Raw genomic sequence first — 72,089 nt, forward strand, 5'->3', positions numbered from 1 at the left:
TCACAATGCAGGCCAGATAAATCCTTCAACTAGAGTCTCCAAGGTGACTCGAAAGATAAGTTGAATGAGTAGCGTGGGCTACTAAGGAAATACTATGGAATACTAAAACATCACTTAATAGGGCATGTGCTAAGGGAGCAAAATGGAGGGTATACACCTAAACTCAGGTTTTTCCAAAACTTAAAGAGTCATTTTTTTTAAGGTTTTCATTCTTATTTTATTTTCCCTTTTAAAATAAATTAAAATAAGTGATGACTCCGACTTTTTCAAAACTAATTTTCTACCATTAAAAAGTGAGTCTTGTTGATGAGTGGGGACACACGTGAAAAATGTGGGTCTACATTTAGGTTTTCATGTTTTGCATGTCCTCAATGGATTAAAGTGATAAATTTGAAATATAAAATAAAAGTACAATTGAAAGACAATGTTAGGAGAATGCCAAAGTGTAATACTCATATTGACATTAATAAAATAATGATCAAAATGAAATTAGGATTCTACATCATTTTTTTTTTCTTTCCCTTTCTCATCTATTCCAAACAAAAATATCAAACATAATGAAACACTAGAAATATAAATCATATAATAATTTATGATATATTTCAATTATTTTTATAACTATATTTGTTTTAAATATTTGATTAAAAATGCATACAAGTAAAAAAAAACTCCTTTACAAGTTAGTAGCCATAGAAGTTACTATTTTGCGGTATAATTTAAGATTTTATTCTTAATAACTAATCAATTTTGATAAATTAGTAATTAATAATTAAAAATAATAAATATATAATTGATCAATAAAAAATAAAATAACCAATTATTAATAAATTTGTGGTTGAAAACTTTAAAAAAAACTTTATATTTATATAGAATTTCACATGTGCTATATATATTAGACATTTTTTTATTTTGTAAATATGAAAATAGAGCTAGGCATATAGTACTTGCAATATATTATATCATATAATATTTAACTTATACTTATTTATTTATTAATAATATATGATATCTTCGTACACATAAATAATATTTGGAATTTTATGTAGGTAGAATGTTTTTATAGACACTAGACAATTTATTTGATAAATTTAATTCTGACCAATTATTTAAAAACCAAGTAATAATTAAAAAAAATCTATTAATTTAAACTAGGTAACTAAATGTTAGTATAAATTTACTTCTTGAGTGGATAAGGTATGATTTTGAATGAGAACATATAACTTATTCATAGCTAACATAAATTTTATACTACATTGGACTTGTATGGATAACTTTTACCTAATCTAATAAAAATCATTTAGTAGTATTTATGTATGTGTAGCACCATATAATAATATTGAAATTTAAATAAATTTATATCATAGGATGTAATCTTACATATCTTGGATTATCTATTGTTATTATTTATATATATAAAAATATAAATAACATATTACACTATAAATATTAATTGCTTAAATAATTTACATTTTTGTTATTTCATAACAATACTATTATTATATAATAGAACATTTAAATTTAAATAAATCTACATTCTAGTATTTAATTTTATGGATCCTTAATTTTTATTATCATTTATATAAATAAAATATTATAGTATAAATATTAAGTGTCAACAAATATATATTATATTATTTCATAGTCTAAATCATCTACTTATTTATTAATATTCTTTATTAATATCACAATTTAATAACATTATTTGGTGACAAAATTACTCAATTTGTCAGGAAATAATATAATTACCGACGAAACCATTTTGTAAGCAAAAATAGATAAAAAGTTGAAACTTTTAGTGAAGAAATTATTTTCATCACCAAAAATTATAATTAGTGATAAATGTTTTCGTAGGGAAATAGTTTATTTTCGTCACAAAAGTGTTTGCGCAAAAAAAAAAAAAAGCACCAAATTTTTCAACCATATCTTTCAGCGACAAAAATTTCAAATTCATTAGGAAAAGTTTGTAGAAAATTGACATTATTGACAACATCTAAAATTTCATCAGTAAAAGTTACTCTTAGTGACAAAAGTAGAATTCGCCCTTAAATTTTTGTCACAAAAAGTACATTTTCTTGTAGTGTGATGATGATCAAAATGGATGGGCAGCAAGTTGATTAATTAGGTGAGAGATTTCTAAATCCCTAACATTTCTGAGTTGGTGAACTGATGGAAATGGAGATGGAGCTAGAGTTTTTATCTTAGGGTTTCTTTGGGTAGGGAGAAGGAGAAGAATAAACTAAATCTTGAGTTTTTTTTGGTGCTCGGTAGAGAAAGGGAAGAGATAAAGTTTACTTTTTGGTTCTCTTTTTCTTTTTTAACAAGTGGACTTTTACCTGGCCGAAAGGGGAGGGTAAATTTGGTATTAAAAACGACATAACCCGATAGTGCATGAAATCCAAAATATTTTTGGTATTAATATGGTTAACTTGAAAATGGGAAAGTTGGGTTTTTATTTTAATAATATTTCCATATCAGCATATGGAAACCTAAGTTTCCCTCATTTCTAACTACCCACCACCGTTTATAATAATAATAATAATAATCTTCATCATAATAAAAAACAATAGTAACAACAACAATAAAAAAACTTATTAAAGAAAAAAAAATCTAAAAGCATGTACCTCTTTAACAAAACATGAAAATCATTCAAAGAAATTTATTAATGACAAACAATAAATAACTTATTTGAAAAATTAATCTAAGAGCCTATATCTTTATAGCAAGAAATGAAAATTGTTCAATGAAATTTTTTTTAGGTATTTATTATTATTTTTTAATTGTAATGATAATAAGATAAAAATTAAAATAAAGAACTAATTAAAATAATAAATCCAAGAGAATGTACTTTCCTTTTTTTTTTTCCTTTTTTTTATTATTTATTTATCGTGTGTAGCCCTGTTTTCTGATTGTGTCTAGCCCTCTTTCCTAATCGTCTACTCCTTTTAAAAAAATTTTGGCAATCTCAAAAAATTTAGCATGTGAAAGTCCCTATTGTAAAAATTTTGGAGCCTTTTCTTATATTAAATCAATCTTGAAGGTAAGAAAGATCCCCTCCCTTATTTTTGTTTGTCTTTTTCATTTTTTTTTTCTTTCATTCTATTATTTTCTAAGGACAGCAGAAGATCTTCCCTTATTTATTTCTGCCTTATTTGTTTTATTCTCCCAAAATTCAATCTTTTTTTCTTTGTTTTGTTAATAGCCTTCTCGTTATGTTACTAGAGTATAACAATTATGGAGGAAGTTCAAAAAAAGCATTGTCTATTCTTATTCTAATCTATTTCATAAAGGTTCTAAGAAAAAAAAAGTTTTTGAATAATTTTAGATTAAAACTAAACTTTTGAATCAATTTTTAGAATAAATTTAAGATATTATTTGTTTTTGTGTAAGGTCTTTTTATAATATTGTGGACCCCGCATTTCGGCTCATACGTTTTCCATTCGATGGCGAGCTCGATTTTGATTTAAAAAAAAATGATTTTTATTGATTAAGAAAATGACTTGGAGTTGCCACTTATTTTTGTTTTATTTTTAAAAGGGTAAACAAAATAAGAAAGAAAACCCTAAGTGCAATTCCTTATTTTGAAAAAGGTGATCTACGAAAAGCCGGATTGGGCTCGAGGGTCAGGTTACTTATCGGGAAGGTACGGTAAAAACCATAGCACCCCTCTAAGTCCCTAAAGTCGGGTCTCTACTAATAAAATGAAGCTGACGTGACAATTGATGAGTAGATCAATGAATATCTTGAATGATCACGCACACATAAGAATCGAGACATGCATAGACAACGATTAAAGGGAAAATGGGTACATACTTGGGCAATGAGGCCACCATGCGCTATAAAATAAAGAGGTTTAGTACACCATATAGAGCACGAAACATATCACATGCATCACTAAACAGGGATTAAAATTGTTCGAAGGAAAACTGGATTTTTGAAATTCATTTGAGAATCGGAATCTTAGAGATTATTTGAAAATTGGATTCTTAGGAATTAAATGTAAGAATGAGAATTTTAGAAATTAAATTTGAAAGAAAATTGGGATTTTGAAGAATTATTTGAAATGGATCAGAATTGTAAGTTATTTGAGAAGTAGAAATCATGAAAGTTGATGTATAAAAATTGGAAATCTTAGAAATCATTCGAAGGCAGAATTTATAGAAATAATGATTAAAATGATAGCGATAATGATAATAATAAGTAGCGGGATAAATACGGGAATTGGAGCATAGGAAACTGAAAATTAAGTTCGGAGATAAGACAATTAGAATTTCAGATGACTAAATTTTGAAATTGGAATTTTGAAGAATTAGACTTTAATGATTGAGATTTTTAAGAGAAATAAATGGGCAAGTATGGAATAATGCTACTAATTAATCAAAACGATATTGAAACGGATGAAAGTGAATAGTGAGATTTGTGAGATTAAAAATTAAGTTTTGAAAATTTGAGATTTTTAAAAGAAACAAATAGATAAATATAGAATAACGTTACTAATTAATCAAAAAAACGATATCTGGACGGATGAAAGTGAATAGTGAGTTTGTGAGATTAAAAATTAAATTAGGAAGTCAAATTTTTAAAGAATTGGACTTTGAATAAATAAATAAATGTAGGATGATAATTCTGCTTAATGAAAATAACGTTTAAACGAATAAAAAAAGAATAGTGGAATTTTTAAGATTGAAAATTAAGTTCAATGATTGAGATTTCTTCTTTTTTTTCTTAGAGATAAACAAGTATAGAGTTTCTAATTGACGAAAACAACATTTAGGCGAATAATGAAATTTTTGGGATTGAAAATTAAATTATGACATTGGATTTTTTTTATGGATTGGATTTTTAATAAATAAACTAATACAGGATAATAATACTAATTAACGAAAATAACACTTGAAACGAATAAAAAAGGAATAGTGGAATTTTTTAGGATTGAAAATTAAATTAGGACGTTAATTTTTTGAGGAATTGGGCTTTAAGGTAAGAGAGTTTTAAAAGAGGATAAATAGATACATGAGAAATAATAATAATAACTAACAAACGTAATATTTAAACGAATGAAATCGAATAGTGGAAATATTGAGATTGAAAATTTGAAGAATATTTAAGAATAAGATTTTTGTTAAGAAAAGAAAAAAAATAAAAAAAATAAAAAAATAAAAAAATAAATAAATAAATAAAAGATAAGATAAAATAAAACGAAATAAAATGAAGGGAAATAGATAAATAAACAAATGAGATGACGATGATAACGTGAAAGTTGGAATTGGAAATTATTTAAAAATTGACACTACTATAGCTAGTTGAATAATCAAGTTTTGGAGACGCATTTAAATAGCGGGAATCAAGACAAAAACAAAACAACAAAAGGAAAAGGAAAACAAGTGTCCACTGGGCTTGTGTATCAAGATGTCTAAGCTAAGTGAGATCCACTCAAAGGCAGGCCCGAGGAGAAAAAAAAAAAAACTCTTCAGATGAGGTCCATGGGCCTTAGGCTCCTCACGTGTACACGCGGGCACGTCTCCAGCAGGCCTTGCCCTTATGCTCCCGCTTCATGGCTTTCCAACTTGAAGGGGAGGCGCATCCATCCTGAGGAAAAGGCCACTAGCGATGACGACGCCGTTGGCAGAAGCGTACACCCGGAGGTAGGAGTCGAAGGCTTCGCAGCGAACCATCCCGATATACTCGCGGGGCTTCATCTTCCAGCTGGTGTCGACGGCGACATTCGAGGGAGGAGTCATCGTTATCCTGGTGGTACGCCGATTGGTGGTGTCCAAAGGAAGGAGGCAAGCATGGGGGGTGGAAAGGTTATGGAGTGGGATGGCTTGGGTAGTTGGCATGGGACAGGGTTGGGAATGATGGGCAGCCGTAAATGCATGTTTCCATGCATGTAGGTAGGAAATGGGGGTGGTGTTTGGAGAGAGAAAAGGTGGTGGATGAACATGGGGTGGTTTAGAGAGGGGAGTGGGCATGAGGATGAGCATGCGGATAAAAAGAGATGGAGCATGGTGAGGGAATTGGTTGCTTGTAGTGGATGAAATTGATGAAGAGAAATGGGTATGATGTGCATGCTTGTGGTGGTTATCAGAAATGCGAAGGGTGAGGAGTGTGATAGCTTCAATGGGTATGAGGATAGCGATAAGCCGACAGGGAGTATGCTAGAGGGTGGATTTTGCCAAAGGTCTTGTGGGCCATGCAAAGGTGGAAGAAATGGGGTTCGTGGTGGGTATTGGAAAGATGGTGTGTGGAGTAGAGAGATAAAATATGATAAAGGAGGTGTGGGCAACTGGCAGTGAGTATGAATATTGGGAAGAATGGGTATGGGTTGTTGAAATGACAAGGGATAGGCATGGAGCATGAAGAATAGGCACGGGGATAAATGTATAAAGGAAGGGTAAGGGAGGTGCGTATGAGTGGACTGGCAGAAGGCTTTGGGTCCAGCGCCATTGGATTGGTGTCTAAACATGGAAAATGGGTGTCGGCTCCTAATATTAGGGACTGGCTGCACTATATCAGAGGACTTTCTTTTATGATGCATGAGTTTTCCTATTGTTGTATCGTTTTTGACATGCTGTTGTGCTAACTGGAGGAAGAAACTTGACAAGCATTGACCCCACTGCAATGATCAAAATTTAATGGCGTCTACAACTCATCATATTTTCGGTGGACTTCTCGAGTTGCCTTCCGGCATCTTTCTACTGAGCATAGGAGCAGATGTAACATGGACTTCATTAAGATTTTCATCTCCACTGTCATCCTCACCTGAGTCTCATCCAACTGGGGATTTATATGCTGACTATTATCCCGGGGTTAGTACGTTTGCCCTATAAAAGGCTTAGGTTCTGTAGAAAGCTCCAAGAGAGTGGACACATCAGCAGATGATAACTGATCAACCAAAAGCCATTCATCGTTAAAGAATCTACTGGCCTAGACACTGCTAAAATGATTGGAATTAATGTTTTCGATATTGCTTTTGGAGAGACAATCCTCCTTCTCACATGTACAGATGCAGGAACCTTAGCCCTGGGATTTGGAAGGCGCTGAGCAGGTGACTTCTTGGCTACAGTTGATGCATGGATCTCTATCAAAGAGATTCAGTCATATGGTTGTCCATTGGTATATGACAGTACAACCGAGAACACCCTCAACAGTTTGAGATACTAAAAACACACCTGCTTCTTCAACTATGGATTTTTCTCATGTATTTCAATCTCTATAAATTCCTTCCGCAAAACAGAGCACAAACTAATGAAACAAATAAACCAAACTAAGCCATGTTTCTCATTCGGATCAACAGGCTTGGCCACAGGTGAGTGAGCTAGAATATGTCTCCAGGAGACAAGAACAAAGCAGAGCTACCATATGATGCATAGCACAGGCAAAAAAAAAAAAAACCAGAGCCGTTATTCTCGGGTCACCCTAAAGAAAATAGAAGAGATAGCCACAAATAAAATCCATGAACCAAACAAGAGCAATAATAAACAAAATATAATCAATCAATCCCCAGTAATGTAGAAAAAAATGAGACTATTACTCAAAGAAAACGAAGGAACTGTGGCCGTCATACCTCTCTTTCCTTCTCCCTCAAGCCCTCTGTCCTCCCGTGATATCTTCCTTCCTTCCGATATCTCTTTTTCTTTTCCTCTGTTTGTGTCTTCCTCACCAAACCACCACCGGCTCCACTATTGCTCCACTCAGCAAGTATGTCACCTCTGACCACTAGCATGGCCGCCCATGTTTCTTGTCTCGTCTGATGCAGTCTCCTCACAGCAGAAAAGACCCCCCACCCCCCCATCCTAGGTGTCGCCAGCTCCTCCAGGTGGCGAGACATTATCTTTCCCATGCCAACAAAAATCCCTTAACAACAAACTAATTGTCTTTGCTCTCTTAAGGGGTCTACAAATATCATTAAGAAAAATAAGTTAAGAATGTTGTTTTATATATTTGAATTTAATTTTGTTCTAAAAAAAATTAACAATTGTTAAAAAAAATATTTTTTTTTAAATTACTAAACAATCCTTTGATTTAAAATTCTTAAAAATGTCATCTCATGATCATATGTTAATGCATATTTTAATCGAGAGTAATAATAAATGATTTAATAATTTTCAAAAGAATAATCAATAGGTTGAGAGGGAATAGGACAGAGTAATAAATTGTGGGCACAAGTTAGATGCATGATTTGTATGTGGTTTAAAATAGAACTTACCAACTCCCAAGACTTGGATTTTGATTTCTCATACTGCACCAATCTTCCACTTTATTTTTACCTTTTATTTTATTTTATTTTTTTATATTCATTTTTTTATTTAGGACCATTCCTGTTGAAATCATTTTCATCAATTTGTATTTTTATATCTAGACTTATGTTTTTAAATTTAATTTAATTTTCTTCTTTTTTATATATTTTTATTTGATAATCCAATTTTTTACTAATTTAAATTTAGAGTTTAGTATCCTACTTATTCAGTGTCTTATCATTTTCATCACTTTATTAACCTTTTTAAAGTGAGAATCAAGAGGGACACAAAGAGGTTTAAATAATAATTTTAAAAAAGAAATTTAAAACATAATTTTAAATCTATGATGCAAGTTGATAGTTAGTAGATACTTCTCATCTATCTTTTATTAGTAATTAAAATTGTATATCTTGGAATTATCTTCCACCAATAATTAAAATCATGTATTTAAAATATGAATTAAAATTAACTTCTACCGATGCACACAATACTCCTATGTTCAAAATTATTTGTCAAACCACCGCTCTTTGCAATATGTTTCTTTTTTGGTTTTAAAAGTTTTTTTACCATTCTTCCCTAACAACCTCAATGAAGAAACCATTATTATTATTAAACATAAAGATGTAAAACATTTTAAGAAGCATTTTTTATGCCACATGTACAAAGCAGCCCTTATGCCCATTAAAATATACAAAGAGGGAAAATTTGAAAACAAATGTTCAAATTGGTCTATTTTGTTGTGTATTTTATCTTTTAACTTTTTGTTTTTTATTTTTTTTAAAAAAAGAATTATTAAAAACTGCACTTCAAAACTATGGACTGCAAATTTAAAAGTACCTGTGATTTCATTACTCATTTTAATTGTGATTTATAATTCTCAAAGAAATTCTATTTTCAAAACCTAGTTTCAAATTAATTTAAAAAGTAAAAAATAAAAAAGAGATACTTTCACCAATAGTTCGACAAGATGTCCATAACCTACATTAATTTGTTAAAAAATTTGCACTAAAAATATGAAAAAAAAAAATTTAGGTATAACATTTCTCATTTTATGCAAAATATTATTTTTATGTTAAGGAATTAAAGAATATAATGATCAAAATATGCTTATATTATGTAAATAGTAATATTAAATAGACTCTTATAGCTTCAACTAAAAGATCAATCAAATAAAAAAATAAATTATAATTTTAAAAAAAAGATCATATGCTTAAATCATACAAAAAGTTAATTGTTGTTGAAAGTGCTAAAATATTGAAGACAATATGAAAGTAATTTTTGGATCTATTTCTCCCTCATTTTGTTCCTAATGGTTACACTTTTATATCAAGGAATTATTGAAATTATTCTGCATGCAATATTTGGAGCTAAATTAATTTGGAAAATATGAATATATATATATATATATATATAGGAATTATTGAATACAATGAGCAAAATATGTTTAGATTATATTAATAATAAAAGTAAATAGACCCTTAATTATAATTTCAACTAAAACATCAAACAACTAAAAAACTAAGTTACAATTTCAAGCAAAAGATTATGTGCTTAAATCATAGAAAAGTTAATAATTATTTGGAATTGTTAAAAAATTGAGGAAAAAATAAAAATAATTTTTGGAAGTATTTTTCCTTTATTCACAATGCTCACACTTTTATGTTCAAGGAATTATTGAAATTATTTTGTAGTAAACTAATTTTGAAAATATGAAAATAATTTGTAAATAATTTTTTTCCATATTTTATTCACTATACCAACATTTTTATGATTGAATTTTTTTTTTTCTGTCTCATATTATATGCAACCACTAAAATGTGTTCAAATTTTAATTATTAAACACAAATAGCACTTATAATAATAAAAATATTTATAAAACAAATTAGGGGATTTGAACTCTTACATAAAGATTTGAATTAAGTTATGATATTTTATTCAAATAAGTGTTTAGTGAAAATTTATATTGTCTCACTACATCTTTATTGTTTTGGCTCAAAGATGTTGGTATTTACTATTAAATTTGGATTACTAAAAAACATGGAAATGTATGTTTATAGAATTATTTTTCTCACACAAAATGTGTTTTGAAAATCAAAAGTACAAGTTCTTAAAAAAAATTATTTTTGTGGGTACCCTACCTTTACACGATCTTCCCTTATATCAATAGAATGATAACAATATGCGACTGTAGAGGCACGCTTAAAGCAACCAAACAACATGCTTAGAAATTAAATAGTTTAGGGTGGTCTGGTCGACTCCTTTTGTCAATGACTATCACGTCATGTTTGGTAAGCAGGGAAGAAAAATGGGAATGAATATCTCACTTATTTTCTCATTCATTTCCATATTTGAATAATTCAAGTAATGATCATGATAAAATCAAGAATTATTTCAATAAAAATAAAATCTCACTTATAAGAGAAATTAGGTATTTTAATTCTTTAATGGAAGTTATTTTTAATAGCACTTTTCAAAAATTAAAAAACCAATAATTTATTTGGATAAGTTGTTTTTAAAAATATTTTTTTATTTTAATTTAGTAAAAAAATTATAAATTCAATTTATATAATATAAATAAAATCCAATTCAAGTTTCATTAAAAATAAAAATAATTTTGTAATTATAAATAAATTAAGAATAAATAGTTTTAAATTAAATATGAATAGTATATTGTAATAAAATCTTAAATTATATTTTTTATAAAAATTATAAAAATATGGTCATTAACATCTTATAAAAACATACATAATTGATTTATTTTATTTAAAATAAATAATAATAATTCAAAATTAATAATTATCAATAATATTTTATTTTAAATGATTTAAAAGCAAATACACTTTAATTTTTTAAGGTATTGTATGCATATATTTAGTATTCAATTATGAATATGATCTTATGAAAATTTTCATTTAATTATAATTAATTAATCAATTTTTATAATTTCAAATTATTCTTAAAAATTAGAAAATTCATTAAAAAAATTTAAGCCATTAATTATGCCTATTATTTTTTATAGTCATTATTATTTTTTTGAGTTTGAAATTATTTTTAAAAACCATTAAATTCATTAATAAATTTAATACAAAGTCTCATTTGATTTGAAATCAATTTCTCCAAAAAAAAAAAATTTTGGAAAACACAGTTTTTTTACTTACTTTATTTAAAAAAAAAAAGAAAAAAGAAAGAAAAACCTAGAGAACAATAACCAAACAATGGAATAAAATTTTAAAAATAATTTTGTTTTTAAACCATATGCCCAAATAGGATTTTATTGTTTAGCAAAACAAAACTATCACAAATGTGTCTTTAAAAGAAAATAAAAAATTATTTTAAACTATGTATATTGTTAGAGTTTTTTAAATGAAAATAAAAAATTTATTTTAAACTATATCTATTGATATTATTTTCAATATATTATTTTTTACATTCTCGTTCCTTTGTTACTTTATATTAAAATAAAAACAAATAATTATTACAACCTTATATTTCTATATACATTCAAAATATAAAAATTGAAATTATTAAATTCATTCTTATTTAAAAATAATAAAAATAGAAACAAAATATTTATTTTCATTTTTTATAGGTATGTTTCAAACATAGCCTTATAAGGAAAGTAGCCTCGTAAACTTTGATAAATATTAATTTATTCTACTAAGGTCAACTATTTGTTTGGGAGATCAATGAATATGGGATTCGCTACATTAGATGCATTGATTTGACAATGTCCCAATAATTTTTTTGTTCCCCTTGTCTTTAGGCCATTTTCTTGCACTCCTTTTGCTTGTAATTAATTGTGGGAGACATACGGACAACCATATGTGTGGAAGAGACATAAATATGGGGTCCGCTGCGTTAGTTGCATTGATTTGTCATTGTCCCAGTAATGTTTTTTCTTTTCTTTAACCAATTTGCTTGTAATTGTTTGTGAGAAACTCAATTGCATTAGAAAGTCTCTGTCTATATATATTTTGTTTGCAATTATTTGTGGGGGACTCAATTGCATTCGAAAGTCTGTGCCTAGATTTATATAAATTAAAAAAGGAAAAAAAAATATGGTCAACAAATTATCTCTTTTATTAAAGAAAATAAAAAGTTAGACTTTATGAATTATATGTTTATAACTAAAAAAGTATTTGGTAAAATTTAATAATGCCTTAGTTAACTTTAAATTCCAAACTTGGCATATGTTTATCGAAGTTAAAGTATGTTAATTGATCAAATAATAGAAGCATCTTTAACTTAAGGATTGAAAAGGTAATTTTGATAAATTGATAGTATTACCTATTTAATTATGGACACCAGTTCTTGAAAGATTTGTATATAGTGGATAGTAGATCACAAACTCGAATTTTGTCTCATTATAATTTCATAGGATATTGTGACATAATTGATTCTTTTTAGTGGAGTGTTGAATCAAATTTAAAATTAGATTTTGATGTAAACCGTATTTTCCTATGGTTTTAATGATCCTCACTCAAACTTCTTCTACTATCTAAAAGTGTCGATACCACAATACAAAATTTGATACAGTCTTGGCAACCGCTCCAAGCCTTCTATTATATATCAAACTAGTTTGATACCTAAATAGAATGTATAAAACATTGTATCAATCCAGTATTAATCCTTACCGGAGCTCCATTAAAAATTTATTCCTTGTGTCAAAACAACCTGAAGGCTTATTTCTCCACCTTTCTGCCAAGAATTGATACATCATTTTGATATCAAAATAACTTTGACACATCTAACATTGTATCAAAATTAGCTTAGTCTCCTAAAGTATGTTATCCATGCCATGTCAAATTGGGTATTAAAATATAGACTGATTTTAATACAAGCTCAAATTTTGACTTTGTTCATTCTCTCCAAATCCAACATGTGGAGTTTTTACTTAATTTTTTTTTTGAACTCTTGAATTTCCTTGTTAGTAAGCAAATAGGTAACATCAAAAGTATAAGCTGAGTAGTTTATGCTTTGCTTCATTATAAAATTGACACTTTGAAGCATAGAAAAATACATGATTTGAGCATAAATCTCTTCTTCAAAGACAGGTAAAAGAGACACCAACTGAGGCTTGATTGTGATGTGTTCAAAAGGAGGGATAAAATAAGGAGAGGCAATACTTGGAGGATTGAGATGGTCTCTCATTGATCTAGAACACTATTATTATGCTGCGTAGGAGCTTGACTTCCATGGTTTCTCCTTGATTTTTATTTAAAGCATAGATTCTCTTTGATTTTCCTTTTGACTATGTTTAGTACTTAGAATGTACTAAGCAAAAAATAAATAAATAAATAAATAAATAAATGGTTTTCTCATACTTGGTTTTATTATAAAAAAATATGAAAGAAAGTTAAATATAATTAAAATAAGTAATTTTTTTTATGTATTTTTAAATTATTTAATCTTTATATAGTTGAATTAAATAAATTAAATGAGTTTAGAATAGTATATAAAAATAATTTATTGATTTTCAATTTTTTTTTTCCACTTTTGTTTTCTTCACTTTTTTTTTTCTTCCACTTTTCCTTTATTTTATTTCCTTACCATTTTTTCTCAAAATTTTGAGAAACCAAACATAACCCTAATAATCCTCTTCCAACCAATTAACATACACCAAAAAACCTAGTTAAAAAAGAAAACAAGCAAAAGTTGAAACCTACCCAAACAAAGAAATAAAAACAACAAATCTATCAAACAAGAGTTCGGACTAAAAAGCAAAATAAATAAATAAAGGTCCATCAAAATTCTACTAATCTCTTATTCAAACCAATTTAGTTCCATAGTAATGAGGCCTAATTTTGTTTTGGTGTGTTAAGATTTGGTGCTTATTTCAGTTATGAGATTTAGATTTTATTCTTTAAAAAGAACTCAAAACTCATATCTAGTTGTGTCAAATTAGATTCTAGGTATTGAAAACCATTCACTCCTTAAGACCACACTAATTTATATCGTAAAAAGAATGGACAACTAAATAAAGCGGTTCAGTCATCTCCGTAGAAAACTAGAGTGTTTTCTTTAGAAATTGACCCACATTCCTATAGATCTAACAATTATTGACTATATTACCAATGAAAATTCAATTTAAAATTATTGAAATCAAGTGATTTCTATACTTGAGTTAGTTGCTTCCACTATATTTTCTGTTACTTTAGGTGCTTGGTATTTGGCTGGTTAATGACTTGGTCCATTTGAGATTACGGATTCATCTAGGGTTTGATCTTTATATAAGTACATGATCTTTTGGCAGACCTTTCAGGGTTCAGGACATCACAAAATGATCTTGCTAATTTTAGGAGCATGAGGAACATCATGTGGATATAACATTCGAACACATCACATTACTAGATTGTAAGTGCCAGTCCCTAGCACCTCATATAGATTCATTCCTATGTAAACTTTTCTACTTCTAGAACCCAATGAGACTCGACAAACCCTACTCTGTTCCTTGCTACGTGGTTGGCTTCTCTTGGGCTTGCACGCCACAGTTGAGGAGAATGAGTAATGTCTAAAGCTCAACTAGTCACCAAGTATTGAGTGCGACAAATGATGTTTGGTAATCATTTCTTCAACTCAATGCACTGATGACGAGTGAACAACGTCTTACAGTTAGTGCCAGTCACCTTGGCTTATCCTTCTTCTCATCTTTCGCCTCTCTTGCGCTTATTCACAGATGTGCCTCCCAATCCTCTGTTATTTTCCTTTCTTTAGAAGTCTTTAGGTTATGTTTTGTTTCCGGAAAATAGAAGAGAAAATACAAGAAAAAGAAATTGCATAAAGAGCAAAAATAGAAAAAAAATTAAAGAAAATAAAAGTAGATTTGAAATCAATAAATTATTTTTATTTGTTACTTCGGACTCATTTTATTTATTTATTTCTTTTAAAGATCAAATAATTTTAAAATATATAAATTTTAATTATATTTTATTTTCTTTCATATTTTTCAGAATAAAATCCAACATAAAAAAGTAATTTTTATTAGCATTTTTTTTCCTATTTTTAATACTTTTCAGGAACAAACATATTCTTACACTTTAATCTAACCATCACTGTAAGGTAGTCTTTGCTATTTAGGCAAAATCACCAGCTTTTGCTACTTCGAAATGCTTGGCTTTAAAATCCAAATGACATGAAATAATTTTCTCAAAAATCTTGATATTTTCATTATTTGTCAGGCCTTTCTTCACAAGTTCTTAAGAACATGGTAAGGAACAAATAATTGCTTGAACATGCATGATGTTCATCCTTTTGGTGGTGTCTTGCGCCACCGAGCTTGAAAAATCATGACTGAATTGAGTCTTACAGGTTGCTTCATCCAGTGTTGAAATTATGTTTTACAGGAGTCACATTTTATGGTCAACCCTCATGAGGTGATGCCATATTTCTATTTGATGGCTTCCCAGATATCTTATCACATGGGGTGAGTGCATTACAGCCTTACGAGGCATCAACCTTTATGACTGCCTACGGACCAACTCATAAGCTATAAGGAATTCATGAGTTATGCATTCAGAGTATGACCCAAAGGTTATATTTTGACTTTTTTGCAACAAAGCTTAGTGTTCTAATATATATTACACATTTAATAATATTTCTTGTGTACAAGTAAATGAAATAAAATTAATAATGATCATTGTATAACCATGAAAAGGTCCATTAATTATCAATGACTTTTTTATTTTAATCCTAATAGGGAAGCCTCTATAATACTTTGGATATATATATATATATATATATATATATATAATGTCATTGAAAAGTTCATGGCTTCTTGTATGACATTAAGGCCTCGTTTGGGATAATATTTTGTTTTTGACTTCAGTACGGAGGAAGCTAAAACCAAAGTTGTAATTTTTAAACGATAATATTTGTATATAAAAGTTTTATTAAACATACGAAAGAACTCTTTGTATAAGTTAAAATAAAGCTTCTATAAAAAATAATATTTTCCTTATTTCCATATTATTATTATTATTATTGTTTTAAGTCTTGAGCTTTTTGACCATTGGGAATCGATGCAAACAAGATCTAATGTGTTCTAGTTTAAGTACTACAACATATGACTTATTCATTTAATAGTAGAAGTAGAAGTAAAAATAATTATGCAATTGAATTTAATGTTTGAAAATTGTATTTAAAAATATTTTTATCAAAAATAAGAATAATTATGATATTTTTAAACATTTTAATTAAATAAAAATCTAGTAATAAATCGGATTAACAAGTGTGAGTTTTATGATGGAGAGTTCTATCAAAATACGTACTCTAAAAAGTTATTTTTCATTTTAAAAACAGAAGCTTCACTTCCACACACGTACACAAAAGAGAGAACATGCAATTGATCATTTTGCTTGCACCTTCTTAAGAAATCGATGGAGCAACCTTAAAAAGAATGACAAGAAGAATGAAATTATGAGGCACTCCAAGAGGACACCTCTTGGTGGTTCCAACGTAGCAATTGAGACACCATAAGTGGCCATCATTGAATATATAGCAGTCAGCACCTCAAAACTAAATGGGCATCCAATTACGAGAGCAGTAATGGCTTGGATTGACGCAGAAAGGGCTAATGTGTTGCAGAAGAGAAACAATGTGAATTGTGTTAGATATTTTTCTTCTAATGTCCCACATGACACGTGTATGGCTTTAGTCTTTTATTTAAATGGAGTTATCTAATCTAATCTCTAAAATTTTGGTTATACAATTAGAGAAGTAGTTTCCTATTTTTTTGTTTACTCCTGACTTTGACGGGAAGTGGAGTAGCGGTTACTAAATTGTTGGCAGTTATCAAAAAGGAAATGGGTCCTCTCTCTACCCATTTAAGTAGCATTACACAGTTTCCATCTTTTCGTGTGTGGTATGTAATTTTCATTTTGAAAGAAAAAGGGCTAAGAGAGAGAAACCGATATCCTGGAGAATTCTACAATTTTTCAGATCAAGAGTTAAATGAAAGAGATTGCTATGGATTCAGGTATGTTATTTATGTTTGTGAAAATCATGATAGTCAAGATCTTGGAATTTATAAAGCATTAAGTTTAAAGTTTCATTTTATTTATAGAATGTGGTATCAGAGCAAGGTTAAGACTTTCATGATTTTCCATTATGATCTATTTGCTGGAATCAATTATTTGGGGAAGTTTTTTTCTTAATATTTTCGGTAACCAAACACAGCAAAATAGAAACCACCTGAATTTTCCTCAAATGGGCCATTTTGGCATCCTTGAATGGATGCACCTGTATTTCACAATGATGAGCAGCAGCAGCAGTAGTGAAAAGCTAGTCACCATTAGGATATTGGACAACATGGAGAAAACGGATTCACACGGGATGCACTCACTTGGGTCCATTTGAGAATTAGTTTCAAATCTCTTCATATCCTAAAATAATAGTAGACATATAGATGAAGTTATGCAACAACCATCTTCCAGTAGACAAAAAATTCAGCCAGAATAAAGCCAGAGATAGAAACTACTCGGATTTAGAAATTCTGTGGCTCTTCTTCATGATGCCGAATAAAGATTTGCAAATCACATTAAAGGAGTGGCAGAAAAATACCCGCAAAATATAAGACAAATTAAATTTTTATTTATTTAATTTATTTACATTATTTATTACATATTATCCAGTGACTAACTAATTCCTAGATAAGTGGGTTTTTATTTTGCTGGGTAATTCATATATGATGCTATTTCCATGAGAATTTCTAGTGATATTGTTGGCTACTTTAATTTATTAAACAAATCACATTTTTCGTGCAATTTTTTTTTTCCACGTGATGCTACATGCTACATGCCTATCTTTTAGTAAATTGATAATATTGCCCATAATTTGTTCTACAGTATAGAACACAGTGCACGGAATGTGTATCATTTACAAATCTGATTCATGTCTAGATTTTATAAGTGACATTTCTTGTATTGATATGTTATAATTATTTTCTATAGTTTATATGAACATGAAATTGTCACTTATATGAAACTGTTTAGATGATAATGTGATGTGATTGATGATAAATTGTTTTGCAAAGTGATTATTTCAACTCGAAATCCTATTTTATGAAATAGTTTGGTGATCACCAAAGTGAACCAACTAGAAAGTCATAGGTTTTAAGTTGTATTTTGGATCTTAATACTAATATCCCACGTATTAAGAAAACAACTTTGCAAATTTTTGAATAGATATTTATATGTATCTTTGATCATGAGAATATTTTGGCTTGGCCCAAAGGTGCACCACTTTTCTTGTGATTAATATACTGAGGTAAAATAATTAATATGTACCCTTAATTGAGAGTTGGAATCAGATACCCAAAGGTAACGGACCTATCGGATTATGGATACATTATTAATTATTTTTGATAGGTGAAAGGGAATCACCATAATAGTCAAAAGTTTAATTTTGTATGTTGTAATTTTCATCCAAAGATGTGTTACAATAGTTCTATTTATTATTTATTATTTAACTCAAAGCATTAATGTGTGAGCATATATTTCATTGCAGTTTCAGTTCCTATTTCGCTTCATTCGCACGCTTCATCTGTTCCGATCCTTAATGGAACAAATTTCTTAGACTGGTCTGAGCAAGTCCAGTTTCACCTAGGTGTATTGGATCTTGATTTGGCACTTCGGACTGAGAAACCACCTGCTATTACCGAGGAAAGTAGCGCGGAAGAAAAAACTTTAAGTCATTCTTGGGAAAGATCGAACAGATTGAGCATTATGTTTATGCGAATGAGTATAGCAAACAACATTAAGTCAACACTTCCTGAACGTGACACTGCTAAGGAATTTTTTAAGACTGTGGAAGAACATTTTCGTTCAGCTAACAAGTCTCTTGCTGGGACATTAATGGCTGAACTTACCACCATGAAGTTTGATGGTACTCGTGGGATGCATGAGCACATCCTTGAGATGTCAAATCTAGCTGCTAAACTGAAGGCTCTTGGGATGAATGTGGATGAGTCTTTTCTTGTTCAATTTATTTTGAACTCCTTGCCTCTTCAGTATGGGCCATTTCAAATTCATTACAACACTATTAAGGACAAGTGGAATGTAAATGAATTGGCCAGTATGCTTGTTCAAGAAGAGACAAGACTTAAGCAACAAGGACATCATTCAATTCACCTTATAAGTAAAGGAGCTAGTAAGAAGTGGAAGAAACCTAAGAAGGGCAAAAGGGCAGAACCACCTAAGATCAATGGGCCAACTCAAAGAATAGAGGTTCATGAAAAGGGACAAAACAATATCAAGTGCCATTTCTGTAAGAAGTTTGGGCATGTTCTGAGAGATTGCCACAAACGTAAGGCATGGTTTGAGAAAAAAGGTAAGCCTTTAGCTTACGTATGTTTCGAATCAAATCTTACTGAAGTTCCTTCTAATACTTGGTGGATTGACTCAGGTTCCACTGTTCATGCTTCTAATTCAATGCAGGGCTTCCTTACAATCTAGACTTTAAACCAAAATGAAAGTTCCATAGTTGTGGGAAATGGAGTCAAAGTTCCAGTGGTTGCTACCGGGACATTTCGTTTATTTCTAGACACTGATTGTTATCTAGATTTGTTTTAGACTCTTTATGTTCCTTCTATTTCTCGTAATTTGGTTTCTATATCTAAACTTGACCTTGAAGGTTATTCATTTTCATTTCGTAATAGAAGATTCAGTTTGTTTAAAAATTCTTCTTTTGTTGGTTCCGAAAGTTTATGTGATGGTTTGTATAAACTGAATCTTAATAATTGTTTTGCTGAAAGCCTTCTAACCCTGCATCATAATGTTGGAACTAAACGTAACTTGATCAATGAAAGTTCTTCTTACTTGTGGCACAAACGTTTGGGTCATATATCCAAAGAAAGAATGAAGAGATTAGTGAAAGATGGGATTTTGCATAACCTAGATTTTATTGATCTTGATGTGTGTGTGGATTGTATTAAGGGAAAACAAACCAAACATACAAAGAAGGGTGCTACAAGAAGTGGAGAACTTCTTGAAATCGTCCATACGGACATTTGTGGGCCGTTTGACTCGCCATCTTTTGGCAAAGAAAAATATTTTATCACTTTCATTGATGATTTTTCACGTTATTGTTATATCAATTTATTGCATGAAAAATCTCAAGCAGTGGATGCCCTAGAGGTGTACATTGTTGAGGTTGAAAGGCAATTAGATAAAAAAGTGAAAATTATCAGATCAGATAGAGGTGGTGAATATTATGGTAGAAATGATGGATTGGGTCAATGCCCTGGCCCATTTGCTAAACTCCTAGAAAAGCATGGTATATGTGCACAATACACTATGCCAGGTACGCCTCAGCAGAATGGAGTGGCTGAAAGGCGTAATCGTACATTGATGGATATGGTTAGGAGTATGTTAAGTAATTCCTCTTTACCCATTTCATTATGGATGGAAGCCCTTAAGACCGCTGTTTATTTATTGAATAGGGTTCCTACTAAAACAGTTCCAAAGACTCCTTTTGAACCGTGGACAGGAAGGAAACCAAGTTTAAGGCACTTGCACGTTTGGGGTTGCCCAGCGGAGGCTAGGATTTATATTCCACATGAAAAGAAATTGGATTTCAAAACCATTAGTGGTTACTTTATTGGCTATCCAATGAAATCAAAAGGGTATAGGTTTTATTGTCCTAATCATAGTACAAAAATTGTTGAAACGGGTAATGCCAGATTCATTGAGAATGATGAAATCCCTGGGATTGATCAATTACAAAAAACAAATATTCAAGAAGTTAGGGTGCAAGTCCCACTACCCATAACTTCTAAAGAAATTGTTGTTCCTACAATTGTAGAATCATTTGGCAATGTTGAACAACAAATTAATGATCAGTCACTCTCCAATGAGATTATCACTAATGAACCAATTATGGAAGGACCACAACAATCAACATTAAGAAGGTCTCAAAGAGAACGTAGACCTACTATTTCTGATGATTATGTGGTTTATTTACAAGAATCTGATTATGATATTGGGACAAGTAAGACCCGGTTTCATTTTCACAAGCCATTAGCTGTAGTGATTCTGATAAATGGATTGATGCCATGAATGATGAGTTGAAATCAATGGATCAAAATAAAGTCTGGGAACTTGTCGAATTGCCTGAAGGATATAAAGCAGTTGGTTGTAAATGGGTCTTTAAGACCAAACGCGACTCAAAAGGCAATATCGAACGACATAAAGCCAGACTTGTGGCCAAAGGTTTCACTCAGAAAGGGGGTATTGATTATAAGAAGACCTTCTCTCCTGTATCTAAGAAAGACTCACTTAGAATCATTATGGCTTTAGTTGATCATTTTGATTTAGAGCTACACCAAATGGATGTGAAAACTGCTTTTCTTAATGGGAGTTTAGAAGAAAAGGTTTATATGGATCAACCTGAAGGTTTCTCCATAAAGGGAAAAGAACAGATGGTTTGCAAATTAAATAAGTCAATATATGGACTTAAACAAGCTTCTAGACAATGGTATCTTAAATTCAATGATACTATTACTTTCTTCGGATTTAAGGAAAACACCGTTGATCGGTGTATATACCTGAAGGTTAGTGGGAGCAAGTTTATATTTCTGATTTTATATGTTGATGATATTTTGCTTGCTAGTAGTGATCTTGGTTTATTGCACACAACTAAGAAATTCCTCTCTGAGAATTTTGAAATGAAAGATATGGGTGAGGCAACTTATGTGATTGGAATAGAAATATTCCGTGATCGCTCACGTGGTTTGTTGGGGTTGTCTCAAAACCAATATATTGAAACAATCTTAGAGAGATTTGGTATGGAGAACTGTTCAGCTAGTGTAGCCCCAATTCAGAAAGGGGATAAATTTAGTCTCATGCAATGTCCACAAAATGAATGGGAAGGTAAACAGATGGAAAGAATTCCTTATGCTTCTGCTGTAGGAAGTTTGATGTATGCACAAACTTGCACCAGGTCAGACATCAGTTTTGCAGTTGGTATGTTGGGCAGATACCAAAGTAATCCTGGAATGGATCATTGGAAAGCTGCAAAGAAAGTGATGAGGTACTTGAGGGGAACAAAAGATTATATGCTTACTTTTAAGAGGTCTGATAATTTGGAGGTGATTGGCTACACAGATTCAGACTTTGCTGGATGTGTTGATAGTAGAAAATCAACTTTTGGTTATGTATATCTATTGGCTGGGGCAGCAATTTCATGGAAAAGTGCTAAACAAACTATTATTGCTGCATCCACAATGGAAACTGAATTTGTGGCATGCTTTGAGGCCACGGTTCATGGTTTATGGCTACAAAATTTTATCTCAGGGCTTGCTATTGTCGACACTATTGAGAAGTCATTGAAGATTTATTGTGATAATTCTGTAGCTGTATTTTTCTCCAAGAACGACAAATACTCTAATGGTGCTAAACACATGGAGTTAAAGTATTTTTCCGTTAAGGAGGAAGTTCAGAAACAATGTGTGTCTATTGAACATATTAATACTGAGCTCATGGTTGCAGATCCACTAACTAAAGGGTTACCACCAAAGACATTTAAAGAACAGTTTAAAAGAATGGGTCTTGATTGTAACCCTTGATGCCTATTATGTTTGGATTGCAAATGTTTGTTTATGTTATTAGACATTTTGAGATCTCATTAATCATGTTTCTGATTTTTCCTGTTTTCCATTTTGTACGTACATCTATGAGATTGGATAAATGATAACAGGAAGTCTTTTACAAAGACATTTTTTTGTTGGACCAATTTTGGATACTTCTCATTTATGAACCATGGTTGATTGGATTGCTAGTGTTGTAGTACATGGAAGGGACTATGTCGCCTTATTGATGTACAACCGACATGACTCATACTAGTGATTCATTTGACCATAGTATTTATGATGACCAATTTGAGTTAGAAATGGATTAGTTTTTTTATGCGCATAATGTTGACTTCATTGGGGCTAAAATAAAGTTAGTCATATGGGACAAGTGGGAGAATGTTAGATATTTTTCTTCTAATGTCCCACATGACACGTGTATGGCTTTAGTCTTTTATTTAAATGGAGTTATCTAATCTAATCTCTAAAATTTTGGTTATACAATTAGAGAAGTAGTTTCCTATTTTTTTGTTTACTCCTGACTTTGATGGGAAGTGGAGTAGCGGTTACAAAATTGTTGGCAGTTATCAAAAAGGAAATGGGTCCTCTCTCTACCCATTTAAGTAGCATTACACGGTTTCCATCTTTTCGTGTGTGGTATGTAATTTTCATTTTGAAAGAAAAAGGGCTAAGAGAGAGAAACCGATATCCTGAAGAATTCTACAATTTTTCAGATCAAGAATTAAATGAAAGAGATTGCTATGGATTCAGGTATGTTCTTTATGTTTGTGAAAATCATGATAGTCAAGATCTTGGAATTTATAAAGCATTAAGTTTAAAGTTTCATTTTATTTATAACAAATTGGACTTTTTGAGCAGAAGCTAAGACGATACTCACTGAACCTTCTTTCACTCCCTGCTCCCCGGAAGTGGTATTGCAGGATGGAAATAATGTGTGCTCAGTGTTTTCCTTGGAAGGTAAGATGACTCTCCCTGAGCATGTTTCCACTCCCTCTTTGGTGGCGGGTCCTTCCGGAAAAAAGCTACTTGGAGGGTTGAGTCCTGCTTGGAAGGTCACGGCAGCAATCAGGGCAGCAACTACTAACAAAGTGTTTCTAGCATCCCCCGGCATGTCCCTACGGGGATTAAACCTATAGTAAGCATACCAGTTTGTGGAAGGATCTTCAGGCAGGTTAGGCTGTGTAGCCATCAATTCTGACAAGAAGGAAGAAACTTTTGCACACTATATAAGATTCAAGAACTTTATATAGAGCCCAAGAAGGTGAGAACTGTTCTCTTGGTTTTCACGAAGTAATCTTATCTTATTCCACTCCTTTTGGGTATATTCTTCATTTTAAATTGCTGCATGGACTAATGAAATTGAAGTGAATACTTGAGGACAAGCCCATGCTTTGGAAACAAAGTGAAGCCCTGACGGAAGAGACAATTTATGTCTGGAATCCTAGCTATATAATTTTGAAAACCGGCCTCACATGATTTGGACTTCTTAGTCACAAAGTTGATAAAAAACATTTTCCATGAATAGTGCCTTCCCAGTAAAGTTCAGTCTTTCATTGAAGTTACGAGCACTTCCATGTTTTGACTTGCTTTATCGCATACTCACTAAGCATGCATTACCTCATCTTTATCACCTTGATTTATAATGCTTTTCCATTGCCTAACACCTTAAATTTATGCTATGAATTCAAAATCTTTGGATTAGGAAGTGCTCATTTATTTAGGTATACTTTTTATTTTTTATTCTTAAAAATAAAAAATTAATAATAACTTCTATATAAAAATAATAACTTTTGATAACTTTTATATAAAAATATGAAGTTATCTTATATCTTTAAAAATTACTTTTAATTTTTTTTTAAATTTAAGATAGTAAAATATTTTTAATACTTTATTTTTTTTAAAATTATTATTTTAAAATAAGTCTGAAAAAGTCTTTGAGTTATATGTAAATTAGAGTGTGTTTGATAGTGATTTTAAGAAGTGTTTCTAGTATTTCTAATATTTGAAAGATTTTTTCTTTTAAGTATTAAAAAGACTAGAAACACTTCCTAAAATCACTATCAAACATACTCTTAGTATGATTTTTTGTTTTTTTTAAAATTGCTTATTTATTCATCACACGCAAGCATAGTCACTTCCTATGAAGGCTATAAACCAAAGTGTCCATGGTTTTGATATATAGTGTTGGTCAATTACTCAACACCTTAAGTTTTTGGATTGAATTTTTAATTTAAGGTATTAGATTCTTAATATTTGGTAATATAGTTGATATGGTATTAGATTATTGGTCCATTGACTACCCTGTTTAAGTTTTGGGTTAAACTGATATAGTGTAACAATTTCTACATTTATTTACTTAAAGAAAACAATAATGTATACTTTAGGGGTTGGAGCTCTAGCATTGAGGCAAAAAGACATTTGGATAATCCAAATTTAGTTATTATTAATTCAAATGTTTTCCATCTTTGTAGTTCTTTGCAAATCTCTAATATTGGTCTCTATTATTTGTTTTTTTTTTTTAAAAAAAAATTAATCTTTTATTCATACTATACTAAAATATGAAAATATATAAAGATCTGTTTTGAAGTGAAAGTTTGTTTTCCAATGATGAATAGGGATAAATATATACATGGATAGAGGTTTGATTTACACCATAATTGATAGGGCTGTAGGTTAGGCGGATTGGTTGGGTTGATGATTAACCTGGGCTTAACCCGAATTAAGAAACAATCAACCCAACTCAAACTTTAACCCGAGGTACTCAACCCAAGATCAATATGACCTCATTTTTCTAAGCTCGGTTTGAATTCAAGTTGTTCATATTAGACTTAGGTTGACCTAGTAGACTCAAATTGATCGAGTTGAATTCAAATTAATTGGTTGGTTTACATCATTCAAAATCCATATAAAATATTTAATTTTTTTTAATGTATTTACGAAAATTTAAATAGTAAATAAGGAAAACTTTCAAGATAGCAACAAAAGAATAAATATAAATTTATATATTTTCTAAAAATAAAAAATATATGATAAAATATAGTTTGATAATTTTTCTTAAAAATAGAAAAAGAAAACAAATATTATTATATAAGATAATATGTATTATAAATGCCATAAAATTATTAAATAGGGTTCAAGTTGGGCTTGAATTGTCCAAGCCTTAGCTTGAGCCCAACCCAAATTGAGCTCTAATTGGAAAAGCCTAACCCAACCCCAACTCGAGTATTAAGAATGATTGCCCAAGACCGCCTAAACGTCAAGTTGGGTTTGGGTTGTCAACTCGTCTAACTTGCACCCTAATAGCTGATCAATAAAAAATATTAATTACACATCTAATGAATGAAAGCTAAATAAGTGCCAATTAGATGAAAACAATTGTTGAGTTCATCCCTTAATTATTGGTTGGATCTTGTGAATGACTAGAGATAATAATTCCAAGGATATTACCTTGAATATATCCATAATCGTAGGCATTATCATTGGAGTTATTATCTCTAATGCTATTTCCATTAACATTTTCCCTTATCTAGAGAGGGAACGATCATGAATTCCCAGCTAGCTTCCTAAAATTGGAAGTGTCTCTTTAGATAATGACTTAGTAAAGGTATAAGGTTGAGAGGGAAATGAAATATTTCAAGTGACTATACCTACACTCACATTTTGACAATAAATAAATAAATAATGATAATTAAGCACAATATGTTTGAATCAAGAATGAAACATAAGGTTAACAAACATGTGTAGAGCATTAATATTATCAAGAAACAACTATGGTGGTGAAAATAAAGAGATGTCAATGTCTCGTAACATAAATGTTAACCAAGTGATCATATCGACAACCACAAATAATGTCATAGCTTAATCAAGAAATTGAAGGTTGTTTCTTAGAACACGAACAAATACACTTGGCTTTGAAAAAGACAAAAACTCTAGTACATCCTCTTGTAGTTGGGCAACCAACCTTATCTGCATCACAAAAATCATAAAGAGAAATAACACTTTTGAGAAGAAAACACAAACAAATTTTTAAGTTCCCTTGAGATAAATCCAAGTTAGATTGTTGAAATGTTGCCACACCTAGTAAACCACATGAATGATGTTTGGCGGAGTAAAAGTTAAATATTAGAGAGTACCAATGATATTGTAGTAAGAAACGAATCAATTGAATCACCATTTGAGGTAGTTGGTGTTTCCTTAATTAATTACCCACTAGTATGGCAGTGGAGAAGCTTTCAAACATTCTTCTTCTTATTAAGAGGTCCTACATATACTTCATTTGAGAATGGAAGAGACTACTAGAGATGGGTTTTATCTTCCCTTCAAGAAAATACTACAAGAGACCTAGATCTTTAATTATAAATTCATGGCCAAGTTTATGTTGAAGTCTTGATGAAATTATCATTGATTCCCATAAATGGACATTATCCACATAAATAAGGAGGAGAGCAATGATGTTGGTATAATACACAAAAAGAAAGGGCCAACCTTGCTATATAAAAAACATGATGAAGGAAATATTATGAGAGACAATCAAACAAAGCACAATGTGCTTGTTTTAAATTGTACAATGATCTTTTCATTAAACATTCATAATTAGGAGAGGTTTGATCAATAAACCCTAATGGTTGCTCTATATGTACAATCTCTTTAAGATGATCATGTAAGAATGCATTCTTTATGTCTAGTTAGTGCATGCTCCAATTGAGGGAGAGAGAGAGCTTAGAAGACAAATAGTGATTGATTTAGCTGATAGAGTTCAAGATCAAGAACTCACTTGCCTCTCTAACTCCTTTATTGTTAGGATACCTATCCAAAGGTTATAACAACCAAATATTGTTAGAGTTAGCTAGGGTAGTTAGCAACATTGTTCAAGTCAATAGGTTAAGTTGTTAGGTTTAGCTAGATAAGTAGTTATTCTCATGTAACTGATACACTATAAATATTGTATGTAAAATCTGGTTTAATATAGATTTTCTTCCATTCTTCATTTTCGTGTTTATGCAAGTTTCTTCATGGTATCGAAGCCTTAACCCTACTCTAGCCATTCTTCTTCTTCTTCTCAATTGTTGAACACGATCCTTCATTAACCACAAAAATTATCCCATCATCAATAATCTTGCAGAAAATGTTTCCCAAATTCAACCATGTCCTTCTTTAATCCATCCCCTGAATCACAAATTACTCCACTCCCAAGATCGAGTTATTCTCTTCAAATGCTAAATCATGTGCTCCCTGTTAATCTAGATAAAAGCAATGACATCTTATGGCAAACTCAAATGGAGAATGTTATCTTCGCCAATGGTTTTGAAGACCATATTGAAGGACTGAATATGTGCCCCTCCAAGATGACAACTGCAGGCACAATAAACCTAAAATTCATTTCATGGAGAAGATATGACCGGATGATCCTTAGCTGGTCATATTCTTTTTTCACTCCTGAAATCATGGGGCAAATAGTTGGATACCAAACCTTTCATGAAGCTTAGATGGCTCTGGAGAAGATATTTTCAGCCTCCTCCAAAGTAAGAGTAATGGAATTTCGGTTGGAGTTTCAAACAACTCGTAAAGGTGCCATGTCCATGATGGAGTATCTTAAAGTGAGAACTATAGTTGATAATCTTGCAGTTATTGGAGAACCGGTCTCAGAAAAAGACCATGTGTTATAGATACTAAGAGAACTTGGTGTTGATTACAATCCTATTGTGGCTTCCATCATTGCTTGAGAAGATGAGATATCAATCCACTCTATTCACAGCATACTTCTAACACATGAACAATGTTTGAAATTTCAAAACACAATATCAGAAGAAGACTCCATATTTGCTCATGTTGCTGTCTCCCAAATGCAACAAGCGAGAGGCAATAAGAGAAGGATCTCTGGCAACCGCAACAATGATCAAAATGCTAGACCAAACTCAGCACAACCTCAAGGTATAGGATCCTCAGGCAATTGAAATCAAGGCTTTAAGCAACATTAAGGCAACAGACGACAATGGCAATTATGTGGCAAATACAAACACATTGCTCCTTCATGTTACCACTAATTTGATATCAATTTTCAAGGGAGTCTATCACATAAAACTCCCAACAATAACACATTTCCTAACCACAATAGTAGCCAAGTTCAAGCCATGGTAACCTCTATAACATCATCAGATTCTTGGCTTCTTGATACAGGGGCAACTCATCATCTGACCAACAATGCTACTCATCTATCAGATGTGCATCCTTATCATGGACCTGATTAAGTCTCCATTGGAAATGGTAAAAAGCTTCCTATATATAACATTGGTTCCACTCTTTTATCTACTAAATACAAGATATTCAAGTTAAACAAGGTTCTTCATGCTCCCAAGATTGCCAAAGGTGTCATTAGTGTTTCTAAACTATGCCATGACAATAATTCATTTGTTGAATTTCATCCTCGGCATTTCTTAATCAAGGATCAACAAACGAAGAACACAATCCTGTAAGGCAAGCTTGAACAAGGTCTTTACAAGTTTCCAAGGCAACCTGTGTCAAGTTAAGCTCCAACTGCTTTTGTTTCCACTACAGCCATAACAAGGACAACACCATCCACTTTTTGGCATGCTCAATTAGGTCATCCCTCTATAGATATTCTCCAACATGCATTAGCCTCTTGTATTGTCTCTCTGCAGAATAATTCATCCATCTGTACAACATATTAATATGGGAAAAGTCATATATTACCATTTTCTCTTTCTCAATCAAAGGCAGCTAAAGTTCTGGATCTTATACACACTAATCTTTGGGGCCCAACTCCAGTTCGAGCAACTCAAGGTGCTCGTTATTTCTTGTTATTTGTTGATGATTGGTCCAAATTCTCGTGAATTTATCTCTTACATACCACTGATAAAGCATTGTCTAGGTTTACTAAGTTTCACACTCTAGTGGAAAAACAATTTGATGCCAAGATTAAATGCCTGCAACAAGATAATGAGGGTGAATTTAAAGTTTTTGCTCCATTTCTCACTAAATAAGGAGTTGTAAACCGATGCTTATGCCCACATACACCAGAACAAAATAGGATATCTGAAAGAAAGATACGACAAATTGTTGAAATAGGTTTGACTCTCTTGGCCAATGTAAACCTACCCTCCAAATTTTAGTTATGTCTTTCAAACAGCCACATTCCTCATTTATCGATTACCCACCAAAATTATGAACTTGTACTCTCCTTTTCAAACCTTATTTGGTTATGCTCCATATTATACCTTCTAAAAAAATTTTGGATGCCTTTGTTTTCCATATATCAGACCTCATAACAACCATAAACTTCAATACAAATCCATACAATGTCTCTTTCTCGAATATAGCTCCTTTTAGTTTCCCGACATGTAGTGTTTGATGAGATTGTTTTTCCATATCACAGTCCTCAACCTTCACTAATTCTTACAATCTTTCCATAGGCTGTCATTCCAGCTATTCTTGGCTTCACATCCAAGTCCCATACTTCAACAACTTCAAACACTTTCCATCCTGGGAACATGCCTTTATCACCAACAGATTCTAGTCCATCTCTTAAACCCATTTCACCAGTTATTCAAGTCTCTTTTGTGGCTAACTCTTCGTCACATTCATCTCAGCCAGCCACCTCCAACCACCCAAGAAACAATTATCACATGCTTACTAGATCCAAGACTAGTCATCTCAAACACAGACCTTTTCTACCACCTAAAACTATCGAATCCCACACCCACCAACAAGCTCTCAAAGACCTTAACTGGAGGAAAGTCATGGCAATTGAATATTAAGCTCTCATTCATAACAACACTTAGACACTTGCTCCTGCACCAACCAATAGGCATATTATTGGGTGTAAGTGGGTGTTTAAACTTAAAAGCAAGCCAGACGGCTCCATTAACCACTATAAGGCTTGACTTGTTTCTAAAGGTTTTCATCAGACACAAGGTTTGGATGACTTTCATACATTCAGTCCAGTAGTCAAGGTTGTTGCTATTCATATTGTTCTTACAATTGCATTATCTTTCGGGTGGACAATTCGCTAAATGGATGTCTAAAATGCATTCCTCAACAGTGATCTTAGTGAATTGGTTTTCATGCAATAGCCTTTCAGTTTTGAAGACCCCGAACACCCTACTCATGTGTGCTACTTAAATAAAGTCATCTATGACTTAAAACAGCCCCTCATGCTTGGTTTCTTAATCTCAAAACAACCTTACTCAAGTGGGGCTTTTCATGTTCCCAAGCAAATAACCTTTTTTTTTTCTCTCATTCTTCAAACATCACCATACTCCTATTAGTCTATGTAGATGATATGCTAGTCATAGGAAATGACCCTTCTCAGGTGTTGGCCTTCTTATAATATCTTCATATCACATTGCTCTTCGTGACCTAGGTTGCATCAATTATTTTTTAGGTATTGAGGTCTCCTATGTTAATGGTGTTGTGTACCTAAATCAACAAAAATACATACAAAATGTACTTACAAGATTAACCATGCAAGACTAAAAATCCATTTCCACATATGGAGTTGCTGGCACCAACTTGTCTCGGTTTGGAGGTGATACATTCTCAAAGACTTCTCTATGTCGCAGTATTATGGGGGCCCTTCAATATGTAACAATCACCAGACAAGACATCTCATATGCCATAAATAAAGCTTGTCTGTTTCTGGCTCACCCTATCATTGTACATTGGATTGCTTTTAAATGAATATTATGGTATCTTAAAGGGACTCCCTCACTTGGCCTTATATTTCATCCCTCAACTTCTCTTGATATTCAAGTTTACACAAACACAGACTAGGCATCATGCCTAGGTGACAGACGTAGCACAATACGCTACTGTATCTTTCTAGGGTCCAATCTAGTCTCTTGGTCATCTACCAAACAACGCACTATATCTCGCAGAAGCTCGGAGTCTGAATATTGTGCCCTAGTTGCAATTGTTTATGAGATCACTTGGATTCAATTTGTCTTCCAAGAATTTTGTATTTCTATCCTATCTCCACCATTGATATGGTGTGACAACCAAAATGCTACTCAGCTAGTTGCAAATCTAGTGTTTCATGTAAGGAGTAAACACATCGAAATTGATCTCCATTTTATTCGAGACAAAGTTCTCCAACGAGCCATCACCATTCAGTATACACCATCAACAGAATAGGCTGTCGATATTTTCACAAAGCACCTTTTAAGCTCACAATTCACCACTTTCAGAACTCATTTGTCAGTAATTCCTCGACCCATGAGCTTGCAAGGGGATGAAAGAATTCAAGATCAAGAACTCACTTGACTCTCTAACTCCTTTACTATTAGGATACCTACTTGAAGGTTGTAACAACCAAATATTGTTAGAGTCAGCTAAGGTAGTTAACTACATTATTCAAGTTACTAAGTTAAGTTGTTTGGGTTAGCTAGATAAGTAGTTATTCTCATGTGACTAAAACACTATATAAATATAGTATGTAAAATTTGGTTTAGTGTAGATTTTCTTCCATTCTTCACCTTCGTGTTTCTGCAAGTTTCTTCATTAACCACTAGATTGAAGGTTTCATTATAGTTAACTCTAGAGACTTTAGTAAAGCTCGCTGTGACAAGTAAAGCCTTGAAATCATCAATAGATGAATATTGTTTGTATTTAGTGCAATAGACAAATTTTGATTTAACAACATTCGTATTGGATAGTCTAGGGACAAGTTCCCATGTCTATAGGGTTGTCATGAAGAGCTTAAAGTTCATATACCCCTCATAGTAACAACTCAAAGTGAATCTTTAAAAGTAGTCTTCAAAGTCTTAGACTCAGAAAGCAAATTATCATGCATTCAACAATAACAAGAATTACTTTGATGGAGTTGTCTTATGGCAACCATAGTTATTCAAGTAGGCTAGCAGATGGCAAGTTCTTAAGGGTTGAGATAAGCTTGTGGTTGAATTTGTTGGAGGGGCATGTCTTTGGTGATTAGAGTTATTGAAGTTGTCGTTGAATATGTTATAGGATTTTTAGGGTTGGCAAAGACCAATTCTTATTCAAAGTAGACTAATTCTTGGAAGAGACAAGCTGCATACTTTCAACAACTTTATTAGCGAGATTGTGATAAAAAAAAAAAAAACTAGAATTGGTTACAACAATATATAGAATTTAAATTTAAGGGAATTGAAGTTTCCTTATTTTAATTGGTCATTGGTTTCACATGAACTCTCTGAACAAGGTGAAAATTAAATTAGAACTTTAATTTTTGAAAACTGAGGGTCTATAAAATAATCAAGAACAATTCTATTTAATTTTTTTTTTAAAAAGAAAGAAAGAAAAGGACAAAAAAAATTAAATAAATAACATTGTTTTACAATTTAAGTGGTCTTTAGTTTTAAAAAAGTTAAGAGTCTGCTTGGCCATGTGATTAAAAAACAATTTTCTGTTTTTAAAAATAAAAATTTATTTTTAAAAATTCATAAAAGTGTTTGGCCATTGTTCTTTGAGAACAATTTTTAAAAACAAAGTGAAATAGATAACAATTTTTAAAGAATAAGTAGAAAATGTTTTTACCGGTTTTTAAAAACAAAAGGAAAACATAGAAAAACAAAAATAAAAACCATAAAAAACATATAAAAGTGAATATGATATCTTTTTTTTCTCTTTTCACCATCTAATACCAATGTTGAAAATCGCTTTTCTAAATTTTTTTTTTCTAAAATTTTCATTAAACAAATAAAATTTAAATCAAACTATATTTGATACATAAAAATTATTCATCCAAACAAGTTATTTGTTTTTTGTTTTTTAAAAACTGTTTTTAAAAACAATTATCAAACACCTTCATTTTTATAAAACACTTAAAAACAGTTTTTTGTTCTTGAATTTAAAAACAGTTTTTTGAAATAAGATTCAGAAAACATGGTCAAACGCCCCCTAACAATTTCTACTTCATTTTTAGACAAGATGATTATCGCCTATTTTAAAATTTGAAAAGGACATCACTTCACTTGAAAATCATAGTAACAAAGAATTGCATTTTTATTTTTAAGCTAGTTATAATATATAATATTTCAAACATTTACAGTATATCATAAATCTCTAAAACTTATATCATTCACAAAGAAATTGAGAGACATATCGTAAGGACAATTAATGGTCATTCCATCAATTTTCTTCCTCGACATGAGTGTTCAAAAACGTAGAAGAAACAAAACAAGCAAAAACACATCAAAACCATAATCCCAGCTACTCACAAAGCACATACAAACATATTTATTTAACCATCAAATCCTAGAAAGCCATCTTGTAACTTCGTTGTGGTACCTTCCTAAAAGTAGCCCACGCAAGATCAAAGTATAAGGAAAACTGGGCTATAGCAAAAAATGATATTGGAAGGCAGGTAACTGCATATACGGGAAGGGCAGCATTTTTGAGTTCATCTTTGAGGACAAAGAAGTGTCCTGCACAAAAAGAGACCAACATAGCCGCAATTGCTATGAATAGAGCAGTTAAACCAAATAAAAGCTTCCGAGGCAATTCCTCATGAAAATTATCCTCTTGGTGCCTAGAGGTGAGAATCGCCAGAAACATGACCAGGGAAGTCACTGAAGAGCAGAGAGCAATTAGTGATGAAACTGCAAAGAGATTAAAAGCTGATTGGTGTGCAAGATTTGGGTTCCCATTCTTTTCATTGAAGTCGCCTGGCACAGTGGCAGATGTGGCGAAAGCAACTGTTGCAATGAGGGTTGCAACAACGGAGCAGGAACTGGAAGTGTTGTTCAGCCATTTGCCTCCTTCCTTCAGAAGGTCAGAATGGTCTTTCGTGAAGATCTCCTTTGGAGTGGCTCTACTGCCGTTGTAATGAGTGAAGAAATGCGGCGGCATGGAATCCTTGACATACTAGATTAAATTTGAGATTGTGGTCAGAATGAAAAAAGTTTCTAATACTAAACACTTACTACACAAATCTCATACCTTATACCACTTCATTTCCCATTGCATTTGCAATGCAGCTCCAGGAATATGCCAAGGTTGATAATTACTTAACTTTGCAGCCAGATGCAATGCGCTGTTCCCGTTGTTGTCAACTGCTCGGAACACACTATCTTTCCGAAACTTCCTCTTAACTAAGAGCTCATACACCTCAGGTTGTCTATTCTCCACTGCTAACAATACTACATTCTTTTTTTCTTCATTCTTGTCGTTAATGGCAACGGGATTAACTTCAAGGATTTTCTCCACCATTTCCTTCACACCATTCTTTACTGCAATTAATATCGGTGTGTTCCTTTTTTCTGCCAAAAGCACATATCCAATTCAGGATAAAAGATCAAATTAAAAGTTTGGGAGGCTCAACCTAGTGTTGCATATGAGATGCATTTGTGTTCCTGAAATTTTGGACTTCATCGATGTTATCCCGGACTCCTTTCACTAAATTCTTATCTCGTTAAACTCCTTTTACTTAAAGAAGTTTGTGGAGAAGAGAACTCGTGATAAGATTTTCTAATAGAGATGGAATTGGTCGCAGAAACAGTATTGTAACACTTGCTTGAGTTTAAAATTACTATATACTTGTTTGATTGTAGGGAAGGTAGAGAAGTGAGAGAGAATTGTATGAATTGAGTTTAAAATCTCTACATATTTATTTGTTTAAATCTGGATGGGTAAGAGTGAGTGGAGAGTAGTTGTGAGCTCGGTAAGATAGTTTTTAGTTAAATTTTACTATACCATATATGTCTCAGATACCTATTTAGTATGCATTTCTTTTGATAAAAGAATATTATATAAGATATTTCATGTATTAGTAACTCCTTAGGGAAATTAGCCTGTTCTAGAAAAAACAAAGTTATTAGGAATATCTCTATAACTATTTTAGGTCATGAGAAGGAAAAAGTAATAAGATAAGGGTGAACAAATATATAAAGTTCATATAGAATATCTATAGATATAAAAAAGAGTAGGTGACATGTGGTGGAGACAGGACTCTTGGTTCAAGTTATAGGTACAAAGGGTGAGAAACATGAAATATTTTAGGACTCAGTAGTTATACTTATTTTTTTATCTTCTATAATATTCTCTATTATAGAGTAGAATGATTACTTTTCATCCATGAATTATGATTAGTTGAACCATGTTAAAACTCCATGTATCTTTTTATCATTTTGATTGTTTCATCTCTGTATCCTCGCACTAATATGTTAATATTTAAGTTTCTACTATGACAAGTCAGAGCTCCAATAAAGATATCTAGAAGAGCCATCCTTGCACTAATATGCTAATATTTAAGTTTCGACCATGACAAGTCAAAGCTCCAATAGAGATATCTAGAAGAGCCAAAGAGAATATAATATAGAAAAAAAAAAACTATGACAAATTTTTTTGTTCAAGATGGAGTCCATTGTTCTTGAAAATTGTCATTTTTGGTAAAAGAGTATTGTATTAAATATTTCATGTATTGGTAATTCCTTATGGAAATTAATTTTCCTTTTAGAATTAAGGAAAGTTATTAGAAATATGACTATAAATATTCTAGATCATAAGAAACAACAAGATATATGATCAAGATGGGTATGTGAAGCTTATACAAAATAAATAAGGACATGGGGAGAATGGATAACACTTGGTGAAGAAGAACTCACATTTCAGGGTGTGGAGACAAGGAATGAGGAAAAATGAGAAATTTTAGGACTCAATAGTAGTTTTTTTTTTTTTTTTTTTTTTGTCCTTAGTATACTCTTTATAATATGGTATAATAATTCTCTCTTATTCTCTTATCTTTTGTAGTACGTACAACCATGACATTACAATAGGATACGTTCATAGATTGTGATCAATATCAACTACATTATAAGAATTGGTTGGGGTGTTAATCTTTTGATAGGGAATCAAATAGTAGAATGACCATTATCCTAACAATGGCCAAGTGGCTTAGAAACCTCTTAGCATATATCCTTATATAGATAAGACCAACACCATTTGTGTCTATGTATTGTGATAGCCAAGTTACAATAGCTAAGGTTAAGAGTAAGATATTTAATGGGAAGGACAATTGACTATGAGATGCTCTATCAACTATATATATATATATGAAAGTCTATCCCTAAAGTGCAGATAAAACACATCTATAATGACTGAAATTTTGTATTTACTATATATACATATTTGAGAGTCCATCCCTAAAGTGTAGATGGAGTGTATTCTATAATGATTGAGAATGAGAATTTACTCTTAATGAATATCATATTCCTTAAGGATGGTATGTTTAGTTTTAGGACACACTTGATGGATTCACTTATATGAGAGTAGTTTTATAAGAACTTAAGCAGGTTCTCTAAAGCTCTCATGAATATCTAGGTAGGGCGTTGATTACTACTCAAAAAGTGTTATTTTATAGCTTGTAATTAACTCTTTTAAACACTTTTGAGTAGTAGTTATTACCTTTTAACTCAATTGGCATGTTAAGGACCCTTGCAATAGTTTCTAATCAAATTATGTTAAGTTTTGGTGTTTTTGATAGCTTTTTGATCACCAAAGCAATCCAAGATTGAGGAGAGTTCTATAGAATCCATGGCAAAGCAAATGGAAGCTCATTTACATGATGAACCCAAGATTTGGAACTTTATAGCCCTTTGCCAAAAGCAAATCATGAATGCAAGGAGAAGAAACAAAGAAAAAAATTTAACATGAAGAAATTCAAGAGAACAACAATTCTTGGACACATTTTGAGCACTTCCTGGAGTCTAGTTTATATATACTATATGTCATTTTGAAGCTTAGGAAGTCAGGAGTCCAACGCTTCAAACGGTGCGCAAATTAGAGTTGCAATAAAGAAGTTATGGCCATTGGAAGCAAATCGCACCAAGCTGAAAGGCAATTTCATAGCTGCGAAATCAGCCTTTTTGTGCGAAATGGAGACTTTCAGCTTGCAAAATCTCACAGCCCATGTTGCATGCTGCGAAATCCACCTGAGTGCTTCCAGATATTTGTGACAAACTCTTTTAGATTTTTTTCTTCAAATATTTGTTGTTTAAATCCCCATTTTCTCCTTGTAATCCACCAATCATAGGATTCCTTAGTTAATAAATAAGAACAAATGGTGAATAACCTCATATATATAGTTTGTAATTTTCTTTACATAGACATCTCGGGAGCTTGTTCTTAGAGACCAACTTTTTGTATAGTTTTGAAGAAAGTAATACATAGAGCTTTGCTCTGCCTTACCTACTTATTTTGATTGTATTTTTCTTACTAGCCAAACAAGCTTTGAGGATGTTTCCTCAGAGAATGAGTGGCTAGGCTTTTTGTCTCTTGGAGCTAAGGAAGCTGGGTAAGGTGCTGAATACAAAAATTGGAAGTTTTGTTGTTTCAGCTTTTAATGAAGAGAAAGTGTGACCCGTTCATGGTTTCTATGTTTTTAATTAACTTAAAACGCCTTTAAATCACCTGGGCCAACACTTGGTAAGGCAAGTGATCTCCGTCCATTGAGATACACTAGTTTATCTCTTGCGAGCCTTTGGGAGGTGGTTCAAAGGTAGGATTTTCTATAATAGCCAACACTTGGTAAGCTTTTGGACTCTAAGGAGACATCCATTAGTTATCTCTTGCAAGCTTTTGAAGGGAAATCCAAGGTTAAGGATCACCTTGAATGGCAAAATGCTAGGTGAGAGACACGAGCCACTGCAAGATGAATCAGTGAGAGGGATTTAGTGTTTGAATCCATAAAAGGGAAGCATCTGTAACACACCGGTTAGAGAAATAACTATATGTAAAATCTCCAATGTGAGGAAAAGATTCAAGTGACCAGAACTCTATTTTTGTATTAGAAGCCTAACCCTAGTGATCCAAAAACTCCAAGAAACACTTTTCTTTATAAGTAATTTCCGTTACTTTATTTTTGGTTGGCTTAAAACCAATCCTTTTTAAACCAAATTTTATGTTTTCTTTTAAAGCTAACCTTGAAATGAAAAAACACCAATTCAACTTTGAATTAATATCAGTTGTAAGTTGAAAACCCTTCCCAATGAACGATCCTAGAGCCATTATGCTATGCTAGCTGAGGCTATCCTAGTACATGGTGATATAGGTTATAAATTATGTTGATTACTCCCATTTGAGGACCGAAATCAAGGTACACCAGTTGATTGAGCACCAATCAACAAGACATACACCAGTTGGGCACGAAATCAGGCGTATTGCCTACTTGTGCCAACACATTATGTATAACTCTTAGTTAAGAAACCAATGTGGATAATAGGTATCTTGAATTACAAAAAGAAACATTAGTTCATAGAAATTTCTTTTTTGTCAAGTTTCTACAACTTAAAACTTATTTATCCTAAGGCTAACTCATAGCCTATGGACAATAGTATTGATGCATTGGATTCTAGTTTTTCTCTAGTCATTTTCTTCTTCACTCAATTCACTTTGTAGGGGAATATAAGAAGAATGTGTGTGAGTGTGTGAGTGTGTGAGTGTGTATGTGTGTGTGTGTGTGAGTTTTGAGTACAAAAATTAAAAGTTGTCAATCGCACATTTGAAAGGGATTTAAGCCTTTTTATTTTTATATAGTGTCCTACTTCTCACACACCCATGGGGTTAAAGACCATTCCAATGGGATTTCAAGTAGCCTAATCTAGGAAACTTTAACGTGCATCATTCGCATGCATCGTGTAAGGCCCTCCTACATAACTGCACAATTCCAACAACTTTTTATAAAGTGAAAATTAATATATTTTTATTTTATTTCCTTGACTTGGTTACTCTCAATTCTAGAGTCTTGGGCAAGTTTTCCTAATTAGAGAAAAGAACAGATCACAAATGTTTGAATGAGTAAGCTAGAATGCGTGAAATTAATTATTTGAATTAATTTTTATTTTGAATCATGAAGTTTTTATAAGAGTGTTTCATTAAACTTTACTTATAAATATGCCCCTCTCTTCTATTAGGATTGAACCCTCGAAAACATAGCATGATGAAATAGATAGGGATTCGTTTATATTTATTTATGTTTCTTGGTTTCCCTTTATTATCCCATTTGCGTTAATTGGTTATTTGAGCATACATGCTCACATCACTTGCATTGCACATGACTTGAGTGCATTAGGAAAAGCATAGAAGATCCAAGTTATGGGTTCATTACAAAGTGATGAGTTGTCCATAGTCGATTCATGGATTTAGGCAATCCATTAGAGACTGTAACGTACTACCTCCTAATTAAAAGGATGATTTATCTTGGCCTTCAAGATGGTTTTCCCATGGTGAATGCACTAGTGCATTTGATGCACATTAGGCTAAACCTATAGTGAATCATGATGTAAGATTGTCAATTGTCATGATTCACCAAGTTATGGGTTCCTTGCAAAGTGATGAGTTGTCCACAGTTGGTTCACGAATTTAGGCAATCTATCTGAGACTGTAGCACACTACCTCCTAATTGGAGGGATGACTTATCTTGGCCCTCAAGATAGTTTTCTTATGGTGATGGTACTTGTGCATCTGATGCACACTGGGCTGGACCTATAGCGAATCATGACGTAAGGCTATCAATTTTCATGATTCACTTAGTTACTATACTACGTGGACTCTTAACCTTGAGAGCATGTTGAGCCTATGCCAAAGTCAATAGGAGGCTTTGACCTATGGGTAAGACCCTAAGATGGTCATATATCCCTTTGGATTAGGTTACTGTTGATAAAGGCTAGTGGCAATAAGTATTCTGAGTATAGGCACCATGATACCTCATAGATTGAGATAGTGTGTTCTCTTTGGTGATCCAAAAAATATGTGATCTAGAAGACTATGGTCATAACATTTCCTTTAATAGAAATTTGACATATGCTCCTTAGAGCTAGAGTATGTCAATTGATCACATACCAAGTGGGATATATAATTGTAGACCCTCCATTTTGTCATCCTAGCACATGTCCTATTAGGTATTGGTTTCGTATTTTACGGCAATTCCCTGGTGGGCCATTACTACTTGTGTAGCATATCTTTTCTAAGCCACCTTGGAAACTTTGGTTGAGGGATTTATCTAACTCCATTGTGACTCTTGGCAGCCCTAACTTAGACTTAGGTTCACTTAGGCGCCCTAGGCCTACTTAGGCACCTTAGGCCAATTTAGGCACCCTAAGCTCATTTGGGCACCCTAGGCCCACTTGGGCACCTTAGGCCTACTTGGGCACCCAAGGCCCATTTAGGCACCCTAGGTCCATTTAGGCACCTTAGGCTCATTTAGGCACCCTAGGCCCATTTAGACACCCTAGGCCCATTTAGGTACCTAGGCCCACTTAGGAACCCTAGGCCCACTTAGGCACCCTAGGCCCACTTAGGCACCCTAAGCCCATTTAGGCACCCTAGTCCCATTTAGGCACCTAGGCCCACTTAGGCTCACTTAGGCCCACTTAGGTCACCTTTCAAGTAATATTTTGCATGTTTGCATGATTGCATTTTTTTGTATGGCTTGCATGACTTGCATGGCTCGTTTATTTTAAAGTTGTATAACTTGACTTTTTATTATTTTATTTTTATTTATTTTGTTTATTATCTTGTCTATTTCTTCATCTATTTTATTTTCTTCTTATTTTGCCACTTCTTCTGTAATGCTTGTCCTTACTTATCTATTTTAATTTAATAATTTTGTGTAAATGTTTTTTATTTTATTTTATTTTATTTTTTAGTACTATTATTATTATTGTTATTATTATTATTATTATTTTATTACTTGTGCTTATTTATTTGAAATTTTGTAGGAAATGTATGGAAGGTGTGCACGGTATTGATATTTGGAATGTGGGATTTCCTTGGATGCATGATCATTGGAGATGGAATGGATACCATATTGAGATTGGAAGATACGTTTTTTCTTTAGAAAGGGAGACAATTAAAAAAAGAAAAGAAAAAAAAAAAGACTACTAATTTGGTTTTGGAGGAATTATAAGGTTGTGCATTTAATGAAGAAAGTGAGGATTCTTTAGAGGAAAGTGAGATTTTTCCTTAGAAGAAAATAAAAGTCAGCACCTTTTTTTTTTTGGAAGCTTGAGACCACACTTGGAAAGGTTTTTCAGCACATTTTTAGGTGAGAATTTTGGGTAGAGGGAACAAGCGGAGAATTTTTTTTTTTTTTTTGAGAGAGAACACGCGTAGAACGTAAGGAGAGCAGCAGGACTCTTTGGATTGCAGATTCGGCTGCACACAAGAGTCACGTATTCTGGAGGGGTATCAGCGACACGAGGTAGGTAAGTTCCCATTTTTAATCTCGATTTAATTTAGTTTTAATTTAATTTTTTAGTTTGAATGTGTTTGTGATTTTAATTCATTAGTTTAAATAATTTTGTGAGATAAAATTTATATTTATAATTTCATATTAGTTTAGTTTTAGTTTATGTTTTAGTTTGAATGTGTTAGTGTTTTAAATTCATTAGTTTAAATAATCTTGTGAGATAAAGTTTATATTTTTAATTTTGGATTAGTTTAGTTTTAGTTTATGTTTTAATTTGAATGTGTTAGTGATTTTAATTCATTAGTTTAAATAATTTTGTGAGATAAAGTTTATATTTTTAATTCCGGATTAGTTTATTTTTAGTTTATGTTTTAGTTTGAATGTGTTAGTGATTTAAATTCATTAGTTAAATAATTTTGTGAGATAAAGTTTATATTTTTAATTCCATATTAGTTTAGTTTTAGTTTATGTTTTAGTTTGAATGTATTAGTGATTTTAATTCATTAGTTTAAATAATCTTGTGAGATAAAGTTTATAGTTTTAATTTTGTATTAGTTTAGTTTTAGTGATTTAAATTCATTAGTTTAAATAATCTTGTGAGATAAAGTTTTTTTTTTTAATTCTGGATTAGTTTACTTTTAGTTTGAATGTGTTAGTAATTTTAATTCATTAGTTTAAATAATTTTATTAGATAAAGTTTATATTTTTAATTCCGATTTAGTTTTGTTATAATTTATTTTTTAGTTTGGATATATTTGTGGTTGTAATTCAATAGTTTAATTAATCTGGCTAAATAAAATTCATGTTTTTAATTATAATTTATTTTAGTTTTAATTTGTTTTTTTTTACTTTGAGTATGTTTATGATTTTAATCCAATAGTTTAATTAATCCCATTACATAAAGTTTATGTTTTTTTTTTAATTCTAGTTGAGTATAGTTTCAATTTATTTTTATTTTTTTTAATCTAGGTGTACTTGTGTGTTTAGCCAATCTTATGTTAATTCTTGATTGTTATGCTCAATTTATGTGCTTCTTGAATACTAGTCTTTAATTTTTGGTGAATGTCTCATTAGCTTATTTGATCTAAGTTTCAATAATTTATTGCTTTGATGCTCTCTCATAAAATTTACTTTTCAAAGGCCACTAGAAGCCCGTGAAGGTTGGCCATACTCTCACCACTTTAACTGGCATGATTGTCTAAATCTTTATTTTGTGATCTTCATTTCCTTTTGTTTTGGTTGGTATTTTATTTCTTATGTTTTGTTATTTTCACATTAATTCCCTTTATTTTAAAATCAAATGCTTTTCTCAAAAGATACCTTTGAAAATTTTATGTTAAAAAATTCATTTAGAGTCCTCAGGATCAAAATCTTTTTTTTTAAAAAAATAATAATAATATGCAACCATATTTTGATCAGTTTGCATCCTTCTCGATTTTCAATAAAAATTTTGGTTTTGAACAAAACACGAATCAAAGCTTGTGGTCCCAAATAAATGGGATAATTTTAGGCTAAATTCGTGTATATCAATTGAGGAATTGGTGAAACCCCTACATAAGAAAATCTTTTCAAAACTTATTTTTGCTACCACCCTTGCCATTTTTCGTAATCATATCTATCTATTTTTTTAGGAATTGTATACAAGATGTGTGTGATACTTGATTATTTCGTATATTCTGAATCATTTTTGCTATGCTAATTAGATATGCATGTTAGGATTTCTTGTTTTATTTTTATTATCTAACCCCCATGTCCTAAGGAAGTGTATTTTGAGTTATCTATGCTATCCAGGTATGCCCTCATATCACCTACCTTCTAAATTCTGTAAACATGATTGTCGTTATGAACTATGCCTATGTTTGATAGTGCTTAGGTGTCTTGATATTTGTTACATTGTCCGATCATTTATGATAAAACACATGCTGGATTATATATTATCTAAACTAACCATTGATGTTTTATGATAGCGCTTAAGAAGTGATCCAGGTATGCACCTTAAATCTTCTTTATGATTTGTGATTGGTTTTCTTGTTTAGCATGCTATTTTTTGAAATCACCTAGCCTACTTAGGTATCTATAATCAACCAATTAATTGTCATATTTCCCTCAACTTAGTCAGTAGAGACCTTTATAGGGCTTAGAGGGGTGCTACCTCCTAGAGGTACCTTCCCAATAAGTAACCTGATCCCTGAATTTAGACTCGGGTTTTTCAAAGACATGTTTTCCCAAAAACTATGGAGCCATTTTTTTAGGATTTTATTTCTTGTTTTATTTTCCCTTTAAAATAAAATAAAATAAGTGGCGACTCCGACTTTTCCAAAACTAATTTTTACTAAATAAAAAAGCGAGTCTCGCCGATCGAGTGGGGACGCACATGAAAAATGCGGGTCCACAATAACTTAAGGATTAGAGAGGTAATCTTGATAGGTGATAGTACTACCTTGTTAGATTACAAACACTAGTTCATGGAGAGTTTACATATAGTGGATAGTAGGTCACGAACCCGAGCTACGTCTTGTTGTTATTTATATAGGGTACTATAGTGTAGTTGATTCCCTTTAGTGGAATGTTAAATCAACATCAAAATTGGATTCTAAAGGAGTCGATACTCCTATGAGACTTAGTGGTTCCCATTTTGAGCTCATATACCATGATGGAATGGTGAGGATTGGATTGGCTTTGGGTTCACTCTTGTGTGTAAGGACATTTTGGTAATTGCACAAGGTTACACAAGGAATAGTGAAAAAGTTCTTTGGAGTGAGCTGATTGATTAATTAGATGACCTTATGTGATTAGTTAATCAATTAGGACCTATTTTAGGTTAGATTAAGTGACCCAAGCCTTAATGGGCTCAAGTAACTTAAACCCAATAGAAGAACCCTATAAATACCCCCTTAAGGGTTAGAGTTTCCATCACATTTGAGAGGCGGTTGTCTCCTACCTTCAGAGAGAAAGAGAGACTAGGATTCCTTTCTTCCAAAGCCCACACTTTGGGTGCTAAGATCGTGGTTTGAGTCATTGGGTGAAAGATCTTAGGTGTACGAGACTTCTAAATTCTTCATTCTTCATCTTCATTGAGTGGAATTGATTCAAGAACATTTGAATAAGAGGTAAAGTGTTTTTAATGCCTTTTCTCTAGATCTTAGATTTGTAAAAATATGTTTTTTTTTTACTTCTATTGCATAGGATCTAGAGGCTTAGGCTAGTCTACATGTACCTATATAATTAAGGGTATGCGAACGGAGGGATCTAGGGTTCCCAGCACCCTCAAAGTCTCTTATTGAAGGCTTTACTGATCTCTTTCTTTTCTCTCTCACAACTCTTTAGCTTTACTATCTCACTACTCTTTGGCTCTACTTTCTCACTACTCTCTGACTCTGCCTACTGCTTTGCCTACCTTTACTCTGCTATATTACTATTCACTATAATAGCATTTAAGGCATTATTCCATCCATGTTACATTCATGTTAACCATTTCCATTGCAACGTCCAAGTCTACTACTGTACCTAAATCGAGTGTTGCATTCAACCCTGCTCCATTCAACTTTTTTCCATCCCTACTATACAACAACCAGGCTTCTTGTATCCATAAGATATTGTGTTACATCCTTATTGATGTTATATCATGTTACAACCTTTCTCTTTCTACATCCAAATTTGCAACCCCTTCACTCCATACATCTTTTGGAGGTTCTTTAAAGACTCAACCATTTTATTGCTCAAGTTTTACATACCTTGTAACAAGAGTGAACCTTAGAAAAGATTTTAGCTATTGAATCCTAGAGGTAAGACACTGGTTCCCTAGTGCATTTGAGACTAATCTCAAAAGATGGTAGATCTATATTAAAGACAACACTTTGTCATGCCTTAGCCACTCTAATCCAATAAGTGCCTTAATTCCATCTTTTTTAAGTTTCCTATTTGTTTTGTTTTAGGCTTGGTTAACTTTGTATAAGTTTCAAATCTTAGACATTCTTGAACAAGCACAAAGTGACTACAACTCTCTGGTCATGTGAGAAGAATTAAAACGTGTAGATTGATGATGATAATGACAAAATCCAAGGCATAAAAAAACATGGTAGGACTATGATAAAGGATGTGGAATGCTCTTTCTTCACAAAATGGGCCATTGTGGAGGAAACTCCAAAGTGAAAAAGTAACTCCAAAATAATGAAGTACTATTTAAAGGATAGAGAAAACAACAAGCCATTTAAATAGTTGAGAGAGAAAGAGAGAAAATAACCTTTATCTCTCTTATTAGTAGTTTCTGACCCATGCTGGAGTAGTTCATCTACAAGCTGAATAGCCATTGAATGTTTCTTTTTCATATCTTTTATTTTTTTTATTTTCTCAAATCCTGAGATAGACATACAAAACAAAAGCATCTTTTGAGCATTTCTTTTAAATAAGAACAAAAATAAAATAAAATTAGATAGGTAAGATGGTGTGATACCAATTCCTAAGAAGACCAACATTGTTGTGTATGCAAACTTGATGAATTCGAAGCAGATATCATAATTTGGTGGCCACATTCGTTCTTGAATTTGATTCATTGATTGGTGAGATACAAGCATATGTTTTAGTAATTGTAGAGTATATTTGAATATTGAGAAGAAAAATACTAGTATTATAGAAAAAAAATATAGGAATTGGTCAAACTTCATTTATTCAAACATATTTTAGGTTTATATATATATATTCACATGGAAATTTTCATGCTCAATCACTGTTATGACATGTTCATTAAAACATCAATCATAAAAAATGAAAAATAAAAAAAGTTGAACTCTAAGCATATTTGGAAGTAACTTTTCGAAGCAAATACATTAAATATATAAGTTGCAAGTTTCTTTTTGGAAAATGTAGGTTGGAATTTAGCTTATTGTAGACTTGTCTAGAAAAATCCCTCATACAGGTAAAACTAATTTTTCCTTGAAGTTGCTTTAAATTGTAATCTAAAAAGTGGATCTACCACTCACCTTGATGCTTAGAAGTTGTTTTTCTTCCTCTTGGGTTCTCTGCATCTTCACACTTCCAAAACTTTGATGGAAATATACTAGTTGCTGAAATTATAAAGTAACAATTGGGTGTAGCATTATGAAAATAAAGAAATATAATTTGATACATGCCTTTAGTGTTGTTAGTATTAATGTTGTGAGTATTATTTGAGGCCTATTGTGTCTCTCATATTAAGCCCTACTTTACCTACTAGATTTCTAGCAATGGGCTAGATGAATTATATGTATTAATCATTTAACCAACTCACTAGCTCTAAATATTACATGGAATCACACAAACATTCTCATATGTATGTTAAAAACCTAATCTTCTCAAACTCATTAGGTTGAAGTTTGTTTTTGATGTCTATTGTTGTTTCATCACCATTAATGTAAGACTAATTTTGGTAGTTAAGGCTTGATAGTGTGGTATGTTTTCTTATACCCAAGGAATTAAGTTGGTGTGCAATCAAAGCTTCTATTGTTCATTTCTCACGCAACAATGCAAAAAGATCATGTCTCATGGAAAATGAGTAAACTAAATATTGTTGCATCTAAATGTTCAGAAAACCATTTGCAATTAAAACTAAGCACACTAGTACTCATATAAATTAATATTACTTGTATGGTTAAGGCTATAGGGTCTTTGTTAGAAAGTTAAACTTGATTTTGAAAGTTTTTAAATATTAGAATTAGATTTAGTCCCTAAAAGTCAAGGAGAAATTTTATTTTGAGTGGTTACTTTAGTTTCTATATTTGTGTAGTCGAGTTTTAAAAGGTTTCTATATTTTTTAAGTGAGTATTTCTAATATGAGATTATCTAATATTTTGAAAAATAGAGAGTAGTGGAAGACAATAAAGTTTTAATTCTCCATAATTTTAATCTTCTTTAATAATTGTTTGTGTTTCTCTTTCAAACTTACAACTCTAATGAATTGGTATAAGAGCCATACAAAAAAAAAAGGAAAGTGGGATGTATCTATTTCAAGTCCTTAACTCAACAAAGACCATTATGATAATTGAATTATCAAGATAAAAGCTTGGCTTGGTTTACAAAATGTATGAGAGGTTGTAGAGAAATGCTACTAAAATCCACAAGATGAAACCGCTTTATCCTCAAATCAAAGGGATTTTTTTTTTAATATGAAATAGAGTGTTAAGATAAAGCCCTTAAAAGCATGAATGATGCAACAAATATGGATTTATTATTTAATAATATTCCAATTTTAACTTTTATCTATCCTTGCTTCACGAATTATATTCTCATAAACAATCTTATCTGCATCTCTTGCATTATACATGACTTGGGTGCATTAGGAATAGCACAGAAGATCCAAGTCATGGGTTCTTCACAAGTTAATCATTTTTCACACTCAGTTTGTGGAGTTAGGCAGTCCATTTAAGGTTGTAGTACATTATCTCCTAAGTAGAGTAATGGTTAGTCTTGACCATTGGGATAGGTTTCTTATGGTGAGTGTACTAGTGTGTATGGTTACCCATGGGGAAGGACATATAGTGGGTCATGATGTAAGGCTATAGGTTAGTCATGACTTTACTAAGCTTCTATGTTGTATTGTCTCTCAACCGTAAGAGAATACTGAGTTTGTGTCAAATTTAGTAGTGGGTTTTACCTTCGAGTGAGTGTTAGGATAAAGCCTTCAAAAGAATGACACAATGTAACAAATTCCAAGTTTCTTATCTATTTAATAAAGTTCCAAATTCACATTAATATATCCTTATTCCATGAATTGTATCTATAAGCATTCTAACCTGCATTTCTTGCATTGTACAACTTGGGTGCATTACAAGTTACACGGAAAGTCTAAGTCATGAGTTCCTTGCAAGTAGATGATTTATTCATAGCTGATTTGTAAGCTTAGGCAACCCATTTAAGTGTATAATGCACTACCTCCTAATTGGAGAGATGGTTAGTCTTGGTCATTGAGATGGGTTTCCCATGGTGAGTGCACTAGTGTGTATGGTTACATATTGGGGAAGACTTACGGTGAGTCATGATGTAAGGCTATTAGGTAGTCATGAATTCACCAAGTTGTTATGTTATATTCTCTCAACCTTGAGAGAATACTAAGCTTGTGCCAAAATTAGTGGAGGCTTTGACCTATGTGTGAAATCTTAAAATGATCATATATCCTTTATGAATTAGGTCACTATTGATGAAAACTGATAGCAACGAGTATTCTTAAAAGAGGAACCATGATATTGCTTGGGATTGAGATAATGTATCCCCTTTGGTGATCCTAAGGAGACGTGTTCAATAAAACTATGGTCATAATAGTTCCTTAAGTAGAACTTGACCCATATCAAGATCTGGAACTCAAGGATGTTAGTTGTAATCTTAAGAGGCTAATAACTTTCACCTTATTAGACTACGGACACAAATTCATGGGGAGGTTGTATACAATGGATAGTAGGTCATGGACCCGAGCACTTACTGTCTCGTTGTTATTTATGTAAGGCACTAGAGTGCAATTCATTCTCTGTGGTAAGATGTTGCAATTTCCAAATTATATTATAAGGGAGCCAATACTGTCATATGAGTCACAATGGTCCTAGCTTGAGCTCATATACCTTGATGATATAATTTATGAGGGTTATATCAGCTTTGGGTTCACTTATGTGCATAAGAACATTTTTATAATTTAGCAAGGTTACACAAGGGTTAGTGAATGGTATCCCTGGATTGGGCTAATTGATTAATTGGATAGCCACGTTAGGTTAAGCACCACTTTAAGCTAGATTAAGTGATCTAAGCCCATTATGGGCTCAAGTCATTTAAGCTTAGTTAGTTTAAGGTTGAGTCATAGGGTAAACGATTGTTGTGCAAGGATTGTCTTTATGTACTCGAGTTTAGAAAGAATTTGATTTCAATTTCCAGTTTAAGTAAATCAAGTTATTTAGTTTATTTCAATAAAATTGTTTCTATTAGAAAGAATGATTCATTTATTTGCTTAAGTCCACTGGTTGACAATTTTTTTCATATCACTCCTATTTCTATCTTGTATGTTGTTGAAAATTATCATATCTCATTAAAGAGGAAGATGTCTAACACTAATCAAACATATTTATGGCATCTAAGCCTAGGTCATATTAATCTAAATAAGATCCAAAGAGTGGTTAAGTCTGGAACATTATACTCAATAGTTTTAGAAGACTTTCAAGTCTATGAATCCTATTTAAAAGGTAAAATGACTAAGAGACCCTTTAATACTAAGGGCTTTAAAGCCAAAGACTATCTAGAGTTAGTGCACACTAATGTTTGTGGACCATTTAATGTTCAAGCATGTGGAGAGTATGAGTATTTTATCATTTTTATAGATGATTACTCTAGGTATGGTTATATTTACCCTTTGCATAGGAAATATGATGCCTTGAATAAATTCAAGGAATTTAAGACAAAATTGAAGAACTAGTTAGGTAAATGCCTCAAGGCACTTTGATCCAATCAAGGTGGAGAGTATATATTAGTTGAGTTTGATTCTTAATTTCTTGAAAAAGTATGGAATTATATGGAAGTTGAGTCCTCTTAAAACTCCACAGCAAAATGGAGTGGTGAAAAGAAGAAGTCAAACTCTTATGGACATGGTGAAATCCATAATGAGTTTTTCAACACTCCCTATATCCTTTTTGGAATGTCTTAGATACTATTAGATATCTTCATAGCTTAGTTCCATCTAAGTAGGTACATTCGACTCCTACAAGGATATGGATGGGTAGTAAACCTAGTTTACACCATATTCTTATATGAGGGTGTTTAGCACATGTGTTGAAACCAAAGGTAGATAAGTTGAGACCAGGGTTAGAAGTTTGTCAGTTTGTAGGTTATCCAAAAGGAACAAGGGGTTATTAACTTTATGGCTAGGTCAATTAGAAGGTGTTTGTTAGTACAAAGGCTAGATTTTTGGGAGATGACTATATCATGAGTAATAGGACTAGAAATGAAGACATTTTAAGAGCACTAAATAAGACTCTCAATAATAGCATAAAAACTATGAATCTAATACCAACCATTCCAATTTCTAGTACACCAATGTCTCATTGTTGTTAGAAGGTTCTTATATAACCAAGCTGATTTCTGTATTTGGGAGTGTCTTTCAAGGCTATTCTAGAGAAACATAAGATTGATCCCATAGATTATGATGAAACAATGAGTGATGTGGATGCACATATTTGGCAAAGAGCTATGGAGGTAAAGTTAGAATCCATGTATTTTAACGAAGTGTGGGAGCTTGTAAAAGTACCTAAAGGGATAAAACTCATAGGGTGCAAGTGGGCCTACAAGAGGAACAAGGGAGTAGATGGAAGGGTTGAGACTTATAAGGCTAGGCTTGTAGTGAAAGGTTATAGTCAGAAACTTGGTTTAAAGTATGAAGAGGCCTTCTTATTAGTAGTCATGCTCAAGTTTATCAGAATACTCATGTCCATTGCCACACATCTTGATTATGAGATATGGCAAATGGATGTTAGGACTGCATTCTTGAATGACAATCTTGATGAGAGCATTTGTATGATGCAATCAAATAGTTTTATAGTAAAAGGCCAAGAACATATGGTATATAAGTTGCATAAATCCATTTATGGATTGAAGCAAGCATCCCACTGATGGAACAAATGTTTCAATTAGGTAGTCAAGACCTTTAATTATGATCAAAATGAGGATGAACCTTGTATATACAAGAAGTCACAAGGAAACATGGTGGTCATTATGATCTTGTACGTAGATGACATGTTACTCATGGGTAATGATGCAAGGTTATTGTCATTTATCAAGATCCAATTGTTGACTCAATTTCAAATGAAGGATCTAAGAGAAGCACAATATACTCTTGGGATCAAGTACTTAAAGGGTACACCGATTCAGACTATTGGTCTAATAAGGATTCTTGTCAATCTATCTCTTGTTTTGTATTTATTGTTGGTAGTGTGATTGTTAGTTGGAGAAGTGTGAACCAATCTTGTATTCCTAACTCCAATATAGAAGTTTAGTATATTACATTCTTTGGAATTGCAAAAGAAGTTGTTTGGCTTAGGAAGTTTCTTATGGAACTTAGGGTAGTCCTCTTGGCTATACAACCAATGATACTATTTTGGGACAATAGTGGGGCTATGGTATAGTCTAAAGAACTAAGGAATAACTAAAATAAAAGAAAGTATTACTTGATTCAAGAGATAGTTCAAAGGGGTGATATAGTGGTTGGGAAGATACCTTTTGTGGGAAACCTGGTGGATCCCTTCACCAAAACATTGATACAGAGTCTTTGATGGTTATAGGGATAGCATATGTGTGTCAGATGTGTACCTTGCTTGCTATAGTAACATGATGCTTTAAAGGCTGGTGGGAAGTTGTTAGGATAAAGCCAAAAAAACATGACATGATGTAACAAATTCAAAGTTAATTATTTATTTAATAAAGCTTCAGTTTCACTTTTATCTATTCTTATTCCATGCATTATACCTTATGAGCATTTTGGCTTGCATCTCTTGCATTGTACATAAATTAGGTGCCTTAAGAGTTGCATGAAAGATCCAAGTCATGGGTTTCTTGCAAGTAAATGATCTGTTCACAATCATGTTGTGGGCTTAAGTAACCCATTTGAGGTTGTAGTGCACTACCTCTTAATTAAAAGGATGGCAAGTCTTAACCATTGGGATAGGTTTCCCATGGTGAGTGCACTAGTATGTATGATTACAAATTTGACAAGATTCATAGTAAATCATGATGTAAGGCTATTGAGTAGTTATGACTTTACTAAACTACTATTTTGTATTTTCTCTTAACCTTAAAAGAATACTGAGTGTATTCTAAAGTTAGTAATGACTTTAATCTATAAGTAAGATCCTAAAGTGATAACATATTCCTTATGGATTGGAACACTATTGATGAAATACCACAACAACAAGTATTCTTAACAAAGGTACCATGATATCTCATGGGATTGAGATATTGTGTCTTCTTGGGTGATCTTAAAAAGATATGTTCGGGAAAACTATGGTCATAGTAGTTCCTTAAGTGGAACTTGACATTAGCTCATTGTGAGCTAAGATATGTCAATTGATCACACCATAGGAGGATCTAGAACTCAAGGAGAGTAACAATAATGTTGAAAGGTTGATAACTTTCACTTTGTTAGAATACATACACTAGTTCATGAGGAGACTGTAAACAATGAATAACAAGTCATGGACTCAAACACTTAGTGTTTTATTGTTATTTACATAGGGTACTAGCGCATAATTGATTCTTTGTAGTGGAATGTTGGAACAACTTTAAAATTGGATTATGTAAGAACAGTATTGTCCTATATGTTCTAGTGGTCCTTGCTTGAACTCATATACCTTGATAACATGATTTATTAGGGTTGGATTAGCTTTTGGTTCACTTATGTGCATAAGAGCATTTCAGTAAATTTCATAAGGTTACATAAGGGTTAGTGAATGATATCTTTGAATTAGGCTATTGATTAACTGGACAACCCTATTTGGTTAATTAATCAATTATGACACATTTGGGCTAGATTAAGTGACCTAAGCTATGGTGGGCTCAAGTCACATAAGCCCAATAGGAACCTTATAAATACCACCTTAAGGATTAGGGTTTAAGCCTTCTTCTTCTTCTAACATTCTCCATATTCCATATAGAGAGAGAGAACCTACCTTCCAACTTAAAAAATTTCACTATCTAAGTTTCAAGGTTTGAGGTTGGGTCATTGAATGGAAAATCATGGCTCTGTGAGACTTTTAACAACATTGTTTTGTTCATTACTGAAAGAAAAAAAGTTGAGAACATCCAAATCATTGGTAAGCACACTAAACTTATTTTCTAAATCCTAGAAAATTTTTGAATTCACATTTTCTACTATGCATAAGGTTTATAAAACCCTAGAAAGAATAACACATCTAACCTAATCATGACATAAGTTATAGAGTAGTCCAAAATGCCCTACAATGAGATCCTAAAGTGATTATATATTTCCTATAGATTAGGTTCCTGTTGATGGAAGTCGATAGCAATAGGTATTTTCAATTGAGACACCATGATATCTCATGAGAATAAGATAATGTGTCCTCTTGGGTGATCCTAAGGACATGCATTCAGGTAAATTATGACCATAGTAGTTTCTCAAGTGGAACTTGACATAAGCTCTTTATGAGGTAGCTAATTTCATATTGATCACACAATAAAAGGATCTATAACTCAAGAATGATATAGTTAATCTTAAGAGGTTGATAGTTTTCACCTTGTTAGGTTATAAACACCAATTCATGAAGACACTATATGTAATGGATAATAGGTCACAAACTTGACCAGTTAGAGACTCATTGTAATATACATATGGTACTAGAGTACAGTTGACTCTCTATGGTAGGAAGTTGAGTTAACCATAGAATTAGATTCATAGGGAGTCAATACTATCTAATGGGTCTTAGTGGTCTTTGCTTAAGTTTATATACCTTGATGACATTAGTTCTTAATTCATTTATGTGCATAAAGGCATTTTGATAACTACGTAAGGTTACACAAGGGCTAGTAAACAAAATCTTTAGACTAGGTTAATTAATTAATTGAAGCCTCAATTAATCAATTAAGACCCTTTTAGGTTAAATTAAGTGACCCAAGCCTAAGGTGGGATCAAGTCATTTAATCCAATTAGAAAGCTATTATAAATAGCCTCTTAGTGATTAAGGCTTCAGACTTTTGACATTCTCTCTTATGTTCCAAAGAGAGAACCCTAGTCTCCACCCTTCAAATCTCTACCATTTAAGTACTTAGCTTTAAAAAAAGGTCATCAAGTGGAAGATCAGTGGTTTGCAAGATCTCCAACGACTACTGCAACCTTCGAAAATCATTTTCATTGCAAGAAATTGATCTAGAACACCCAAATCTTCGATAAGCACTTTTAATTCATATATCTAGATCCTACTAATGTTTTAAATGCTTTGTTTCCACTAACCCTAATAATAGTTTCATGTAGCTAACAAAATCTAAGGTCTAAGAATGGAGCAATTTGGAGTTACCAATAAAGAGACCAAAAAGCTCTCACCAAAATCTATCTAGCAATGAATGAAAGTACTTTTAAGAAGATTTCAACTGCAACCACCTACAAGGGAATCTGGGAGATATTACAAAATACACACAAGAAAGATTATAAGGAATAAAAAGTTCTTCAAACTCTTAAAGAGAATATGAAGGTTTCGATATAAAAGAATTGGAATCAATATTTGATTATTTTCTAGATTATTGGGTGTTGTGAATTTATTAAAATAAATAAATAAACTTTAAATGATACTCCTGTGATTGCAAAAAATACTTTGATCTCTAGATTCGAAGTTTGATTATATGGTTATGGCCATTGAAAAATCTAAAGATTTAGATGTTATGACCATTAATCAACTTATGGGATCATTGTGAAATCATGAAAAAAGATTAAAAAGGAAGAACCATGAAAAAATAGAAAAAATTCTTGAAAAATACACTAGGAAAGAATGAAGAAAACTTTAATGAAAGAAGTTTTAATATTCATAAATGTGGTCATAGACGTGGCTAACATGATAGAGGAAGTGTAGTTTTAATTCATCAAACAATAAAAGAATAAGCCAAAACTAATATTCATCAGGAGAACATGTAAGATGGCACAACTCAAGGCAAAATGAAAGGGAAAAGTATGATAAAATCCCAAATTTAATGTTATAATTGTAGCAAATACAATCACTATGCTTATGAATATAGAAGTTCTAGTAACACTATGGAAAAATGAGCCAACTGTTGGAATATAGCCTTGGAAAGTATAACATGATGTAACAAATGGTTAATTCATTAATAAATTTATCCATTTATGTATCTAGCTTCCTTTAATATCTCATTTGCATTAATTTGTTATCTGAGCATACACACCTATATCACTTGCATTTTATATGACTCAGGTGCATTAGGAGTTTCATAGAGGTACAAGTCATAGGTTCTTTATAAGATGCTTAGTTGTTCACAATCGATTAATAGATTTGAGCAATCTAGCATAGACTATAGTGCACCAACTCCTAATTGGAGGGATGACTCGTCTTGGTCACTAAAATAGGTTTCCCATTGTGAATGCACTAGTATGTATAATTACACATTGGATAAGACCTATGGTGAATCATGACCTCAAGATATCAGTTTGTCATGATTCACCAAATTACTATACTGCATGGACTTTCAACCTTGAGAAGCTATTAAGCTTGTGTTAACATCAATAAGAGGATTTGACCTATAGGTGAGACCCTAATGTGGTCATATGTCCCTACGAATTGGGTCACTATTGATGGGGACTACTGACAATAGATATTCTCAATATAGGCATTATGATATCTCATGATATTGAGATAGTATGTCCCATTAGGTGATCCAAAGGACATGTGATCAGGAAGACTATGGGCATAGCAATTCCTTTAGTGAGATTTTGACATATGCTCCTTCGAGCTAGAGTACGTTAATTCATCATATAATAGAGGGAATATAACTCAAGGAATGAAGAGGTAATATTGATAGGTTGATAATATTACTTTGTTAGATTATCAACACTAGTTCATGGGAAGTTTACATGCAGTAGATGGTAGGACATTTGATTTCATAGGATACTAGAATGCATTTGATTCTCTTTATTAGAATTTTAAATCAACTTTAGAATTGGATTTTGAGGGAGCTAGTATTTTTCTATGGGTCCTAGTGGTCCCTTCCCAAGTTCCTAGTTCATGGTGGCACATTTGTTTTGAAGATTTTAAGTTTATGGTTCATAAGTATGCATAAGGGCACAATTAGCCTAGATTAGTTTACCTAAGCTCAGTTTGGGCTCAAGTCACTTAAACTCATAGGAAGTCCTATATAAAACCCTTAGGGGTTTAAGGTTCAGACTCTTCCCTATCATATTCCAAAGAGCCTTGAGAGAGAAAACCTAGCCATCCTCTAGCCAAAAAAAATCCACACTTTTCTTATGCCTAGATCCATGAGAGATGTGATTAGGTGGAAGAACAATAGTTAGACTAGCTTCATAGTGTTTTCTACAATTTTAGAATCATCTTTGATGACTTCATTGACTTAGAATTGATTTAGGAGCATCAAGATCGAAGGTATGTTCTTTCTATCTTTAAATCTAAGTTCCTTTATGATTTTGGATACCATGTTTTCTGTTGCATTAAATCTAAAGAAACCTAGGGTAGATATCAAGTACCTTATATGATCCAAGGCCAAGAGACAAATTAATCTAAAGTTACCATCACCAACTATGTTAAAAAGAAATATTAAGAACCTATCATATAGTTAGTATATAAAGGAAAAAGTAAAAAAGAAAAACACATGGTATCTTAACACTCAAAGCAAGCAATCACATAAAAGCGTGTTTGTAAAGCTTGATGAATCAAAAAGTGATCATGTTACTTTTAGAGATACATCCAAAATTCTAGTAAAAGGAAAAGGTAAAATTCTAATTCATTTGAAAATGGAAGTCATCAATTCATCCTGAATGTTTACTATGTGCCCAACATGAAAAATAATATATTAAGTTTAGCTCAACTCTTAGAAAAATTCATATGAAAAATCAATGTCTCTCAATAAGAGATCAACATGTCAATTCAACTATTAATGTGCCTATGACAAGAAATAGAATGTTTTTGTTAAAAATTTAAAATGATGTGTAAAATGTCTAAAATCTTGTGTCAATGATTTCTCTTGAATTTGACACTTAAGTTTAGAACCTTAAATTTGGAGGATTGAAATTGTTGAGCAAGAAAAATGTTGTGAGAAGATTGTCTTCTATAGAACACCTGAATTAATCATATGAAGGATGCATACTTAGAAAAAATGCTCAAAAGAGTATTTCAAAAAAAGCAACCACAAAAGTAAAGAAGCCTCTAGAGCTAATTAATGTCGATGTATTGGCCAATTCATCTAAATTCTTTTGGTAATAATAAATACTTTTTACTTTTCATTGATGATTTGAGTAAAAAAAAAAAAAGTTTACGTGTAATTTTTTGTAAAAAAAAAAAAAAATTGAAGTACTTTGTGCTTTTAAGAAATTTAAATCACTTGTTGAAATGGAAAGTGGCCACAATATAAAGGCAATGAGATTCAATAGAGAAGAGGAATCCATATAAAAAAAAATTGAAGAATATGTGCAAATCATTGTATTGTCAACCTTTAATAGTTTTACATTCCATAAAAAAAATAGTGTAGTTGAAAGAAAAATAGAACTATTCTTGACATGACTTAAGGTATGACGAAAAGTAAGAAGATGATTAAACAATTTTGAGTAAAAGAGATTGATTATGTAGGTTATTTGTTGAATCATTCTTCTAATTGAAGTGTATAGAATAAAACACCACAACAAGCTTGGAATGGAAGAAAGTCAGGTTTTTTCACATATAAGTGTATTTGGAAGCCTTACATAAGCTCACGCATCAGATAAAAAACAAAGTTAAATGACAAAAGTGGAAGATATATTTTCATTAGTTTTGCCTTAAGCTCTAAAGGATAGAAATTATACAATCCAATACAATGGAAATATCATTGTTAGCAGAGATGTTAAGTTTAATGAAGAAGAAGCATGGGATTGGGATGCTCAAGAATACACTATGATACTCTTTCCCTCTATGAAGAAGAAAAACAAACAATTGGAAGCTTATTAGAGATTGTTACTCTACTTTCATCACCACGTTGATCAACTCATGAAGTTCCAACAACATCATCCTCATTAGAAAGTTTAAATATTTATAGGACACCATGTTTTAGAAGTCTACAAGAGATTTAAAATCAAAATGATCTAACCTTTTTTTGTCTTTTGAAAATTGTGAACCAATAAGCTTTGAAAATGTAATTCAAGACCAAAGATGAAAAGATGTTATGGATGAGGAAATAAAAGTAATAAGGAAGAATGACACATGGGAACTCAAATCCCTTCTAAAAGGGAAAATGACAATTGGAGTAAGATGGGTGTATAATGAAAGGAAGAATACAAAACGAGAAGTGCAAAGATACAAAAAAAAGATTGATAACTACTGTGTGAATTAAGAAATCATTGATTTTATTATAAAAAAAATCAAGCCATGATCAAACCAAACACATTGATACATGATGTCATTTTATTATATAGTGCACTATGAAAAATGAAGTGTAATTAAAATTTATGAAATCTCAAGTTCAAATTACAAATATTTTTATCAAACTTCTCAAGTTTGAAGATCTTAGAAGTTAAGGATACTACTTGGAGTTACAAATCAAGTACTGTAAGGGTGCATGTTGGAAAGTAAAACTTAATTTTAAAATTTTCTAAATATTAAAATTAGATTTAGTCTCTAAAAGAATATTTTATTTTAAGTGATTACTTCAATTTCTATATAATTGAGTAGTCAAGTCCTAGATGGTTTCTATATACTGTTATTAGGAGTTTATATTTAGTTACATGTGAGTATTTATAAATATGAAATTATGTAACATTTAAAAAAAATATTGTGGAGGAGAAAAAAAATTTAATTCTTTCCAATTTTTATCTTCTTCTGTAACTATTTTATTTTTCTTTTAACCCTATTACTCCAACAGTCTTCTACCATTCCATACAAAATCTATCTCATAGTGGAAAGAATGATCAAGTTAAAGAACATAAAAAAAAAAAAAACTATCTAGAAAACTTATTAGAATTCATATAGTAAACTTAGTTATACAGTAGATTATTTGCCATGTACAGGGTAATTTTGAAGCTGATTACTACTCAAAAAGTGTTATTTGATAGCTTGTAATAAACTCTTTTAAACACTTTTGAGTAGTAGTTATCACCTTTTAACCCAATTAACATATTAAGGACCCTTGCAATCAATTCTAACCAAATTGTGTTTAGTTTTGGTGTTTTGATAGCTTTTTTAACACCAAAGCAATCTGAGATTGAGGAGAGTTCTTTGGAATCCATGGCAAAGATGTCCGGATAGGATGACGGCGGAAGTCAATGATCCGGACAACACATCGGGGTAGGAGATGCTATCATCCGGGTGTGATGTTCACGAGTACCGTGTGCTTCTCCCTGAGGAAGTCCAGATAGGAGAGCGCGCCACATGTCCTCTTGGGGAATCCGGATGGAGTTGATCCGGATAGCCTTGCGCGCTCCATGTCATCTGGAAGAGGGGTCCCTACACCTTGCACACAGGGAAGAATTCTATCCGGCTGGCATTCCATCTCATCTGGATATCTCACATCCGAATGGGAAAGGAGAAAGTTCTGTGCGCCGACATTTTACATTCGGATATCTCACAGCCGGATGGGAGAGGGGGACGCTTCAACTTCTCCGGATATACATATCCGGACCTTCTGATAACGCTTACCCGTAGAGTTTTTCTTTCGATATACAATGCAGTGGTGTTCTCCTGAAGCTTCCTAATATTTCCGACCGACATTTTGAGATATTTTGGGATATTTTGCTTTAGATATTTGTTGTCAAAATCCCCAAAGTCTCCTTGTAATCCTCCTATCATAGGATTCCTTAGTCTTTAAGCAAGGAAAAGGGTGAATAACCTCATATATATAGTTTGTAATTTTCTTTACAAAGATATCTATCATGTAATCAGTGGAAGGAAGAAATATATTTAGAGAGCTTGCTCTATTTTTCCTTCATATATTTTGTTTTCTCGTTAGTTTTCTTACTAGCCAAACAAGCTCTGAGGAAGTTTCCTCAGAGAATGAGTGACTAGACTTTTAGTTCCTTGGAGTTAAGGTTGCCGGGAAAGGTTCCAAGTGCATGAATTAGTAGTTTTGTGGTTTCAGTCATTGATGAAGAGAAAGTGTGATCTTTTAATGATTTCTATGTTTTTAGTTAAATTAAAACACCTTCAATTCACTTGAGCCAACACTTGGTAAGGCACGTGATCTCCATCCATGGAGATGCACTTGTTTATCTCTTGCGAGCTTTTGGGAAGTGACTTGGAGGTAGGATTTTCTAGAATTGCCAACACTTGGTAAGCTTTTGGAATCCAAGGAGACATCCATTAGTTATCTATTGCGAGCTTGAGAAGGGAAGTCCAAGGTTAAAGATCACCTTGAATGGCAAATGCTAGGTGAGAGGCACAAGCCATTGCAAGTTGCATCAGTGAGAGGGAATTAGAGCTGAAATCCATTTAAAGGATACATCTGTACAACACCGGTTAGAGAATTGACTATATGTTAATTCTCTAATGCGAGGAAATGAACCAAATGACCGGAGCTCTGTTTTTGCATAAAGAACCTCCCCTGTGAACCTAAACCTCCAAGGAATGTTTTTCTTCATAAGTAATTTCCATTACTTTCTTTTTTAGTTAGCTTTAAACAAAACCTCATTTAAACAAAGTTTGTGTTTTATTTCTTAAGCTAACCTTGAAATGAAAAAAGCACCAATTTACTTTGAATTGGTATCAGTTGAGAGTTGAAAACCCTTCCCAGTGAACGATCCTAGAGCCACTATGCTATATTAGCTAAGCTATCCTAATGCATGGTGATATAGGTTATAAATTTTGTTGATTACTCTCTCAATCAAAGAGCACCAGCTGGACACGAATCAAATGGCACCACTGTCAGGGACCATTGAGAGGATATGAATCAGCTGAGACACCAATTGGGAACGAATCAGAAGCCACAATGCAACATAAATTTCATTGATATGGCATGCACAAAGTTTTCAAAACATTTAACCCTTCACCATATGCTTGAAATATGCAATAATTTGTAGCTAATGAAGTGTTTGAGGTCTTATGCCATACCGACATAATGTGCTATGAGTGATGATGCCATGTTTGTACAAAATGTGCTTATGAAGAAATTATGTAATTCTCTTCATCACACGCACCTGATGTTTTAATTATGCTCCAAAAGTTCAAACATGTTTGATAGTTCTCAGGACACTGGAGTATCTGTTTGCTCTTAGAAGTTTGTGGGCGTTGTTGGTGAAGCTCATCTTCCTTTGGGTCTTCAACATACATACCTTGTAGATTAAATAACAATGATAATAAATATTTTTAAACATAAATTGTATATGATCCACTCCATTGATTATCATAGCAGAAACATCCTTGGAAAATCAATACAAAGTACCAACTTCAAATAGTTGATACAAGTACTTTTCATCCTCAGTCATACTACTATGACATATTGATTAAAATTACCTCAATCATATAAAAAGTTAAACTCCAAGCAAATTCAAAAGTAACTTTTTGAAGCAAATAAATTAAGCTATATTTTGTGTTAGAATCAGTTACCTACTTCTGTTACTTGGTTAAACTTAATCTGTTAGAATATAACTTAGTATCTTTGACAAAATATAAATCTCTGACAAATTATAATAATGTATAAGAGTTTTTCTTTATCTAGATTCAATGTACAAATTATATATAAATAATAACAAAGCTCACACAATAGAGCATTCTTTTGGGATTCTTTAACCTTCTAGTTATCTCTTTGAAATTTAATGTTCTCCATTAATATCCTGCTTAAGTTTGTATCCATGGTATCAGAGAAGTGTTGATTTGTATCCATGGCTACCACAAATCGTTTTGGTAATAGCAGTGAAATTGTTGAAGCTTCTGTTGGATCATAACCTTCCTCATTGACTTCACCTTTTTCTTCTCTATAATTTCTGGCGATCTCAAGTCATTCCTACAATTTGTACTCATGGATTGGGAGATTTCATTCTTGGCACAAAGCTGTCCTGAACAGTATGTTTCAACATGTATCAGTCCTCCAACAGAAGTAATTCATAAAATCAATCTTGATTACATCAATTGGACTAGACTTGATTAGTTCTTGGTTAGTTGGTTGCTCTTCAATTTTTGAATCTTTCTATGGTCATTGTTTGATGCACAACATCATTTAAGGTTTGGAGAACACTTGAGAGATTATTCACCATTGAATCTAAGGCTACAATACTATAACTCCATTATTTGCTGCAATCCACTGGTAAAGGCTCTATTTTAATTGTTGATTATATCTTGAAGCTGAGAGGAATTGCATACACATTTTCTACTACTGGTCAAGTCATAACGGATGAGAAGCTTCTCATGTATATTCTTGGAGGTTTCAATAGCGAATATGATCCAACTGTCATAAATTTAACATCTAGGAATGTTAATGTTTCTCTAGAAGAAGCACAATTCTTGTTGTAAAGTTAAAAAATGCATATTAAACAGCAGAATTCTATTATAGGACCCTCAGTAAATTATGCAATCAAGAGGCAATGGTAAACCAATTTGTCAACTCTATGGCAAGGTTAGACATATGGTAGTAAAAAGGCATCATAGATTTAACATTAGTTTCGTAGGAAATTCAGAATTTGAATTGTCACAAGTAAGAACTACCCAAGGAGATGGTCAGCATCAAGCCTACATAATCTCCCCTAAAACGGTCATGGACTCAAATTGGTACATGGACAGTAGTGCTACTAGTCACATAACTACAAATCTCAACAACCTTACTATCAAGGAGAACTACAGGGGCAAAGAGAAACTCACTATAGGTAATGGCCAAAATCTTAACATTCAACAAGTTGGTTCTACTTCTTTCAATTTGCACACCAATTCCCAACCTTCAAATCTCAAAAATATTCTTCATGTTCTTTCCATCACCAAGAACCTGCTGAATATTTCTCATTTTTCTAATGATAATAATGTCATTTTGGAATTTTATGTTGATTGTTTCTATGTGAAGAACAAGAACTCAAGGAAAGTACTACTACAAGGCACTCTTAGGAAGGGGTTGTACTAGTTAAATGTATCTAGTCTTCACTTAAGGTTAAAGTCTTCTTTAACTTCTCAAAATGTTGTTCTACCATCTGTATACCTAACTGAAGCAATTGATTCAAGTGTTTCAACTACTTTAGATACTCCTACCTCTATGATTACAAATAATTGTTTTGCTACTAATTTGAAGCCTTGTATTCTTGAACCCAAAGTCAATACTACGGCTGCATTTTGGCATCACAGGCTAGGACATTGATCTAAATTTGTTCTTGATCTTGTTCTCAAGAACTAATATGTCCCTAATACAGATAAACATGATTTGTGTACTACTTATCAATATGGTAAGGCTTGTTAATAACATTTTCCTTCTTTAATGAATAAAACTAGTTCACTTTTACAACTTGTACATTCTGTTCTTTGGGGTCCAACTCCACTTTTATCAAATGAAATATTTCATTACTATATTCATTTTATGGATGATTTTACTAGCTAGGTTCACATGGATCTACCCCTTAGATACATACAAAATTTGAGGCAAAAACAGCCTTCTTGCATTGTCAATCCTTTATGGAAAGACAATTTGACAAAAAGATTAAGTGACCACAAACTAATTGGAAGGGTAAGTGCCAAAGCCTATTACTTTATCTTAATCAAGTTGGCATGGCTTTTAAACACCCTTATCCACACACACATCAACAAAATGGGAAAGCCAAGAGGAAATATAGACACATAGTTGAAGTAGGTCTAACTCTTTTAGCTTAAGCTCATATGCCTCTTCAATATTGGTGGTATTCATTTTCAATTGTTGTGTATTTAATAAACTGACTTGCAACTCCAGTTCTCAACCACCTTGCACCTTTTGAAGTCTTTTTTAAACAAAGGGCCTTCAACAAATAACTGGTTTAGACTATTTTGAAACTTTTAGTCCTATGGTTAAGCCTTCTACCATCTGAGTTATTTTAAATTTGCTATTACAAAGTTTTAGGACATTCAACAGATTGATATCAACAAGGCATTTCTTAATGGTGAGTTGCAAGAGATGGTATACATGGCACAACCTATAGGCTTTGTTGATATAGCCAAACCAAATTATGTTTGTAGGTTACACAAGGCCTTGCATGGGTTAAAACAAGCCCCAAGAGCTTGGTTCAATAAGGTAAAGAATGCATTACTTGACTAGGGATTTCAAAATTTTGTAGCTAACACTAGCTTATTTATTCATAAGAAAGATAACACACTTATCATTTTGCTAGTATCTGTTGATGACATCCTAATCACGAGCACTAATGCTTCCCAGGTCAATCAAGTGGTTAAAGACTTAAAAAAAGAAGTTTTACATAAATTGTATAAATGGAGAAAAGAGCATTCCTACTCTTATGTTTTTTGGAAATAAATTGTCTCTATCACAAGGAGAGCCATTTAAAGATCCTTCCCTATACCATAGCACAATTGGTGCTTTACAATATCTAACTATGATCAGGCTAAACATCTCACCTGCTGTTAATATACCAAGTCAGTTTTACATGCTCCAACCACTGATCATTGGAAGGCTTGCAAAAGAGTCCTTAGATATCTTCATGACACAGTTGGTTATGGCTTACATTTCAAACCAACTAAAGGTTTATTTCTTAAAGGGTTTGCATATGCAGATTTGGCCAGTAGCTTAGATGATCGAAGGTCGACTAGTGGCTATTGTGTGTACTTGGGTGGAAATTTGATTTAATGGAGCTTAAGGAAACAAAAGGTTGTTGCCGCTCCAGCATAGAATCAGAATGCAAGTCATTAGCTCAAGTGGCCATAGAGATTCTTTGGCTTCAGTCTTTGTTTCATGAGTTGGAAATTAAAATTGCAAGTTGTCCTATACTATGGTGCGATAATATTGGAGCAAGTTCATTAGCTTCCAACCCTGTGTTCACATCAGAACAAAGCATATCGAGATAGATGTGCATTTCATCCGTGTAAAGGTATTAGCCAAAGAGTTAGATGTTAGATATATTTTCATAAAAAAACAAATTGCATATTTGCTCACTAAGCCACTTTAGAACCACGGTTTGAACAACTTCGAAATAGGCTGACAGTGACTCTATCCGTTCAACTTGAAAGGGAGTGTTAGAATCGGTTAGATAGTTCAGTTAGTTGGTTAAACTTAATATGTTAAAATACAACTCAACATCTTTAACAGAATATAAATCTCTAACAAATTGTAACAGTGTAGAAGAGTTTTTCTTTGTCCAAATTCAATATATATACAGGTTACATATAAATAATGATAGAGCGCACATAATAGAGCATTCTTTTGGGATTCTTAAACCTTCTGATTATCTCTCTAAAATTTTATGTTCTCCATTAACATTCTCCCTAAGTTTCATAGCACATTTCAAGTTTCTTTTGGGAAAATGTAGGTTAGCATTTAGCTTATTGTAGAGTAGGCCAGAAAATTCCCTCATACAGGTGAAACTATTTTTCCTTGAAGTTGCTTCAAATTGTAATATAAAAAAAGTGGATCCAACACTCACCTCGACGCTCGGAAGTTACTTTTGTTCCTTGTTTTGGGTTCTCTGCATCGCCATCCTTCTGACAGTTTGGTGCAAATATAGTAATTGCTGAAATTTTAAAGTAGCAATTGGTTGCAGAATTATGATGATAAAGAAATGCAAATATTATTTGGGGACTGTTGCGTCACTCATATTAAGCCCTACTTTACCAACTAGATTGCTAGCAATGGGCCGCCCGATGAATTATATATATGCATGAATCATTTAGCCAACCCGCAAGCTCCAATTATTACATGGAATCACACAAACATTCTTTTATATATATCACTTTACCAAATAGATTGCTAGCAATGGGCCGCCAGATGAATTATATCTACTCAAACTGATTGGGTTGAAGTTTGTTTTCCTTGTCTATTGTCATTCCATGAGTTTTTTCATCACCATTGTAGGACTGATTTTGGTAGTTAAGGGCTTGATGGTGTGGCAGATTTTCTATCACCAAATGAAAGGAATTACACTGATATGTGATCAAAAGCTTCTATTGTTCATTTTTCATTATAGAGATGTGGTAAGAGAATGCCTCGGAAAATGAGTAAACTAAGCATTGTTGCATCTGAATGATCTTAAAACCATTTGCAATTAAAACTAGGCACATTATTATTCATATAAGTAATTAATATTACTGGTGTGGTTGGGGGCTATAAGGTCGTCTACCGTTCCATACAAAATCAGTCTCATGGTGGAAAGAGTGATCAAATTAAAGGGCATAAGAAAAACTATCTAGGAAACTTATTATGAATTAACATGGTAGATTATTTGTCATTTACAGGGTACTTTTGAAGCAACAATGCAACATAAATTTTAATGTTATAGCATGCACAAAGTTTTCAAAACATTTAGGTGGTGTTTGCTTTTTTAGTTAAATCTAAATAGAACTTAATTTAACTCAACTTTAAATACAACTTAATAGTATCAAGTATTATATTGTTTATTTTTTTATTATTTTATTTCTGTTAAGTATTAAGCATTGATAGGGTGAGAATTGTGTAAAGATTGTGTTTTGACTACTTTGAAAAAGTTTTTTTTTTTTTTTTTTTTAAGTATCAAGTAAAATTTGGTTTTTCTATTCATTGAAAAAATTTAAAAATTAAATAATAAAGAGAAAAAAAAACTAAAAACAAGCAATCTAAAGTCTAAAAATAAATTGCATTCAGTATTAAGTTAAACAAATAAATATTAGTTAGCCTTATACCATTTGCTTGAAATATTAGTTTGCATTCACTAACTTGAAGCTAATGAAGTGTTTGAGTGATGATGCCTTGTTTGTAAAAAATGTTTTTATGAAGAAATTATCAATGTTTTTAGAATTTGATCGAACATTAAATAAAAAAAAATTATCGATTCATGGTGCACGGGTTAAGCTACAGTTAAACTAATGATATCATAAATATATATTTTATTTATTGAAATTAGAAATAATTATAAGAAATTAAAAAATATATAATTAAATTTTTTAATAATATTTCATTTTTTATATTTGATATGTTGATAAAAATAAATATAAATGTATTAATATATTAAATTTTATTAAATGGAATATCTATACTATTTAAATGATATATTTAAAATAAAAGGGAAATTATAATATTTAATTTTAATTACATAACCATGTATTTTGTTATTTTAAAGTTTTAAAAATTATTATATTAATTAGTTTATTATACGATAAAAGTTTAAAAGGAGGATATATATATATATATTTAACATAATATTTATCAAAGCAGCTTTGTAGGCCAGTGGTCCTTTGCTTGTTTTGTAGGCTAGTGGGTCAGTTGAGAATAGAAAGCCCACAGTCCATAGTTTAGTCAAACAATAGTTCAAGCGGTTGACGGCAAACCATTGGAAACCGGACCTGCTACTTTGGTCCAATTTTCAAAATATTGGAAATTATGCCAATCCCTTCATCACACATACCTGATGTTTTAATCATGTCCCCGAAGTACATGCATGTTTGATAGTTCTCAGGACCCTCGGGTATCTTTTTTCTCGTAGAAGTCTGTGGGCTTTGTTGTGGAAGCTCATCTTCCTTGAGGTCTTCAACATACACACCTTGCAGATTAAATAACGACGTCAATAAATAGTTTGATATAGTTAATAGTAAACATAAATTGTATACGACCCACTCCATTGTTTGTCATAGAGGAAAATTCCTTGGAAAATCGATACAAAGTACCAGTTTCAAAGTTAAATTAGACCGTCACAGAACAGATCATGTAGAGACTCACAATGATAGATAATTCTTTCGAACCAGCTGAGGGGAGTACCACTTCTGAATGCAGTGGGCTTACTCGCCAGGAGATGGAGAGGGGTAAGTCCATTCTCGTCAACCGAGTCAACTAGATCTCCATACTGTTGAATTATTTGGAATGCCATATCTGCAGCACTCAACAACACAAGAATAAAAATGCCTAATTTAATGTACAGAAACATAAAAGTCTAAAACAAACAAAAATATTTCACAATAGAAAGGATAGTATATGAAAAAAGACTCGTATGTAGACTCGTATGTAAAAATGTCACCGAAGTATTCTCCATCGATAACGCAGTGAAGGATATTTCTGCCATCATCCCTCCGACAGTAATTGCGGCGTTCAGAGCTCTCACACATTCCATGTAGGAAAAGAAAAGTTTCTTTCTGACCGCGGAGGGCTGCCAAGAAGAGCGGTGTTTCCGCTTTGCTGTTGGGAAAACCCACCAATTTCCGATCCTTATCAGTGATACACTTGCACATTTGAACATTTCCTATTGATGCAGCCAAATGGAGAGGAGTGTCTCCCTCCTCATTTCCAATCTTCAAAGCATCAAGCTCGGACGGACTAATCTGTCCAACCAGTTTTTCAACTATTTTTTCTTCCGTATCTGAGACTGCCATATACAATATTGTCTCCCCCGATGCAGGGATGATAGCCTTGTGAGCACTGGGGTGTTGCTCGCATATTCTTACAACTTCTTCCCAATCACTTTGCATGGCGCAATCGAACAACTTCACTTTAATAGCTTCCAGTTCTGCATCCTCAATTGCAAATGCCATTCTTCCTCTTAAAACAACAACCACCACTGACCATAAGGTTGGTTGATCCACACACATACATATATATAGAGAGGGAGAGGGGGAAACCAATACCTTGCTTCAGATTTGGGGCAACTAAAGTAAAAGAAGCCTTATAGAATCTTATCAATACAAAAGAATACCATCTTTTGTTTCGACCTCTCTCTTTTCCATTTTTATTGTAAAAATTCTGGCGGTCAAAATTTAAAAAGTATTCTCGGATGTGATTAAGAAACAGGAAAAGCAAAAGTGGCTATTCTCTTTATTTTGGTGTACGTTTTGTTCCGAAAAAGAAGGAAAGAGATAAGTAAAGTTTATGAAATTCTTTGATAATTCATAAGAACGCGTTATAAAAAATAACTTCTTTGAGAAATGTTATTCTTTAATTAGTTCCATTTTTTGAACCACTTCTCCGAGCAATATAAAAAATAACGACATTTAAAATTATTTAAAATTTATTTTTATAACCACCAAAAGATGATGATTAAAGTAATTAAATTATGTCCTCCGTCCTTTTCCTAAATCTTGTTTTTAAACAATTATTTTAAATAAAACAACAACAAATAGTTTTATGGTACTTTTAAAATGTAAAAGCAATGGTGGTATGCATGTTGTTTTTAAAAACATTTTTCAAAAAATACTCAATTATAGAAAGGGTATTTTGGACTAGTTTGAATTCAATTGACAATTAATTGTATTAGTTTATTGAATTTTAAATTATTTAAAAAAAATAGTAGATCTACTAAAGTATTAATTAAGTCATGTTAAATTTAGGTCATCACCCAAAAGGAGAGGGGAATGGGTGTTAACATTTTTTGGAAATACTAAATTACAAGCAAGATATGGAGAAGACAATTAATAAATAAAGAACAATGTTAAGAAAGTGACAAAACAAGATTGTAAATGCCTTGGTGGTGATTCGGCAAGTTGTCTACATTCACTCTCCTCAAATTTCTAACTGAGTAAGGGTTCTACTATCTTCAAGACTTGAACCACAATCCCCTAATAACTAAACGTTGATTTTAAGGTTCTAATATGCCTTTGCAACTCTTCAAATAATCAACCTACTTGAATAACTTCTCTCACGAAAGTAAATAAGGATGAATTTATGAACTCTAAATCTTGTAACAATTTAGGCTCTCAATACAAGAAGGAACTAGAATGGACTTGAAGGTGCATAAAGAGGTTTGTAGGTTTAAGAATTAAATGCACTTTCTAAGAGCTTTGAATAAGAAGAAAGAACATTTTTTAATTGAATGTAGTTGTTCTCTTATCAATAAATGTTCAAACTCACTTCAATTTATAATTTTCCAATTCAAGAACCCTAAGTAACATAAATAGGGTTTACCGATCGAACAACCAATTTGATTAGTTCACTAGCCATTGTGCATTGCACTAATAGGTAATTAACCATTGAGCAACAAGTTCAACCAGCCCTCGTTTGGTTGAGGCTTTACTTCAACCAATCAAATATATGTTATTGGATGAGAGAGAAGATGTAAAGTGCACCTCAACCAGTCAAGCTCAACTGATTCCTCCCTACCTCAACTAATTGAATTGTAAAGTGATCAAACAACCTAGTTTTGAGGCTTGGAACCTCCAATAACTTATGTTCACCTTCTTCAAACCTTTTAAGACAAGTTTAGAAAGAATTTGGCTCAAAATTTTAATTAAAAACGAGAAACCATCCAATTATGAAATTTGTTTTATTTAAGTTCAAAGATGGATGGTTTCAAAAGCTTTAAATACATGAAAAAAATTTGGCTTAAGTGCACCAATAAATAGCATCCTTACAAAGAGTCCTACGTCACTTTAAGTCTTCATGAATCCCAAATCTTCATGGTATTGATCTTCTTTAAAGGTTGCTCATGCCCTCTTTGAATTGTCATAAGTGAACTTGAAATAATTTACTTGATTTGAATCGTTAGCAAACTCAACCTTGTTTTGTAATCATCAAAACTCGATTAGGAGAAGCCTTCAACTAACAGTTTTGGTCTTACTTAACTTTCTTGATTTAGAATTTAATTGCCTAGTGAAAAAAATTGAAAAAGTATAGTTACGTTCAAAGAAGAAATAGTAAACTCATAACTAATGACTCATTCAAGACCAATTTTGGTTTATCATTTCTAGTATGATTAATTAGGTGTATTTTTTAGGTTTAAATTATTTTAAGTATTACAAAATCCATTAAGAAATCCAACACAACTTAATTGATTTGAAATCCATTCATCTTGATTGAAAATTCATAAAAATATAGTTATTTGTAGAAAAGAAAAAACTAAGCTATTTGGACCAATTTTAGTCCATGAATTTTTTGTTGTGCTGGTAGAAACTTTAATACAAACATTGTTAGTTAAGAGCATAAAGATAAAACATTCCATATAAAGATACACAAGGTTTTAATGTTGTTCGGCCAACTATGCCTACATCCACAAATGAGAGAGAACCATTCCACTATACCATATAGAATATTATAGAGGATGAAAACAATTACATTATTAGGTTCTTGAAACATCCTCATATTCCTCACTCCTTGTATGTCACACCCCAAAACCCATTGCAAGGGCATGACAATCATTTCACACCTCAAGTTGGAAGACTCAAAGTGGAAACAATACAAACTTTCATCTTGTAATTGGAAATTACCAATTACCAAATTGTTGTTCAGAGTAGTAAAATAAATAAATTCTAAAATCTCTAAATATAAATTTTAGAAACTAACACATCAAACCAACTGTTATTATCCAAAT

At 32.1% G+C, this 72,089-nt stretch overlaps 3 protein-coding genes across 3 annotated transcripts; 1 reads left to right on the forward strand and 2 right to left on the reverse strand.

The window, feature by feature from the left end:
- The first annotated feature begins 17,201 nt into the window (after positions 1-17,201).
- LOC117921791 lies at positions 17,202-19,687 on the forward strand. Its single transcript, XM_034839751.1, has 3 exons — positions 17,202-17,211; positions 18,741-19,562; positions 19,638-19,687. The coding sequence occupies exons 1-3, from the start codon at positions 17,202-17,204 to the stop codon at positions 19,685-19,687; spliced, it is 882 nt and encodes a 293-aa protein (XP_034695642.1).
- Positions 19,688-33,906: 14,219 nt separating this feature from the next.
- Positions 33,907-35,059, reverse strand: LOC117922376 (ankyrin repeat-containing protein At5g02620-like). The gene is made up of 2 exons (XM_034840515.1): positions 34,756-35,059; positions 33,907-34,680 (listed from the first exon to the last, which is right to left on the reverse strand). The coding sequence occupies exons 1-2, from the start codon at positions 35,023-35,025 to the stop codon at positions 34,072-34,074; spliced, it is 879 nt and encodes a 292-aa protein (XP_034696406.1). The 5' UTR covers positions 35,026-35,059; the 3' UTR covers positions 33,907-34,071.
- A 10,384-nt stretch (positions 35,060-45,443) lies between these two features.
- LOC117921793 lies at positions 45,444-69,321 on the reverse strand. Its single transcript, XM_034839752.1, has 9 exons — positions 68,811-69,321; positions 68,516-68,665; positions 68,205-68,339; positions 66,252-66,338; positions 61,851-61,985; positions 46,981-47,064; positions 46,455-46,538; positions 46,245-46,358; positions 45,444-45,532 (listed from the first exon to the last, which is right to left on the reverse strand). Exons 1-9 carry the CDS (start codon positions 69,319-69,321, stop codon positions 45,444-45,446), a joined length of 1,389 nt encoding a protein of 462 aa, XP_034695643.1.
- Between the last annotated feature and the right edge of the window lie 2,768 nt (positions 69,322-72,089).

The sequence above is a fragment of the Vitis riparia genome, chromosome 9 (genome assembly GCF_004353265.1).
Source record: "Vitis riparia cultivar Riparia Gloire de Montpellier isolate 1030 chromosome 9, EGFV_Vit.rip_1.0, whole genome shotgun sequence".
Taxonomy (NCBI): Eukaryota; Viridiplantae; Streptophyta; class Magnoliopsida; order Vitales; family Vitaceae; genus Vitis; species Vitis riparia.

Excerpts from the sequence above, each read along its gene's own strand:
- LOC117921791 (XM_034839751.1), top strand. Across the intron at positions 19,563-19,637 it reads GGCATGGTTTGAGAAAAAAG|GTTCCACTGTTCATGCTTCT; the intron begins GTAAGCCTTTAG and ends GGATTGACTCAG.
- LOC117922376 (XM_034840515.1), bottom strand. The coding sequence starts at position 35,025 with ATGGTGGAGAAAATCCTTGAAGTTAATCCCGTTGCCATTAACGACAAG. Across the intron at positions 34,681-34,755 it reads GGGAAATGAAGTGGTATAAG|TATGTCAAGGATTCCATGCC; the intron begins GTATGAGATTTG and ends AATTTAATCTAG.
- LOC117921793 (XM_034839752.1), bottom strand. The coding sequence starts at position 69,321 with ATGGCATTTGCAATTGAGGATGCAGAACTGGAAGCTATTAAAGTGAAG. Across the intron at positions 68,340-68,515 it reads CGAAAGAATTATCTATCATT|GTGTGTATGTTGAAGACCTC; the intron begins GTGAGTCTCTAC and ends TTAATCTGCAAG. Across the intron at positions 66,339-68,204 it reads GGACATGATTAAAACATCAG|CAATTACTATATTTGCACCA; the intron begins GTATGTGTGATG and ends TTAAAATTTCAG.